The sequence below is a fragment of the Chenopodium quinoa genome, unplaced genomic scaffold (assembly GCF_001683475.1).
Source record: "Chenopodium quinoa cultivar QQ74 unplaced genomic scaffold, ASM168347v1, whole genome shotgun sequence".
Taxonomy (NCBI): domain Eukaryota; kingdom Viridiplantae; phylum Streptophyta; class Magnoliopsida; order Caryophyllales; family Amaranthaceae; genus Chenopodium; species Chenopodium quinoa.
The window spans coordinates 3,460,317-3,531,944 of record NW_018742205.1 but is presented as its reverse complement, the minus strand read 5'-3'; the positions used below and the strand labels follow the sequence as shown (position 1 = coordinate 3,531,944).

General features: G+C 35.9%; 5 protein-coding genes and 1 long non-coding RNA gene across 7 annotated transcripts in view; 3 read left to right on the top strand and 3 right to left on the bottom strand.

Annotated features, from left to right (window-relative positions):
- LOC110729473 (uncharacterized protein At5g03900, chloroplastic-like) overlaps window positions 1-6,557 on the top strand; it is a 10,504-nt gene extending 3,947 nt beyond the window's left edge. The window contains exons 7-13 of the mRNA XM_021909210.1: window positions 12-95; window positions 1,656-1,721; window positions 3,086-3,225; window positions 3,315-3,401; window positions 3,491-3,554; window positions 3,707-3,850; window positions 5,747-6,557. Coding sequence (XP_021764902.1) covers window positions 12-95; window positions 1,656-1,721; window positions 3,086-3,225; window positions 3,315-3,401; window positions 3,491-3,554; window positions 3,707-3,850; window positions 5,747-5,890 — 729 coding nt within the window. The 3' untranslated portion in view covers window positions 5,891-6,557. The remainder of the gene's footprint in view (window positions 1-11; window positions 96-1,655; window positions 1,722-3,085; window positions 3,226-3,314; window positions 3,402-3,490; window positions 3,555-3,706; window positions 3,851-5,746) is intronic.
- Window positions 6,558-7,801: 1,244 nt separating this feature from the next.
- LOC110729464 (glucosamine 6-phosphate N-acetyltransferase-like) lies at window positions 7,802-9,801 on the bottom strand. Its single transcript, XM_021909199.1, has 2 exons — window positions 9,636-9,801; window positions 7,802-8,494 (listed from the first exon to the last, which is right to left on the bottom strand). Exon 2 carries the CDS (start codon window positions 8,471-8,473, stop codon window positions 8,000-8,002), a length of 474 nt encoding a protein of 157 aa, XP_021764891.1. The 5' UTR covers window positions 8,474-8,494; window positions 9,636-9,801; the 3' UTR covers window positions 7,802-7,999.
- A 20,715-nt stretch (window positions 9,802-30,516) lies between these two features.
- LOC110729456 lies at window positions 30,517-34,897 on the top strand. Its single transcript, XR_002512920.1, has 4 exons — window positions 30,517-30,933; window positions 31,420-31,473; window positions 31,574-31,710; window positions 32,076-34,897. It is a non-coding gene; the product is annotated as an uncharacterized LOC110729456 (long non-coding RNA).
- Window positions 34,898-36,754: 1,857 nt separating this feature from the next.
- Window positions 36,755-42,817, top strand: LOC110729432 (iron-sulfur assembly protein IscA-like 2, mitochondrial). 2 transcript variants are annotated; one of them, XM_021909171.1, is made up of 4 exons: window positions 36,755-37,196; window positions 39,586-39,710; window positions 39,943-40,078; window positions 42,408-42,817. In XM_021909171.1, exons 1-4 carry the CDS (start codon window positions 37,020-37,022, stop codon window positions 42,471-42,473), a joined length of 504 nt encoding a protein of 167 aa, XP_021764863.1. In that variant the 5' UTR covers window positions 36,755-37,019; the 3' UTR covers window positions 42,474-42,817. The 2 variants fall into 2 exon arrangements, with proteins under 2 accessions (XP_021764863.1, XP_021764869.1); XM_021909177.1 differs by having other exon boundaries at window positions 36,763-37,196; window positions 39,943-40,051.
- A 735-nt stretch (window positions 42,818-43,552) lies between these two features.
- On the bottom strand, window positions 43,553-47,246 carry LOC110729446 (cytochrome b-c1 complex subunit 9-like). The gene is made up of 3 exons (XM_021909182.1): window positions 47,002-47,246; window positions 46,351-46,398; window positions 43,553-43,938 (listed from the first exon to the last, which is right to left on the bottom strand). Exons 1-3 carry the CDS (start codon window positions 47,119-47,121, stop codon window positions 43,891-43,893), a joined length of 216 nt encoding a protein of 71 aa, XP_021764874.1. The 5' UTR covers window positions 47,122-47,246; the 3' UTR covers window positions 43,553-43,890.
- A 1,557-nt stretch (window positions 47,247-48,803) lies between these two features.
- Window positions 48,804-57,951, bottom strand: LOC110729421 (ras-related protein RABB1c-like). Its single transcript, XM_021909162.1, has 6 exons — window positions 57,600-57,951; window positions 52,744-52,883; window positions 52,586-52,668; window positions 51,958-52,162; window positions 51,793-51,861; window positions 48,804-49,151 (listed from the first exon to the last, which is right to left on the bottom strand). The coding sequence occupies exons 1-6, from the start codon at window positions 57,643-57,645 to the stop codon at window positions 49,059-49,061; spliced, it is 636 nt and encodes a 211-aa protein (XP_021764854.1). The 5' UTR covers window positions 57,646-57,951; the 3' UTR covers window positions 48,804-49,058.
- Window positions 57,952-71,628: the final 13,677 nt, after the last annotated feature.

Below are 71,628 nucleotides of genomic sequence, written 5' to 3'. Positions count from 1 at the left end.
GATTTTGGCAGATAGGACAGTACATAGCGTCAAATGGTGGAGTGATTACAGCTGAAGAACTTGCACCCTATCTGGATGTGCTGACAGAAGAAGAGGTTGGTTCCTGGGTGCTCTTAAACGAGTATAAAGTTTTTTATTTTTTATTTTTTATTATTTTTTTATATATATTTGTTGTTGTTTTTGTTGTTGTTGCTGCTGCTACTGCTACTGCCAGCAGGATAAAATCTTGACATGCATCATGTTCCAATTTTCTAATTTAAGATGAATCTATGAAAGAGGCTTTTAGAAGTACAAAGAAAATTAAATTAGTGGAAATAATGATGCCTCAGGCAAACAAAGACATTGAATACTAAATGCTTACATTTTGTCTATTATAGCACTTAAAATGAAAAGGTAACCTCCAGTATCGTTTATTTGAGTATTGGATTTCTGTAAATTTTTGCTTTGGTGACACTTAATTCCGGAAATAGCTTCTTCCTGAATAGTTAAGGCTCATGTAATCAAAATGGCCATGCGTGATCATGTTCCTGTCACTGGAAAGTTGTTATTCTATCTGTATTCATCTAACTTAAAATTCAGGACCTTCAAGTTAGAAACCTCAAATTCTGTTTCTTAAAAACTTTGAAAATCATATGCTCCTAAACCTTCATGGAAACTCTATTATCAATACAGTTCTTGCCCTTCCTTCATTGCCCTACCTCCCTCATCAAAATGATTCACTGTTGGATTTTGTATCATTTGCTAACAAAAATTATTCGGGCAAACAGCCATACACCTTCCTTCATTTCCCTACCTCCCCCATCAAAATGATTCACTGTTGCATATATATAATTTGCTTACAAAAATTATTCGGGCAAACAGTCATTAGTACCTTAATATAGTTGTACACTTCTAGTAAGAGTCTTTAGTGTTAGGAATGGAAAGAGGAATAGAATACACGGAAACTCTTAAACGAGATCAAAGTCGGAGGCTGGAATTGATTGTGTGGATATTTTTGCCTTGCTGTGTACGCTGTGCCTTCTGAATGCCATGTATGGAATACAAACTTTTAAAAAATCTTGACAAAGAAAGGTAATTGTGGGAAAGAGAAGAAGGGGAAATTTAAAGGGGAAGAGACTGTTTAAGTTGTGGTGGGACTTCGGCATGTGAAATTTATCTCTGAACTCAAAAGTCAGAACACCTTTTTACAGTAAGGAAGATATCTCTAGTGAAAAGGCTTGAGATCCATACTCAGCAGTTCGAACAGCCAAACCAACCAATAAACAAAAAAAGGTTTCATATAATTATATTCCAGTTTTTTTCTTGAAGCTGGACTTTTTTTCACTACTATCTTCGCAAGCCCTATTCTTCGAGTTTAAAAATTCTAAATACTTGTTGATGTGACAGAGTTACAATGTTGAAAACTTCTTCCAGTGGTTTTGTCTGCTTATTATCTGAAAAAGGGAATAGGTTCCAGGCTTTGTTTCTTAATTCTATTTGAATAGTTGCCTAAGCTGTGTATATGCTTATATTGTTAATTAAAATAGTGAGCCTTTAAGCACATGCAGACATGCAGTGAATTTTCTAACTTGCTGAGGCATTTGTTTTTCTATCTAAATAAACTTTTGCTACTTACCATATTGTTGATGATTAAGCTTTCATCGTTGTCCTTTCAGAGTGATGACTCGTATATATTACCTGTGCTTCTACGGTTTGATGGTCAGCCAGAAGTAGATGAAGAGGTTTGAATCGTGAACTCATATTGCTGTCTTCTCCCTTTATTATTACTCTATATTTGACATTTTAGCTGTGCTATTTTTATAAAATTGCTACCATGATAGCTAACCATGTCCGGGGAGCTATTTCGGTTTGGCCTTATGTCACAAATTTAGTTGTTGACAACATTAATGAGAGAAAGTATGTAAAAAATTATTTTAGGGGAATAAATGTCTGTACACTATTCTTAAGAGTTAAAAAAAAAAAGGCAATTGACATTAATGAGGGCAAATAAGTAAAAAACATTTTATAGAGGGTATAATTGTCCAAACACTATTCATAAAAGTTATCTAAAACTTTTTAAAAGGTATGGATGGATTAATTTACTTGGTCTTTTCTGGGGGCACTTTCTCTCTTGCAACCGTGGACTTAACTCTCTTTTGTAGACGGTGCAATGGGACTTAAGCATGTGTGTATTTCACAACTTCAATGTTGACAAAGAGAGAAATGACAGCATTTATGAAGTTGGATTACTTGGATAGGTAAATTAGATTGAAAGAAGGCAGTTGCTTGTTGAATGCAATCCTGATTCTAAAAAAAGTTATAAGACGATAAATAAAATAGCTAAAAGAACCTTAAATAAAAGAGTTAAAATAGGAAGGAACATACCTTTTACCTATGCAGAGAAGTGATAAATGCCTAGGCTAAAATTGGGTGATATAGGGACTATGTACTTGAATTGGAAGGTCAAAATTAAACAGTTGTCATCAATCTTCTTGACCCAAAAATCATCCCATTTACCATTCATGCTCTCTAATTGTTATGACAAATGCAAGAAAGATTAAAGAATACGTGGTTCACTGTTGATGAGTTAGCCACATCCACAGATACGCGAGAGGAAAGTTTTATTGATCTTGAAGATAGTACAAATTACATAACAGTGGCTAGGTTAAATCCTAAGGATGACACTCCCAAAACAGAAAACGAAATAGGCCGAAAATAAGCACGAAAACAGAAAACCCTAGCCCACATGAATCCATCCGCTCTTAATTAATTTGATTTAGTGTCTAACGTGTGATTATTCACGTTTGGGTCATAATCAATAAAATTAAATGTCTAGCTAAATTGCTATTTATTAGGTTTGCTGTAGTAGTGCAAGTAAATTACCTTTTGGATTAAGGGTCTAATTGAGCCATGGAGCCGATGGAGGTGGTAACTATGCTATTCTGACTTTTGTGAGGTTAAGGGTAGGAGTTTCTCATTGTTTTTGTGCAAAGAGGCATTATACATTTGATGTCTTGCATAACCCAAGCTAGGTGTAGGTTTCATTAGTGTCATTGGACTTATGGTATTTTGTTAATTGTCTTGCAACTTTTCTGTTCATTTGCAGGGAAACATATTATACAGATTTCCATCACTTCAGCGAACTGCTTCCTCGGCAAGGACTGGAAGGAGAGAGTATGTTGGGAAACGATCATCAATTATGGATGGTATACAAAAGTTCTTCAAAGAAAATAAGTGGCAATTCAGGTATGTTTCATTAGCGTTGAGGACCTGAACACCTGATACCTTACCCTGCCTGTTTAGCAGTAATTAAGTTTTTCATTGTATACTTGCAGCAAAACCAGTGCTGCCGAGAGAGCAATGGTCATTGGATTGGGTGGACTGAATTTGTTTGGTGTGGTTATTCTTAGTACCATGCTTAAGTATGGCTCGATCAAAATATTGTTCTCTCTTCTTTGAATTAATTTTCATTTTCTAACTTCTAGTCTTCCAATATTATTTTTAAATTAAGGGACATGGCTGTAAAACCTAGTGGATTCCTCTCATTAGCTTCGACATTGTTGCCTGCGCTTCAGGTTTGTCTTGATCTTCTTCTATAGTACTGCTTGAGTGAAATTTGTTGATCCAGTTACACCTGACATTAGTAAATCTGCTTGAGTGAAATTTGTTGATCTGAGGAATTTTCTATTGTAATAGTATATGTTTGTTTTCAATGTAAACTTTGTAGGTTTATGCTGGCTCTTTCTTTGCAATACCCTTGGTTCGCTGGTTATTGACTCTCAAGAAAAATTCTGAAATAGAAAAACGGAATCAAGTGAGAAATCTACGAGCTCGGGCACTTGAATCACCCGATCTTTCTCTAAGACGCAAGGTAAGTTTTCCAGTGCACATGTTCAATCATAATCATTATTGAATTTTATGTCGTTGCTAGATGGTTTTGCTGAATTTATCATTTAACGTGGAAGATCTCAGTTATTTCATGAAGTGTTTTCTAAAATCTTCTATGCTGGATCTTTCTTGACACCTCTAGGAATGTGTCTGTGGGAGTGTTTCTGCATCTTCTTGACAAATTTTTATCTAGAAGCTCTCATACTTTATCTAGGAACTCTTGGTATCTTGCTTTTTGTTAAAGGTGGAAATTAGGTGAAATTTGGCTAAATTTGCTGATTATTAAAGGTTTTATGAGATGAGGTGCTTTGCTAATTGTTATAGGAACCTTTTCTGCCAGCATAGGGCCACACACTAGCCCCATTTATTCTATAGAAACACCACAATAGCCCTTGTGGATCAATTCAGGATATTCTTCCATGTGGACAATGATGATGTCAGCAACTTTTGTTTTAGTACATTTATAGATAATATTCAAAGTATTGACCGGAAGCATTGCTTGGGCCTAGTACTAGTTACCAGATTAATAACAAAGAGCCAATTTTGCTCCGTTTGTTCAATATTGACATTCATAGAAGTCATGGACAACATTAAAAAACCTTGTTGTAGATTTCCTCTCTGTAAGTCTTTACTAATGATAACTCTCTTTCCTCATGTTCTTATGCTATGAGAGGCTAATAGCCTTAGAGTTGTTGATTTTATTAGTATGCTTGTGCTTTCTATATTCTAATGGTTACATATGCAGATATGCCCCTTGATATGATAACTCTCTTTCCTCATCATCTTTTTTGAGTGACCTATATGTTGTTGTTTTGGGTTGGTTATATTAGTTATATGTCTATTATGATGTGAGGGTAATTAGGTGGTAAAAAGACGCTTGATGTTCTAGGAAAATACTAGGCCAGTGGTCTAGTTAGGATAAGTCCTATCCTTTTAATGTTTAGTTCTACATGGTTTTACTTGTTCTTTTATACTTGAAATTTACATGTAGAAAAAAGATGTATTTTATTATTGTTAGGTGTCCTAGTTCAATTAGATATTCTTTATTACTCCCTCCGTATTTTATTACTTGTTCCATTTCTCCATGCGCGAAGTTTTAGGAGCAATAGTCGAAAGTAATAAAATATTATGAAAGTGGGGTCGGTTGAAAAAAATTAAAAAAAAAAAATCCGAAAAAGCAAAAGTGAGTATAGGTAGGAGGAGAGAGAATATGAAAAATATTAAAATATAATATAAGGGGATCACTAGTGGGGAGGAAATGGAGCAAGTAATAAAATACAGCTGCGAAAGAAAAGTGGAGCAAGTAAAATGCAAATAAAATATGGAGGGAGTATGTTATTTAGGATCTTTTGGTGGATTGTTGTAGAATTTATTTTGCCACAAATAATCGGCCTATATTCCATTTATTATTTAAGGATATTTAAATAATCTTCTTGTTACTAAAATTGAAATTTTTTTCACTCAACCCATGTGAAGTGGAGCCTTCTACTAACTCTCTCTTCCTCACACTCTGACCGCACTTTACCAAAATACGTGTTTCCAAATCTTACAAGAATATTATTTGAGGACAGAAGGAGTATGTAAAGGTCTTTCAGGTATTACTATTTTATTAGATTTTTTGAAGTCTTTTGATCTAGCACAATCATATCACCCCGTGTTTCTTACTTAAGTTGCAATCAAAACATTACTATTGCAACTTTATGATTTTGCTTCTGCAGAACTATATTTGGCCATTTGATGGTTCAGTTTTCACCTATTCTAAGCTCCTGTGTTAATTTACCTGTTTAGTTTTGTCTCTAGTTCTTGGCTGACTAACGTGATTATTACTATTAACGTGTTTAATTTTTATTTTTCACAAGCTAACGTGATTATCATTCAGCTTTTGAGTGCTAGGGACATGGCACAGAGAACATTCATTGGTAAGGAGAGGATTGTATACAGCACAGAAAAGGGTCTAGATGAGCAAGACTATGAAGAGCGGGAATGGACCAGAAGATTTGAAGAACTTGAGAGGTTAGACTGACAAACACGTAGTAACCTGTAAATGTATTATTTTTGCTAGTCCAAGAAGGTGTAGAGTGATGCAGATAGTATATTTGTATTTTAGCAAAGGAAAAGAAAGCTTATTGGTTTGGTTCAGTATTTGTCGACATTGGTCAAAACCGAGTCCCAGAAAATTAGTTGCCTTCATACTTGTCTTTTGGCTTGGACATGGTCAGTCTGTACAGTACGGTTTATACGACTGAAGGCAATTACTGTGGAACGGTGGTGGGCTGTGTGGAACATGCTCGATGAATTCACTAACATCGATGCAATCTCTCAAGTTTGCAAAATAAGTTGCTCTATTAGCAGTAGGATTGTACATTTTCAGTGTATATGTAAAAGTTGATGCGCTTTTGGATATTCAATATATATTTATGTATTCACTATTTTTGTTTTTTTGAAACAATGTATTCACTATTTAAGCTGATTCTTTGGGTGATTAACTAGAATATTCTAGTACTTTCTTTTTTCCCAAAATAAAAGTTTCATTTTTTTTTTTTTTTTTTTTATAAAACTTTGCCTCAAATAAAAGTCTCATTTTACCTTTGTCAATTTCATTCCCTTTTATACAATCAAGCCTGCTTTCATTTATTTATTATTATTTTTTTTGTTCACTTTTAAGCTGCCAATCACACTATCCAAATTCTTGGGAACTTTGGTCCACACTCTCTAATCTTCATAATCGGCGTTGAGCTTGCTAAACTATGGGCTACCATTTCCAGTTTTACATAGGAGGAGAGAATTAAAGTTAGCACCAAGCTTAACAATGTCTTAAACATGTCTAGAATTGATGCTTCTTACAAATTTCTCTTGAAATGGCTATACATCTTGCATTAAATTACAAGTATGGCGTGCCGGAGTCCAGCTTTGAAGGAAATAATAAGGCCATGACAGGATGCCAGCGCCCTTGCAATATGCACTAGATCCCAAAAGCTCCCTCTTCTTTGAGCAAGTGTAATCTACATGAAATCTCCAACACTATTTCTTTACAGCACCAATGCTGCAAGAGCCTTCATTGAAAGTGGCAGGATGGCAGCATCTGAATTGATCTTATGTGTGTTTGTTGGGGGGGTTATGCGCTACCTCTTTCCTTGTACTGCATCCTTCTCCAACTGTACGTGCGCTGTCCTTCAAAATTCATACTATTTAAATCACCCAAAATATACACCACCGGTTCTTATCCTTGTTGATACTATCACAGAATCACACCAATTCTATAGAAAGCTCATTCATTGTCCAGTATCAACAAAAAGGGGAATAATGTACCCCAAACTTTTTGCTGCAGAACATTGAGAAGCAAGTGGCTCACTGCCTCCTCTTGCCTCCTCACGTTTTGGGCACTGACTGTCAATTCGAGTATCCCTACGACTCTACAAGCCAAACTATCCTTGACTGGAATACGGAGTAACATTTTTCTTTGTTCACCACCCAAAATTACAGACTTTTGGGGGACTTCCGCTACCCAAAATTTTCTTTGAAGCTTCTTTGTGCTTCTATCTGATGCAGAGGCCTGATTTGAATTGTATGATTCTCTGTCAAGATGACAGGCACCTATCATGAATTAATGCACCAATCTTATTCATTCCTAGGAAGTGAAACTCTCAAGAATTTGCAAATAAACAGTAAGTGGAAACATACAATCACTTTGTATCTGCATCACACATTTGCATACATCCACATGAAAGTGCAAGAGTTTGTTCTCTTTCCAAGACAGAATTGTAGTATAATCCCTTGCCTTTCAATTTCGCTCCATATGTTCAAGGGAATCACGATTATACACCACTTGTTGGAGTTGTCCCATTATCCCAATTCCTCGTAAATGAGGATATGACATGATAAAAAATAATGAAGTATATTTTTGCTGGCTAAATTATTTTTATAAACAAGTAAATTCAGAACTCGAATTTGGTCATTTTATTACTAGAGTATTTTAAAATAATACAAAGTACAAAAATTGTGACCATTCCCTCAAATGGTGAAGTCATGGAGTGTTGTACGATGATTACAATCTGTCAAAATCAGCCTGCCCAACTATTATTGCAGTAAAGCATACACATATGCAAGAAGTACGAAAACACAAGGAAAACTCTCACCAAGGGAAATACTTGACCATCTGAATTTCCTTTTCCTTAAATCCACATTTCTCATAAAACGCTTTGTTCTCAGTAGAACAGTCAAGGATAACTTTGTAGCATCCAATTGATCGTGCATGTTTAGTGAGGAACTCAATCATTTTCTTACCCAATTGCTTCCCTCGTGCATTAGCATCGACTACCAGATCTTCGATGTGACCAACCTTACCACAATTTCTAATAAATTTCTTCTCAATGAATACACTTCCTGTTGCTACAATCTTTCCAGTGTCATTATCTTCTACTACACATATAATATGGTCATCCCCCTCAGAGGCAAGCTCCTTAAATCTATCCTCAAATTCCTTGTCTGAGACTGAGTCGCAAACTGTCAGCTGACGCAACAGCTCTATAAAACCTTTGTTTTTGTCAGCGAGATCTAGCCTTCTAATTTTGCACTTTTGGTCATCATTAGAATGGTCAGCTAGCATATCTGTTTCTGGAGTGTGTTCCTATAAAAGAAACATATTCAGCTCGTGTTATATAGGTTAATACATTGCATAGCTACAAAGAGAAGGTACAAACAACTATAAACCCATTTGTCAGAACCAAATAAGATATGGACTTGGCAAAGGGACCTAGGCACCTAGCAAATCATGATTCATGGACTTAGCCAGTCGCACCTGACGGGACCAGCATGACTAGAAAGATTCTTTCATGGTTCATGGTTTATGTTGAGACACCTTAACAAGCAGAATCATATCAACAAACTAAAATTATTGAGACAAACAAATTGAATACAGTAAGTGCATGTTTGGTATTCATCTTGAAAATGAAATGAAATGGAAATAAAAGGAGGAAAGGGTATGTTAACTATTATCATTAAGTAGTTGTTTGGTATAAGAGTATAACCATAGATACCCCTTAATCATAATTCCCTTTCTTATCGAAGTTATCATTTGGTATAACTAAGGAAAGAAATCCCTTATACCACAATTACTTAAAATTCGTAAAGCCCCATTGTACATCCCTTCCTTTTTTTCCTACTACCACTGAAACTATCACATCTTTAATGTTCCTATCCAATTTTTTTTTTTTTTATTTTTTTTTTTTTTTTTTTTTTTTTTTTTTTTTTAATGCTCATACGTTCTAAAAGACCCCATATATATAATTTCGAGCAAATAATTTTGAATACAATACAAATTTAAACAGACTACAATATAATTGAGCTAACATAAACCATATAATCAATGTCATCAATTTACTAGAATATAATTTAAAGCATGATTGATCAAAACAACAGAAACAAAAATTAAGAAGTATTCACTAAATCAAAGATATGGCAGCTCAATTGCACAAGGTCAATAAGATATCTCAATATAATTATACTCTCATAACTTGTGCTCAACACAAATCCACATTCAAAAGAATCAATGCGAAATTAAGAAAAATTTAAGGAAACTAATACAATTAGGCCTGTCCCTGAGGCAGGGCAGGAGGGGCGGCAAACCTGGGCCCAGGGAAAAGAGCTCTGATTTCATAGTTGAATCCTAACATTAAAAGGTTGTGCAATACATTTTAGCAATATTTGATTCAATTATCTCATAATTTTAGGGATGTTTGATATGATGATAACAAATACAAACAACTTACCTCAGAAGCTGCTTCAATGGGGGATACAAGAACTAGATTCAACGGGAACGTCAACTGCGCTTCAATGGAGAACGTTGAATGCGCTTCAATGGATATCTGAGAGAGAGCAATTCAATGGGTTGGACGCCTTGGATCCCTATGACCCGCTACAGTTATTAATGTGTTAGATCCGTCTAATAAATAAATGGGCTGAGTCTTTATACGATCGTTCAATTATGGGGCAGGACAAACCTTACAAGGGTTTAGACTAAATCTGTTTTAAAAAGTACGGTGTATTAGTTTATCTTTACACTTCCATTTTTTAAATACTATCTTCACACACCAAAGCTTGTATAATTTGTTTGTATGTATTTTTATTATTTATTTATTTATTTATTTATTATAATTTTAATTTTGAAAACGACTGAAATTACATTAATTAAACTGAGTTTACAACAAACAAAAGGAAAGTGTGGTAACATACAAGTTATCATGTGTTTGCATATCAACATTAGAAGACAAAAACTTGTTCATAGGAAAAATATGCTCAAAAAATACAGCATCTCTAGCTTCACAAATTGATCTATCACTTAAAAGCATGAACCTATAGGCTGCACTATTATGAGCATATCCAATGAACACACAATCAAAAGTTTTAGACCCGATGGTGGATTTTTTTTAAATCCAGAAAGGCCACCTTAGCCAAACACCCCCACACTTTCAAAATTTTAAAATTTGGACTATATCCCTTCCAAAGTTCACAGGGGATTTTATCCAATTTTTTATGGGGCATTTTATTGAGAACATAACAAGCGGAAAGAACCACCTCTCCCCATAAATTATCGGATAAACCGGAACTAAGAAGCATGACATTCATAGTCTCTTTTACAGATTTATTTTTCCTTTCGGCAATACCATTAGATTGGGGTGTGTAAGGTGGACTTGTTTCATGTATGATGCCATTGCCTTCACAAAAATCTTGTAAAGAATCTTTGCCGTATTCACCACCTCTATCGGTCCTAACTCTTTTGATTTTTAGGTCCAATTGATTTTTAACTTCGGCTTTGTACTTTAAAAATGCACTTTCGGCTTCATCTTTTATTTTAAGCAAATAAACTTTGGTATAGCGAGAAAAATCATCAACAAAAGTAATATAATAGTTTTTCCCACCCCTACTAGTGCAATTTTTAAAGTCCGCTAAATCCGAATGAATCAATTCAAGCAATTTTGTACTTCTTGAGACCACTTGCTTAAATGGCTTCTTAGTATGTTTGGCCTCAACACAAATTTGGCAATTGTAAAGTTTATCTTCCAGGGAATAATTAATCAAATTCATGTCCTTTAACTTTTTCAAATAAGAGGAATTTAAATGTCCCAAACGATTGTGCCAAACATCCAAAGACTCAACAATATAAGCAAAAGAAGTACTTCCATTCTCATTTATAACATTCAAAACAAACAAACCATTATTGAGGTAACCTTTCCCAACAAAGTCTCCATTTTTAGACATTACAATCTTGTCGGCCTCAAAGATAAGTTTTAGGCTAGCTTTGTTGAGAAGGGATCCCGAAACAAGATTTCTCCTAAGAGAGGGAACATACAACACATTATTCAAAAATAAAGTTTTTCCGGAGGTAAGTTTGAGATGGACCTTTCCTTTGCCAAGGAATCCGGCGCTACTACTACTGCCCATGTAGACATGATCGTCGTCGGTGACATCTTCAAACTCAGTCATCAAAGCCTTGTTTGCACAAAAATGTCTCGATGCTCCGGTGTCCAAAACCCACTCATCTTTGTTCTCCACCAAGTTGGCTTCAACCACCACTGCTACAATGATGTCCTCCTTTTCAACAAGATTAGCTTGGGAGGTAGAACCATCTTTCTTAGCTTCATGCCTACGGGTGCATTGGTAGGCTTTGTGACCTATGACTCCACACACATAGCACGTCACGTTAGACTTTTGGATTTTGTTGTTATGAGTGAAATTGACTTTGGACTTGTTGTTTCCCTTTTTCTTGAAGAATTTCCTGTTTTAAGATACATTCAAAGAAGACTCAACAAGGTTAGCCTTGGAAGAATTAAGAGACAAAGTTTCAAACTTATCCTTGAGGCGATTGCCTTCTTCGGTTCTCATGTGGCTAATGAGTTCTTGGAGGGTCATGTCCTTCTTCTTGTGCTTCAATAGATTTCGGTAGTCATTCCAAGAAGGAGGGAATTTCTCCAAGAGAACATTGGCTTGAAGAGTCTCACACATCTTCATGCCTTCACCAAGTATTTCAGTCACTAAATTCTCATAGTTATGGACTTGAGACATGATCGGCTTTTCATTGTCCATCTTAAAATTGATCCACTTGCCCACCACGTACTTCTTTTTACCGGCATCATCCGATCCATATTTCTTCTCTAAGGAATCCCATATTATCTTGCTTGATCTGAAATTAACAAACAAATCAAACAAAGTATTATTCATGTGGTTGAGGAGATGGCCACGAACAAGCTTGTTGTCCTTCTCCTTCTTCTTCAAGGCTTCCGTTATGGCCGCCGGGACTGCCTCAGTAGCGGTCTTGGCAGCTTCTTCCGCATTCTTGAGGGTCTCAATGACATCTTCAATCAACACATAGTCAACTTCCAATTGTTCAAAAAAGATTAGCAATTTTTTTGACCACCTCTTATAATTGTTACCATCAAGCGGTTCCAACTTAGAGAGGTCGGGAAGAGTCTTGTTCAAAATACTACTTGTAATAGACATAATTCGTTTTCAAAATTGTTGTGAAATTGGTGTCTAAAACAAAAGCAACAATGGAACAAGAACAAAATAAAAGAAGGAAATTCGGTGTGGCGTGAATAATCACTGCCTATGAAAACAAATTCCGGCGCAACTGGGGTGCTCAATTGTATTCGCCGGATCGTCCCCTAAGGTTACACACCACTCTCACGCTAAGGCACTTTAGAATGAGAGGTGGAGTCTACGCAAACTTATGCCCAAAGTGAAATAGAGTTGTGTTTAGCTTAATGTGTTTTGGCTACTTGTGAATGAGTTGTTTCTTGTGTCACGCTAGAAAATCTGATCACAAAATATATATAGAACAAAGAGGGAAGATGGAAGATCAAGAGGAAGTGAAAAGGTGAAAAGAATCAGAAGTAAAAACATGTGTTTTAATCATCATAAACACCTCTTAAGTGAGGGGTTACAAGTGATTGAAGAAGAAAAAGAATCCAAGGAAGCTAGGCAAACCAACAACCGAACCCGCGCCCGGTCGGGCGAGCATCCAGCCAAAAGATTGGCTGCTCTCGGGCCCGGTCGGGCGGAGCTCGCCTAGTCGAGCGAACACACCTTCATTTTCCAAGCATCCTCTCGCGCCCGATCGGGCGACAGAACTCAGGAACTACGACCCTTCTCGCGCCCGATCGGACGCCCGAGTCAGGCTATTTTGGATTCCTTCCTTTATTTCAACAAAACTCAAAAGGATCCATGATGCTACTAATTTAAAATACCTATTTAATATAAATAGTCGCATGAGAAAGATCTTCATTTTTAACATTACCTGGGAAAGATTCTAAATACATGATAAATTCAAGAAACAACCAACTTCTCCAGATTTGATCACTTTCACATGAGAATGAGAAGCATGTTACTACAAACTCTGTATCTATCAATAATTATCAGACAGTTTAAAGGTTTGTATAAAATAAATTACCTAAGATAGTCTTGAGGGAAGAGGTAACTAATTCAAAAGATGTATGAGTCCAAAAATCCATCTAATGAAATAATGTGAGTTTATGGTAACTAATAAATCTAATATTATTAACTCATCTGGTTTGGTCCCGTCATGTCAGAAATGAAATAGCTCAATTCACCATATTAAATTTCAATAGCAAGTTTTCTCTTTGAACATTCATCACTTTTGCATCACGAGTTCACAAAAAGCATAAAGATAAAAGGCTAACTTTGCAGAAACAGTATTCTTTCCAACTCCTTGTAAGCCTTTGATTTTATTTTTTTTTCTTTTTTTTTTCTAGCCGTTGATAGTCTAATGCATGATGAAAACTTCAGTACATAGTCATATCAAGTCGATCTAGTGAGAAAGAAGCAGGGGCAAGAGAAAGGAAAAGATAATTAAAAGTAGGCTAATAAGCAGAAAAACTTGTGTGGATTTGGTTCACAATAATATTATTGCGGACTTGAGGGTCTATACGTATGCAACTGACTTTATATTGAACATAGTGACCCTAATATTAAATATAGTAACCTTAATTTTAACATAGTAACCTTTATTAAAACTTGTGTGATTTTTAATATTATTGCAAATTTGAAGTATGACATTATGTTGAATATAGTGACCCTAATTTTAACCTAGTGACCTTTATTATTCATATTGACCGGTATTTTAAAATTTTCATTAAAAATATAATCTCTTATGACCTTTATAAAAACACAATCACTTTATTTTAACATAATAACCTTTATTTTAACATAGTGACCATTAGTTGAACGACCATAGTATCTTTTCTACTAATGGTCTACAATAAATCAATGTGAACCGGGTTTTAAGAGTAATAGGCTAATAAGTGGCTTCAACAAAAAGAAAAAAAAAACTGTAAAATAGATCCAAAATTTGCTGAGTGATAAATGAAATTGACCGATTGCCAATTTCCTTACTTTCCATATTATCAATTTTGTATCTCCAATAAGCATAATTTGTGCTTACTTTGGGGAAAATTGCTTTGAATAATTGATTTTATGGTATTTCACAATTTGTTGGAGACATAAATTTGATTTCCTTCCATGTCTGATGAGAAGAAAAAAAAAAGGTAAGCAAAAATAATAAGAGAAAGAAATAGTGCAGTTTTTCTGGAAAAGGGTGGGTTAGTGGAAATTATTTGCTCCAATTGTAACCCTAGCCCATGTCACCTAACAACATCAAAACATAGTAATTAAGTTCAATTAGTAATAATAACTCCATTTAACGAATAAAAGACGACTATAGAATAAGGGAGTAAAAATATGGACAAATATGCAATTATCAACATCCCAAAACTCGTAGAATCTAAAACCACACATCTCAAACAGAAGTCCCTCCGTTCCTCGGAGGTTAAAAGAACAGGCATTATTTCTTTCTCAAATGACTAGGAGCGAATTACTGATTTTTGCAACTTTATTGTGGGCTTCATGGACGATCAGGAACAAAGTTATACATGAGACAACATACGATCCTATGAGCTTAGCTACGTGCTTTATAAGGTACGTGGATGACTACAATCTAAATGCAAGCAGAGTGTTTGGTAGAGTAGTACACAAGGATATAAGGTCTGCTACCTCATGGCATTGTCCTCCTGATGGGGTTGTAAAAATCAACATCGATGCTGCAATTATGAATGGACCTATGGTGGGGCTGGGAGCTGCTATTTGTGACTCTAATGGTGAGTTCTTAGTCACTTGCTGCTGGTCGCATTGCTGGTGGTTGGGATCCGTGTTATACTATAAGCAATAAAACAGAAATTACTTATCTCTTGATGCGTGAATCAAAACTGACAGTAGTCGTATCGTGGTGAACCACTGACCTAAAAGACGACTCCGCGCTACCTCCCAGTGCAGTAGATAAGAAGTGGTCGCTCTCCAGGATAAGCACGGCGCCGGAGTTTATGTGCACTCACAAACCCGACTGGAATTCAGAATACTTGCCCGGAAAAATAAAGAACCAGTGTTTAGTATTTTAGAGAAGAGAAAAAGCTACGAGTTGTTGTATATTTTGGCTGAAGAAGAACCGAGTGATCTTCGTCTGGAATTCAATAGGGAGTTAGGGACTTGTCACTTTGAGCCACATAATTGAACATGTATAATATTCTAAAATTTCGCGAATAAAGGTGACGCATTATACTGGCCATACGTACAAGCCCTGGATGCTCATAGGTGCTCTAGAGTATAAGCCCATGAAATACTCATAGGAAGCGGCCACACTTCCACACCTAAGTAGGTGAATCCCATCAAATGTGAGCTACAACACACCTCCAAAAATATGGATATGGGTTCAATAAGAGCCATATGCTCAACCTCTTTCTCATTTGTAGCTAAGCACAAAACAAACATCTAGAGATGGACAAAAAATAAAAACTGTGTTTCCAAATTATTATATAATCTTTCCCTTTAAACTCATAGTGAGTAGGAGTTCACTATTTCACAATTCATACAACGGGCTTTAGCCCCATCTCTTCCGATGTTTCCAAAACTAGTTTTCTTCATAGGCCTTTAGTCAACGGATCCGCAATGTTCTTTTCGGACTTAACATAGTCCAGTGATATCACCCCTTCAGACAACAAATTTCTGACGGCCTTATGCCTCAGACGAATGTGTCTCTTCTTCCCATTATAGGTTGGTTGTGTGTAACAGCAATCACAGCTTGCAAATCACAATGAATTGCAACTGAAGGAGTTGGCTTTCCCCACAGTGGAATATCAGCAACCATGTTCCTTAACCATTCTGCCTCATGACTTGCCAATTCAAGAGCAATAAACTCATATTTCATAGTAGACATAGCAGTACAAGATTGCTTACAAGATTTCCAGGATACGGCTCCACCCCCAAGGGTGAAGACATAGCCACTGGTGGAGTTAACTTCATCATTGTCGGATACCCAGTTGGCATCACAAATACTCTCCAAAACTCCAGGAAATTTGGAGTAGTGCAAACCCCAATCCATAGTACCCTTAAGGTACCTTAGCAATCTCCTTAGAGCAATCCAATGATCACTGCTTGGGTTATGAGTGTACCTGCTCAACCTACTAACAGAATAAGCAATGTCAAGTCTAGTGTAGTTCATAAGAAACGTAACGCTACCAATAATTCTAGCATATTCAGACTGATCAACTGGATCACCATTATTTTTCTTTAGGTGGAAGCCCGGGTCATATGGAGTCTTAATTGGATCGACATTAAATGAGTCAAACTTTTTAAGAAGTTTTTCAACATAGTGTGATTGATTAAGACAGATGCCATTTGTATTCCTTTTGATTTTTACTCCCAAAATCACATCTGCCTCTATGTCTTTCATTTCAAATTTCGAACTCAAAAATTGTTTTGTCTCATTTACTCAATCCAAGTCAGTCCCAAAAATTAACATGTCATTCACATAAAGACAAATAATCACACAACCAAGACTATCATGCTTAGAATAAACACAAGAGTCATCTTCATTAACATGAAAACCATTACCAGTCATAGTCTTATCGAATTTGTCATGCCATTGCTTTGGAGCTTGCTTAAGCCCATACAATGACTTGACTAACTTACAAACCTTGTTCTCTTGGCCCAGAACAACGAACCCTTCAGGTTGGACCATGTAAATCTCCTCATCCAAGTCACCATTCAAAAATGCAATTTTGACATCCATTTGGTGAACAACAAGATAAAAAATGCAAGCAAGAGAAATTAAAGTCCTAATGGTTGCAATTTTAGTGACAGGGGAGTAAGTATCAAATAATCAATGCCAAAATTTTGAGTAAAACCCCTGACCACTATCCTTGCCTTATACTTGTCTATGGATCCATTGGCTTTCAATTTTTTCCTAAAGATCCATTTACAAGTAATGGGCTTATAACCTCTAGGAAGTTCAACTAATTCCCAAGTATTATTATTGAGAATTGATTGCAACTCACTATCAATTGCTTCTTTCCAAAAAACAGTCAACTGACCTCATTGCCTCATCATAGGTTCTTGGATCATCTTCCAAAACAAAGATATGCACAAAATCATCATCAATTAAGGAATATTCAAATAAAAAGGAAGTAATAAAATCAGGACCAAAACTGTTGTCCTTTCGTGCTCTTCTGCTTCTCCTTGGCTCCAAAGCAGAATCATAGTTAGTAATAGGAGCATTAACAATAGGTAAACTAACAGAGTTACTAGCAAGTAATTCACTATCATTAGGGGGAGACATTTTCCAAGGAAAAATGTTCTCAAAGAATTCTGCATCTCTTACCTCAATGATATGGCCACCTGCATAAGAGTTGTTAGTACCTTTAACAAAGAAACGATAAGCTGCACTTTGATAAGCATAGCCAACAAAATAGCATCAACCGTTTTAGAACCAATTTCGTCCCTCTTGAAACTAGGTATGCCTGTTTTTGCTAGACACCCCCACACTTTCAAGTATTTCAGGTTTGGTACTCAACCTTTCTATATTTCGTATGGAGTCTTGTCAAGCTTCTTATGAGGAACCCTGTTCAAAACATGACAAGCAGAAAGAATAGCCTCCCCCCACATGTTATTAGGAAGCCCAGAACTAATAAGCATAAAATTCATCATATTCTTTAAAGTTCTATTTTTTCTTTCAGCTATACCGTTTTGTTCGGGTGAATAGGGAGATGTCGTCTCATGTACAATGCCGAGTTGCTCACAAAATGCCTTAAGAGTGTCAGGGTTGTACTCACCACTCCTGTCACTCCTAACCCTGTTAATCTTCTTGTTTAATTGGTTTTCTACCTCAACTTTATATTTGAGGAACATTTCCTCAGCTTCATCCTTAGACCTGAGAAGATAAACCATGCAAAAACGTGAACAATCATCAACAAAGGTAATGTAATACTTTTTACCCCCCCTGCTCTCGTGATTATTGAAATCACCCAAGTCACTATGAACAAGTTCTAGTACTTCAGTCTGTTTATCTACTGATTTAAATGGCTTTTTTGTGAATTTGGCTTCAACACAAATTCGACATTTCGAAAAATCAGTGTTAGAAAAACGTGGAATCAAATTTAAATTTTAAGCCTTTTAATCGAATCAATGTTAACGTGACCCAATCTAGCATGCCATAAATCAATAGACTCAGCAATATAAGCAGAATAAGTACTAGCATTCTTATTCATAGTGTTAATTTTAACATTAAGAGTAAAAAGCCCCCTATTACAAAAGCCCTTCCCCACAAATTCCCCATTGAGAGTAAGAACTAGTCTATCAAAATCAAAGGAGAGCTTCAGTCCAGCTTTCATGAGCAAACTGCCAGAAATTAAATTCCTGCATATTTCTGGAACATGCAAAACATTAGCGAGAGTAAGCAATTTTCCAGGTGAGAACGATCTTTCCTTTGCCTTGGATAGAAGCAGAAGTTGAGTTTCCAATGAAGACATTTTCACCTTCAACCTTGTCATAGGTGGTGAACATGTCCTTGTTGGCGCAGATGTGCCTGGTTGCTCCAGTGTCAACAATCCACTCAGCAGCATTACCTGTAAAGTTAGCTTCTAAAACAACATCAACAATCACGTTAGAATCCTCAATAAGATTCGCTTGACTCTGTCCATTCTTCTTCTTCTTGACTTTGCAATCCTTAGCCTTGTGACCAGTCAGACCACACTCAAAACAGCTACCCTTAAACTTGTACTTCTCAACCTTCCCTTTAGGCTTAAGAGAACTGTTTTTGGCTTTAGACTGGTTGTTTGGTTTGGGTTCAACAAGATTGGCTTTGGCAGAAGAAGAGGAAGGGAAAACCGAATGGCCTTTGTCTTTGATACGGTTTTCCTCCTCAATTTTGAGGTGTCCTACAAGCTCCTCTAAGGTTAGGTCTTTCTTTTTGTGCATCAATTGGTTACGGAAATCCTTCCAAGAAGGAGGGAGTTTCTCAATCAAAACAATAGCAAGGGTAATATCACAAATAGACAGTCCTTCAGCAGCCATATTAATACATACATTCTCATAAGCATGAATCTGATCAATAATAGGCTTATCATCAACAACTTGAAAACTCAACCACTTACTAACACAATAACATTTAGTACCAGCAGCATCAGTCCCATATTTTTTCTCTAAAGCATCCCAAATATCCTTAGCATGATAAAAACCCATATAAATATCCAACAGATTATTTGACATATAATGCAGCAACATGCCCTTACATGTTCTATCATCTTTAGAAAACTTAACATCAGTTTCAGACAAATCATTCTTATTAACAGGTTCAACAATATCATCAAGCACATACGCAACATCAATTTGTTCCAAATAAAAACGCATCCTAACAGCCCAACGTTTATAATTCTTGCCATAAAGAGGTTCTAAATTAGACATATCAAGAATCAGAAATTTGGAAGCCATACTCGTCTTTTAGATTGTTATACTATAAGCAATAAAACAGAAATTACTTATTTCTTGATGCGTAAACCAAAACTGACAGTAGCCGTGTCATGGCGAACCATTGACCTAAAAGATGATTCCGCGCTACCTCCCGGTGCAATAGACAAGAAGCGGTCGCCCTCCAGGATAAGCACAACGTCGGAGTTTATGTGCACTCACAAACCCGACTGGAATTCAGAATACTTGCCCAGAAAAATAAAGAACCAATGTTTAGTATTTTAGAGAAGAGAGAAAGCTACGAGTTGTTGTATATTTTGGCTGAAGAAGAATCGAGTATAAATAGGCAGCAAGGAGGAAACAACTAGCAAAAAATAAGGGAAGAACTTAGCCAAAAAGCCGTCTAGATTATCTCGGTCAGTCAAGAGCAATAATCAAGGGAGTTTAACAGTCAGCTATAATCAAGGGATTAATGGCTGAATAAATTCCTAACAATCAGAAAATCCCAACAGTAAAAAAAATGGATTAAAAGCTTAGGAATATTCTGTCAACAAAGAAAGGAAACAAAATTTCTCCAAAAAGATAAGAGGGACCCACGCCCGTGCCCAACCCGACCCGACCCGGCTCGGCTCAGCGCGCGCGTGTGGTACAACACCCACCTCCAAGTCACTCAACTAAGTAGTGCTACGACAGTACAACATATAAATAAGGCAAAACCTCTCCCCCCAACCGATGTGGGACTTTTTCCCTTTCATTTGTGAGTCTCTCTCTCTCTTGTTTTCTTCCAACACTCTTGTTTTATATCAAGAACTTCCAACAATCCGGGTATTGTTGAAGCCGTAGCAGCGTGTTTTGGTGTGGAGATTGCAAGACGTTTTGGATATGCAAAGGTCTGGTTGGAGTGCGATCCACTTGGTGTGGTTCAGAAGATCAGAAGCAAGATTGAAGGGTTTAGTTATATGTTTTTGTTCAATTGTTCATAGATAGAGTCTATAGTTATATGTCTTTGTTTGAGCATTTCTATTTTAGTCATGTTAAGAGGGGTGGGAATACAGTAGCGCATTTAATTAAACAGAGCAAACAAGATTTTAAAAAAACATTAAAACAAAATACTTACCCTCGCTCTCACAGCAATATGCAAGTTGAAAAGGTACGATGTGTACATCTGAATGGCTGACATGATCAAATCATAGTTTAAGCTCAATTAGTAATAATAACTCCATATAATGAATAAAAGACGACTATAGAATAAGGGAGTAAAAATATGGACAAATATGCAATTATCAACATCCCAAAAAATCCTAGAATCTAAAATCACACATCTCAAATAGTCAAGCCCCTCCGTTCCTCGGATGGAAAAGTCTCATGTAACCCAAGAACTGAAGCACAAAAGAGATGATAAGCGTCGGCACCAAGAGCACAGGAAGGCCAAGGGCGGCCAAGACTGCGTACACAACCTACAAAATAGGTGGTTAAAGTAAACTGTTATGTTAGAACAAAGAAACAAATAGGAGGAATTCAAATAGGAGCAAAAAGAGTTGTTAAATTATCTGACCCACACCCGAGACTTTAAATAGGAAACCTTCTACAATTAGTATCCTCTTATATTTCGATGTGAAAAACCTATTAGATCTTTGCATTTTCGATACAAAAATGCAGCATACAAGATTTTCATTCAGCAATTCAAAACGTTACAATAAGAAAATGTCCCTTCACCCCTAAATCCCCTCTAGAATTCATTAAAAAGAAAAAATCAACTTAAGTTTCACTCACTAAAACACCTCCCCCCTAATTCTACTTTCAAAATACCTTGTAAACTCTCTTCTTCCTAGAATTTTGTTATTTGGTGGCTTTGAAAGTTGAAACAATTATTTTATCTCCTCCAAACTCCAAACTCCTAAGTCCTAAAACCCAATCATATGCCAACAAAGTTCCCACAATCCACCAATGTTGAATTGATACTTCTCACCCATTTATCAAATCGCATCGGATCGCCAATGTTTACTAACTTGCTCCTTCTACAACCCATACAAGACTTAGTTCAATGCTCACTTAAAAAAATCCCCATTTCAAGTTTTCCTTTTGATCCTCAGGCATTCCCTCGCTTTTCCAACATCACTCATCCAATCTACTCATAAACTCCATGTAAACATCAAATTCAACAACCCAATTCAATTTTCGCCTTAATAAGTCCGAAATCATCCAGACCCTAACAATGAACAAATACTCTAGTAATTCTTATTCCAACCTTAACAAATTAGGAAGAACAAACAAGCACATAGCACAATAACAACAATTAATGCAAGAATTCTATTTATCAACATTCTTGTAATCAAAGGCAATAATGACTGATGACTATTTTTAGACAAAAGGCCTGTTCTTTTCACCTCCAAAACATTTAATATAAAAGCTAATCATTAATCTATTATCATCAAACCCTAAAATTCCAGCAATTAAATTAAACTCGACCCTCCAATATATTCAAAGATTAACAGCGCATATAATTAAATAAGCAAACAAGATTTTTAAAAAAACATTAAAACAAAATACTTACCCTCGCTCTCACAGCAATGTGCAAGTTGAAAAGGTACGATACATACATCTGAATGGCTAAAATGATCATCAGGAAGATGGTCATGTCAGCGCGTCTGTCCCTGTAAAACAACAAAAAAAACCCAGAAAAAACCTTCATGTGACCACCCTTCCAAGTAATCAACATCATAACATCCCAAAAAACCCAGAAAAATAATAAGTCAAAAACCCAGAATTTGCAATAAATTTAATTAAAAAAAAACCTAGTTCAATAAATGAAGTAAACAGATGAAATAATTAGGAGTAATTAAACTTACTCAGGGACGCTGATAGAGGTGCCGCCGGTTCGGGCGTTGACAACGGAAGCGCCGCCATTAACCGCCGGAGCTGGAGCTGGAGCTGGAAGTTGAGACAGGAGAATATCGCGAATGGAGGCCAAAATTGGCTCCATCCGGGTCTCGAGATATGACCGGTGCTCCCGCAGCTCACGAATCAAAGCGTCGATCAGGGTATGTTGGGGTGGGGAAGGATAGCCATTGCCACTGCTACATAGCCGTTTCTAATATTTTGGTGGCCCGGGGCAAAATGATAATACTTTTGTTGAATAAATTATTTGTTTTTATAATTATAAATATTTATGTAATTTGTTAATTCATAAATAATTTTATGTAATTTGTTACTTACTTCATCCGTTATTTTAATTGCATTATTTACACTTTTCCATTATTCACTCACCTCTTTTGAAACATAAACTCCGCATCTTCTATCAAGTGCCAACTAATATGAAGAAAAAATATGCAATAGATTTTGAAATTTTTTTTTATTTTTTTTTTGAATGCAAGAATTTCAATGCTTTTGTAATCAATAATTCATGTTACCTTGCCTATATTTAGCATATGACATTGTATTGTAATTAGTGTTGCTCTAAATTGCATAAATTGCAGCAAAAAATAGCAAAGACAACAAAAAATAAAAGGAAAACTATTTGTTTCCAAGTTATCTATGTCAAATAAGAGGAAACGAATTGCTTGTAATCATTTACATTTTTGATACCAAACAATTAGTAAAGGTAACACTATTGGTCGTTTGGTATAGATATTGGAAATGGAGTTGAAAAAAAAAACAAATAAGTAGAAGGAAATAAATCATTTAATCGTTTTCTTTTCATTTGTTTGGTTTAAACATAGAATTGAATCACTTAAAACTAACTCTCTTTATATTTGTTTGAAGAGGGTAAGGATAATTGTTATCTTAGTATCCTAACAAAAAAATTGATACATTGTATAAAATCTCATGGTATCAACTAATTATAATAAATATACGATCAAAATTATTAAAGATAAAATAATTTATGTATCAACAAAAATGTATATTAAAGTGTTTCAATTACTTTAGGATGATTTTTTTTTTGACAAAAATTTTAGGATGATTAATTTTGTAGGTTACCCCTCCGTTTCTTTTTATTGGTTATTATCAGATTTTAAATACTAATCATAGTACTTCCTCCGTTTCTTTTTATTGGTTATGTTTAGATTTTAAACATTATTTATAATACTCCCTCCGTCCCAAAATATATGAGACGTTGGACTTTTTTCACTATTTATGTATTAGTTTTGATCATAATTTTTTACTAACATAATTAAAACATATTTTATCATAAAATATGTTGTTAAATAGGTATATATATAAATTTCAATATATAATTTTTAAAATAATTTTCATTAATATTTAATTATATACAAATAAAGTCAAAGTAGTGCATTGACATATGTGCAATGTTGACTGTGTCATGTATTCTGAGATAAAGAGAGTATTAGATAATCTTAAAATTTACTCACAAAAGTAAAAGAGTCATGTGAGATTATGTTTGATTCATCTCAATGAATGCTCTATTAATATTCAATCGTTATAATTTTAAAAAGTATGTATTGAATAATAATCAAATAGGTGTATTGACAAACGTGTAAAAGTCAAAACGTATCCAATAAAAGGGACAAAGGGAGTATTATACTTTAGATATAGGGTAATTTTGTGAAAATTTAAGAAAATTTTACCAATAACTACCATTATAATGACTACTTTGAGAACAATAACTACCATTTATTTATTTTATTTTTTTGTAAAAAAAAATCTAAAAAAATCTACCACAAAAACCTTGAGTAACACAACTGCATTTAATTTCTTGGCAATAATCTCCAAATGAGGGGGCTAAAAAATCGGCTGTTTCAACGACGAGGGAAGGGAAGAGGGGCGGTTTCATCGACCTGAGAAGAGAGGGGCGGTTTTGGGGATAGGAGAAGGGGGGTGGTTTCGATGGTGTGGGTGGGTCGCTCGAGTGGTTTTAGGGGTAAGGAGGGGCTGACCGGCTGTTAGGGGAGGCAGGCGGTCGAATTTCGGTCGAGCTGGGGGTTAGGGCTAAGGGGAGGAAGGATGGTGGCTGGGAAGGGTTTTTAATTATTTTTTTTCTTGTTTTGCAAAAAAAAATTGGATCAATTATGTTGCGACACATCACACATGGCTTTTACAAAATAATATTCATCCTTTCTTTAAGTTACTGGTAAATCGACCTAGTGGAAGAAAATCAACCCAATATTTCATAGTGCTCCTTAATAAATGTAAGTTGGGATTATTGAGTGTAAATCGCTGAAAGTTTGGATTAATAAATTAAAGTGAATTTTTCTAAAAAATAAAACTTAGATTTTGGAAGCACCGAATATAATAGATCGAAAAGCGAAGACAAGTCGAATTCAGGGTTAATTGGAGGATGAAATGGAATCGTTAGACTCTTGGAATTGCCCTTTTTAATCTCTTTAGTTTTAATAAAAATGTGTTTTTTTAATGAAAGTGGTGTTACTTATATTTATTGGGAGATGTAGCAAAATAACAATTTCAGATTTACATAAACCCTTGTTGAAGGAGGATGATAGTAGGTGTTGTTAAATACATTTGTATGTGATAACGGTAAAAGTCATTCCAACATCATGACCTTGTATGAGAATATATACTCCCTATGTCCCACAATATAGTTTCTGTTTTCCTATTTTAGAGACCCAAAATTTTGTTCCTGTTTCTATTTTTGGATAGTATGTAAAGACCATTATACCCTTATTTTTTGACTTTATTCATTGAACTTCCTAATTTACCCTTAACTTATCCACTTGCATTGTACTTTTTTCACTTTCTCTTTCTAACTTTTGTCTATAATTGTACTTTTCACTTTTTTCCCTTTAAATTATCCACTTGTCTTGTACTTTTGTCTAACTTTTGTCTAGCTTTTTTCGACTTCTACTCCCATTTCTTAAATACCGTGAAAAAAACATAATAGGAACTATATTATGGGACGGAGGGAGTATAAGATATGCTTTTGTCAAATCGCAAGAAATGTGATTGACATGTATGAAGCATAGATCTCAAGAAAATTTTAACCATTTGAATTATTGGGGTCCCTTAGGGTAAGGCATACTGATTTTGGGTTGTCTTAGTCATTTCAGCAACATTTATAGACTTTTAGTTGTATGTTAGAAAATACCTTGCACTACACGAAACATCATCACCAACTTCCCTTGTTCTATCAATAGTCCCATCGCATGTTTAAATGTATATTGGTAAGCCTTATATGCGTTGTCCTCACTCGTTGTAATAGCTTAAAGGTAAATATCGTTAATGACCTTAATTGGTATTGTGTAAGGGCTTCTTATGCCAACAGTAAGTTATGTTACTTTACAGTCCTTTCGTTTGTTGTAAACTCAGTTTAATTAATGTAATTTCAGCTGTTTTTTTTTTTAAAAAAAAAAAATCCAAAAAACTTACAAAGAATTGATACAAGCTTTGGTGTATGGAAATATTAAAAATTAGGTTAGGTCTCGTGCCATGCACGACAATTTTTAAAAATTAATATCAACTTTTCAATATAATTGGTTATTTTACAACAATAAAACAAAAAAAATCTAAAAACACTATGGACAATCTTTGATTAAAATATGAAAGATAAGTGGATATATCTAATAAGTATAAATTGAATGATTTGATATTCTTAAATACAAAGTAATAAAATCGTCTATTAAGTAATTGAAATATTGATGTGTAGATATTGTATTCAAATATATAATTATATATAGTATCAACATGTTTTGGATGAGGGTAATAAATAATACTGTGATATTGATCTTCATGAGATTTTTGTGTGTGTTTACATTAATATTATGAAGTATAGTCTAACTAAATTTTATATATTAAAGTAGTAAATAGTAATGTTTCTATAAATAAAATAAAATAATTTAAAACACTAACTCATTTTCACTTAGAGAAGGGAAAAAGGCGGGGTTATTATCATTCAAAGGGTAGTAAAAGTATATGCACTACTCTATTGTGCATTCTAATCAATAAATAAACAACTTTAAGGGAAAAAAATACTCCCTCCGTTAATTTTTATTTGCAACTTTGGGGCAAATTGCGGTTCACGAGACAAAAGTATAAATATTCTCGTGTTGTAAATCATTCTATGTCGCAAATCAAAATAATATTTTCTATTATAGTTATAAATGTTTGTGTGAAAAGGTAAATCAAATCTTTTATATTTAAAGTAATTATCTTTGTTATTAACATATATAATAAATTATTTTCGTAAAAGATTTTATTCTATGATTAATTTTTTTTTTTCAAAAAATAAATAAATTAAGGACACACCAAAAAATAATTTAATATATAATTATATATTATTATTATTATTATTGATATTTAAAACATATTTACTTTTTACGAAGACTACATATAAAGATTCACCCCATTTATTTATCGACCCATATTATTACTAGGGACTTGTTAAACATCGCCCGCGTTTTTCTACATAAAGCCCACATTTTTTAAAAATTTTGACATTATTGCCCTTGTTTTAATTTTTACCGAAAATGAAAATTTTCACTCACCAAAAATGAGGAGCAGGACTGGATCGCCGAGTGAAACCGAAGAGCCCTCAACGTCGGCTAGATGCACCGGAGAGACGCCGTTGACGCCGGAAAAGGAGGTACGAAGCCATCTAAAACCACGAATTGGCGGCTGGCGTCCTGCCGGGACGCCGTGACCGTAGTGGTGGCGCCTAGCCAGGACGCTGCCTCCGTAAGTATGGCGCCTGGCCAGGACGCCGCCACCGTGGCCGTGGCGTCTGGCCAAGACGCCGCCACCATGAAAGCGGCGTCCTGGCCAGGCGCCATCGCCACGGTGGCGGCGTCCTGGCTAGGCGCCACTGCATTTTTTTTTTTTTTTTTTTTTTTAATTTAATTTAAAATTTGTTTTTTTTTTTTTTTTGTGTTACAATTTTTTTTCGTTTTTTTTTGGTTTTTTTTGTTTTGTTTTTAATTGTTTTAAAATGTAATGTAAAATTTTGTGTTTGATTTTTGTGTTTTTGATCGCTATGTTTTTTATGTTTATGTTTTTTTTTTGTTTTTATTTTTTTGGTTTTTTTTTTTATTTAATCTAAAGTTTTGTTTATGTTTTTTATTTTTGTGTTTTGTTTTTTTTTTTTTTGAATACTTTTTGTTTATGTTTTTTATTTCTTTGTTTGTTGTTTATATTTTATTATTGTTTTTGCTTTTGTGCTAATGTTGTGTCAAATGTATTAATTTAATCTAATCTTATGTGATTATATTTATATGTTATTGTTGCAGGATTATGGTGGAGACGGAAATGATTATAGTGGGATTTTTGTACACGATGGTCTGTTCGAAGATGCTCAACAAGCGGTTGATTGGGCGAAACATGTTGCAATTAGATCAGGTTTTTGTTTAGTAGTAGCAACTCATAAATCTCAACGGGATGGTAGAATGGATCGCATTTTGAGATGCGACCGTTATCGCAAAAGGGGGGAACGAGATTTCAGTCAAGCGATTCGGTTTGATACAAAGCGGAAAGGTTGTGGGTGTCAGTTCAGAGTAAAGGTTCGACAACAGCAAAGGGGTGACGGTTGGGAAGTGAAGAGTTACGGTAAATGGGGGTATCACAACCATGAGATGATCGCATATGAAGTGGGTGTGTCCTGCGTCCTACGTGAAGTGGGGTGCAAACATCGCTGCAAAACTGCTGCGATCTTAACACCGCCGTGATCCTACACACCAAGTGCCGCTATGTACAGCGCAGCCCTATCCACCGCCAACAGCTCCGCCAATAAATCTGCCTGATCCGCATCTGTGACAACAGATGCTCGGTTTCCCTCTACGGGAATCCCAAGGATGGCCTCGACGTCATGCAACATGATCGTCATCTCACCGAACGGAAGGTGGAAAGAGTTCGTGTCCGGCTGCCATCGCTCAACGAAAGCCGTGATCAGCGTCGAGTCAATCCTCTCATGCATGGTGGCAGGAAGGTGGCTCACTCTAGTGCCCCTCAATCGGCCGACCATCTCGCTCTCCTCCGGCCAAGCCTCAGCCCAACTACACAAGAAGTTACAAGTCCTCTCCCGGGTTTGGCATTTCAAAATGCCGCTATCCAAAGCCCGCTCTTGGTCCTCCCAAATACGGGTAGCGATGTGTCCTAGAAAGCTAGGAATCACACTCCCGTCTATAGGTCCCCCAGCCACCTCGCCCCTCACCACCCAAGAATCATTAACGACCCTCGACCGTTTTCTGCTAACCGCAGACACAGTGGACGCAGATGATGTGCCAGATCTACTAACAAATCTACCATCTCTACCCTTACGCACGTCTACCCTACGCGTCTCATACACATCATCAAGCCTCTGACTGAATGGACCGTAATCATCATATGGTCCACTCTGATCGTCCACATCCTCATCTGCATCCTCCTCCTCCTCCTCCTCATCACCATCATCATCTTCATCATCCTCAGAATAGTGCACCCGTTCTCTACGAGCCGAGGCCGAAATACCACGGGATCTAACGTGTCTGGGCCCCGAGCTCTCCATTGAGTTGATCGTACTTCTCATAATGTCCATACTCTTCCCAGCCCCAGAACGAAAATACGATGCCTAACACAAAATAACAAAACATGTAATATGCAATATAAACATGTAATATAAACAATACATAGGAACATAAAATTAAAAATTAAAACCAGAAACAATTTTTTTTTTTAAAAAAAATAGAACATAAAATTAAAACAAATAAAAAAACAAAATTTAAAAAAAAATAGGGAACATACAATTTAAAAAAATTAAAAACAAATTTTAAAAAAAAAAAAAAAAAAATTCGAAAATAAAATTTAAAATTAAAAAAAAACAAAAAAAAATTAAAAAAAAAAAAAAAAGGAGGAGGCGCCTAGGCAAGACGCCCGTACGGTGGTGGCGGCGCCTAGCCCAGACGCCACCACCACGGCCGTGGCGCCTAGCCTATCCGCCGCCGCCGTGGTAGTGGCGTCTGGGCTAGGCGCCGCCTCCACCGTACGGGCGTCCTGCCTAGGCGCCTCCTCCGTGGTGGTGGCGTCTCGCCTTGGCGCCCCACCGTCGCCGGAGGTTTTTTTTTTTAAAAAAAAAATTACAAAAATTACAAAAATTACCTTCTCGCCGGCAAACCGCCTTCCGCCCACCGCCGGAGCCGCCACTTCCTTGCCGGGCCGCCTCGACATAGCTCGGGAAATAATTTAGAGAGAGAAAGTGGAAGTAGAGAGTAGAGAGAGAAATTGTGTTTTTTAGTTTGAGGGCAAAAGTGTCATTTCACTCTTATTTTGTGGGCTTTATGTAGGAATTTGCGGGCGATGTTTAACAGTTCACTATTACTATGGCGGGTCATGGCTTTTAAAGGCCTCCATTCCTATTTCCTACCTCTCTGAGTTATTTCATTGAAGCGCACTCAACGTTCTCCATTGAAGCGTTCTCCCGTTGAATCTAATTCTTGTATCCCCCATTGAAGCAGCTTCTAAGGTAAGTTGTTTGTTGTTGTTATCATCACATCAATTTCATAATCTAGGGTTTATATTTGATCTAATCTAATTTAATTATCAGTGCTTTAAGTTTAGGGTTCGTAAATTCTTAGAATATTGAATGAAATATCCCTAAAATTATGTATTTTTGGAGATAATTGAATATGAAATTAAATCTCTTTTCCCTGGGCCTAGGGCGGCCGCCCCTCCTGCCCTGCCTCAGGGACGGGCCTGCATTGCCACCGTCTTGCTCCATGGTTATGGTGAAGTCTCGAGCTTTGCTCCACTTTCCTACTACGAGTAGAGTATTTTACTTAATATAGCTGGGTTTTACTTTATTAATTGATGACAAGTGGAATACTTTTTTTTATTATTATTATAATTGCTGTAATAAACCGAATTACCCTTATTACCCTTATTACTGCAATAATAATATCTTAAAAAAAAAAAAAAACGAGTGGGGGTGGGTTCAGGTTAAGGGTGGTTTAGGGAGGAGTGAGGGTGGGTTTCGAGGTGGTTCAGGATGATGGGGTGTTGGTTCAGGATGGTGGTTCAGGATGATGGGGTGGGTTTCGGGTTGGTTCAGGGTGACAACGGGTTCGATTTTTCAGCTGGTTTAGGGTAGGGAGTGGTTTTCTTGGGTGAATCGTGGGCGAGTGAGGCTGGTTTCAGGTGAGGGGGGATTTCGCGGTGGTTCTTTGTGGTGGTTCATGTTCATGTGAGTGGGGGTAGTTTTAGGGTGGTTCATGATTCAGTGGTGGTGGGTTCGAGTTGGTTCAAGGTCAGTGGGCTGGGTTTGTGCTGGCTATAGGGTGGCCGGTGCCGATGAGGGTGGTGGTGGTCCCTTTGCTTATTAAAGTGAGAATCCTTAAGTGGATACTAATTTCCTTTGATTGTTTAGTTTAGCTCTTGTATGAAGGCTTTCTGTTTATTTGGCCAGGCCATTTGGAATGATTTTAGAGTTCTTGCCTATATTTCTGTTGATGTCTGCATGTTTTTTTAGCAAACATAAAATATTTGTTGTATTTTCTGTTTACTTGAAGCCTGATTTGTATCTTTTTGTGTAGTATTGCCTTTAAGGGATTGACCAGTGGATTGCTCTTAAAACAGTAGTTGTTATTTTGGGAGGTGGCCTTATGTTGTTTGGGAAGTGGTCTTCTGTTGTGTGAAAGGTCTCTTGATCTATACATGTAGTTATACTGTTGTTTGGATTGTGTTTGAAGGCTTATCTGTAAGGTGTTGGTTTGTTTTTTTCCTTTTTGTAAGACTCCTCTCCCCCCTTTGTCGAATAGCAACAATTGCAGGATCTAAGTTGCCTGTTTTTGCATTTGGAATTATTTGCAGGCAGCAAAGACTTCTGAAGATAACAAGTCATGGAGTCATGACACTCAAGCTAAGGTGATAACTTTTCTTCTTGTAATAGTTATACCTGTAAGGCACATTCTTTGTTACGCAATTTTCTGATTCTGATGCACATTTGCTTTCCATGACGCTGCAGCTGGGTAGTAGTCGTCTGATTGAGTTGCTGATAGACACAGCTTATGTTCAGCATCCAAGTAACAAGTCAGCTGACAACCCACCTGATGTATGACCTGCGTTTAGGCATCAATTCAAAATTTTGAACAATGACGTAGGGTGAGTTGCATTTAATTTTATACACTTCATCTCAGAAAGCTTCTTCACCACACATGTATTTTGTGTACCGCTCTGCTGATTTGCTACATTATTATTAGGGCCTTTCTGGCAATAATTTTGAAGGTTAGTGTATTAACTCCGCTTCTCAGTCTATGGTGGATGCCACCTCATAAGTGATATCTACAAAACATACACAATTCTTAATGGCCAATGAATAACTTAAGAATTTGAAGGAAAAATGTACATTAGACATCATAAGTGACATCGTGTCATTGTGGTGAAGCTTTCTTGAAGATAGATAGTGGTTTAGTTAAATTATCTCAGTAACTTCTCACTCTTTGACTTTTTAATTTTACTCTGTACAGGCTATGCGAAGATGCCGCCGTATGAGAGTGTGATGACGGATTTCTTCTGGAATGTTGTCGCGAGAAGAGAAGTGATGGAGAATGAGGAAAGTGAAGAGAATAGTAAATTGGTGGATAACATTGGTTGCTGATGATGAAATGCAGAATAAATTTGTTACAGTAGGTGACAGTTTCTTCTTCTTCTTTCCCCTGCCCCCAAAAAAGTTCAAGAAATTGGAGGTTTTAATTATTTCATTGGATAGGTGATAGTACAGACTGGTGAACAATTAGGCTTTTTCTTTATTTTTTTTTCAATGAATTTTTTTTGTTGTTGTTGTTGATGATGTTCTTTTTTTTCTTTTTCTACCTGACTAGTGTTTCTTTTGTTTGTGGAGACATTATTAGTTGGGTGTTGGATATCAAATGATGTATATTCCATCTTGGCTTTGGAATTGAGGTTTTATCTGAAATACTCTTGAAATGGGTTGTCAACGAAAAAGGGAGGGTGCTTTGATGTTTTAGGAAGTGTTTAGTTTGTTCTTTCTTTACAAGTTTTGTAATCTTCTTTCCTAAGGAAATTTTAAAACATGTGTCTATTTTGGGCACCTTATATCAATGAATTTGTCCATTTAGTCTATCCAATTCTTCGCGCCTTTTTCCTACTTATTTTGCACTGATAGTGTGTTTTTAGTTGATTTTTACAAGTATTGCTGCTTGGACTTTATTGGCAAATGAACCATGGTTCTGGATACATGGATGGAACTAGCCTTTAGGTTGATTGTCTAAAGCACATACTCTGTATTAGGTTTCAACTCGTCATTTATTCAGAATCTTGGGCACAGTGAGGCCCCTCAGTTCTTGTTGGCTTGCACTAGCGGCTTATTGATGCATTTACTTAAACTGATTAGAATCGCTATCACTGATGGATGCAAAAGTGTTGAATTTTTTGTCTGTTGAATTCAGTTTGAATCTATTAGGAGGTTTGGGTATCATCCAGTTTATACAGATAACTGGCTCCTTGGATATTAGATGCAGAGTGAACTATTGACCTAGTTTCCTGTACTGGTTTGAAGCCTTTATAAGCGTACCATGGTGGACATTGTTTTGTGTGTGGTTACTAACTAGATTTTCCGGTCAAAAAGTTTGCCCTAGTGTTTTTTCTTCAGATATTAAATTGAATTGTTATGTTGAATTAATTATGTACCATGTCTAAGATAATGCACCACAACTTTATAGTTTTTGTGGATACTTAACTTCAAACAAACTTAAACTTTTGGTGCATGCATTCTCAGGCTGAAGGTAGTGTATGCTGATAATGATGTTATTTTGATGACATTTTGCATTCTGTATCAAGCTTTGGTTAAACTCTGTGTAGTATTCCTAAAGCGGAAAGGCAAGGGGTTTTATTATTTATATTTTGTTTTGGTGAAAATTTGGCTCACTTGGTCAATTGTGGATGTGATGAGCCAGTGGTTAGTTATTCCTGTTATATAAACTAGTTGTTTTACCCAATCTCGATGAATTTCAATGTGCTGCATGGACTTAATCTTTTCAGATGTCTATTTCATTTGGCCTAAAAGAATGAACCCCATCTCTGTTACATTTTACTATTCCAACTTCCTACAATGAAAGTAATTTTTGCTTGGAACCTTGAATAGTGAGCAATTGGTACGATGTGGAGATTGCTTGGTAAGTTTTACATTCCTTTATGACTCTAAGCCTCTGTTACTTGAATGCTTGATTTGATTCTCAATTTTGTCATTGTGGTTTCTGTGACCAGAAAATGCTCAACCTTGCTTCAATGGACATTTTGGAATGTTGGATGACTTGTGATAGTTTGTTGTCTGACCTTTTCATGAATATCATGATTAAATCATGCCATCGTGGTGTCATGTTTTGTTTAGTGGTTTAATGACACTTCATTGGTAATTAGTGTTTTTTTCCCTGTGTGTGTGAAGTAGGTTGTGGAGTAGTAATCATAAGGTGTTTGGGTGATTTTTTTTTTTTTTTTTTTTTTTTTGTGTGTGTGTGTGTGTGTGTGTGTGTGTGTCAGTGCATGTGTGAGGTGAAGAAATATGACTATCTATGGTTGTTAGCCAGCCTTAGATCTTTGATACAGCATAAGTGGAAGTAATATCATCTATTTGGATCAGCAAATAGTGATTATATGTGTGCTGGGTCTGATTATGTTATCTTTCTCATCAGCAGCTTGCTTTTTTTTCGTATGTACTTAATTTCTTTCTGAACCACCAGATAATTGTGAATTGTTCAATTTCTAAAATCCTTACTGTGGATGATATGAATTTATTCTGTTTTGAAATTTTTTTTTTTGCTCGTCTTAAATTTTTTGGAAACTCAAGTTTTGGGGCTAGGATGAGAGTCACTATCAATAAAAGCAACTAAACATCTTAGTCCTCATTTCCAGGAGTATCTTTCTGAATTTAGGGATTCCTTATTGTTGTTTAATTAAGTTAAACACTATAATTGTTCGTGAAGTATCTTACTAAAGATTGGATAAGGACATATATAGTGTGGTGGGATGTTGATTGAGACTAATTGATGAAAATAGACATTTATGATTACCATGTGAGACCCTCAATGTACAAGGTGAAACCTTAGAATTCCACTCAGCTCTGGATTCCAGTGATACGTATAAAGGTATTCTGATTACTTATAGCATAATATGGTATTTGAAATGGAAGACAGTACAGTACAGTTACTCTGATTATGAATTGCCATCATGGTTAAACATCTTGGTAGGGTGGTTTATTCTCTCATTCTGATTTTTTGAGGCAATATATTGGGGCAAGTCTTTTCTTAATCTTTTCTGGATCAATACCCATTTGTAGGAGTTTTTTCCTTAGGTGGGTTTGTCACCTACTGTACCGAGAAAGAGACTTCATAGGGCCCTGATTTTTTATGACACTGAAGTCAGCCTCTGCTGCTGCACCTGAACCAGTCTTTGCAGCCACTGAAGATTCAGTTTCTGCTGTTGCACCTGAACCAGTCTTTGCAGCCACTGTAGCAGCTGCTAGTGAAACTCGCCTTCTGCATCTCCTGATGAATCTTGAGCCCTCGAGGTTTCATGCTTGTACATTGATGCTGCCGCATTTTGCCATTATTTAATAAAACTAAGTGCGCTGCTAGCACCAGCGGTTTATGTCAACCGCCTTTTGTCAGGAACATGGCTATGCCTCTACTATTATTGTAAACCTTATTTGTTTCTGTAAACTTAGACATTTTGGGGAGTTTTGAAGTAACATGGACAACAGTCATGTTCCCAGCAAACGCCCACTTATCAAACATACCATTTAGTTTGTGGAGTTTGATAGGGACATAAACATTGTTTAACGTTGCCGAAAAAGCCCCTGCTTACCAGGTTTACTGTGCTAAGTAATTGATCTAGGATTTGCTGTACATTCTACTTAATGGGGGTAGGGGGTAGTCTACATTCTACATAGCCTAGGTAATATATTCTTGGTAATTACGGAGTATAATGTAAGTTGCATATGATTGTATGTACAAGTAATATCATTATCCGTGTTTATAACTGTCATTAATTAGCAATTTATAATTGTGTAGGAATATTTTGGGCTTTCTACTGATACATTGATCTGACTAAATTAACCAAATTATATTTATGTTTCCACAAAACTGCATAAGACTAATTCAATATAAGTAACTTTTGGTTTCTATTAAAAGTAATATGACAATATCGGTGCACAGAGTGTTCGCTAATATTGAATATTTAAAATGAAAATTATAAAATCTATAGTATATATAAATATATAAAAACGAACTATTTATAAGGAAAAAAATTCTTAATGATTTTATTTAGAATTAGAATACCAATATTTATACGCAAGTAGTGGTGTACAGAAGGCATAACAAACAAACTTAATCTAGGCTAGAAAATAGGAAAAAACATAAGCTAACATACATAGATTAATCATATTTCCAATACAATCCAACAATTTTTATTGAGTAATCCAAGAATAAACAATTTTGGTTACCCTAATACTTGACGACTCATTTGCAAGGGAGTGGCCCATTGAGCATATATCCTGATGTGATATTAGACGAGGATGTAAGTAGTACAACTTTAATGCCTTTGCAAGCAATCTTGAAACGGTCCGTACCACTTTCTCGTTGGTCCCTAATGCTCCGATAATGACCTGCAATTTTTAAAGTGAACTCCAATTCGAAGTTTTGTTCCTTTTTTGTAAAATTCTCAATTGCCATCCCAATTTGCATCTTTTTCTTCTGGTTAAGACTCTTTTCGTAAAAAGTATCAAGTGTAATTGAGGAGATGACAGATTCATCATTGTTGTAAGCAAGTAATACCATGAATGACTCAAACAATATTGGTTGCTTGTTAATTAGGGATAGGGTTACATTTAGATCCAAACCTACACTATCATTATTATTCGAAATCATCATAGTTGATGATTTCACCTCAAGAGAATCAACCTCAAATCTAAATTGAGGGCCGGATAACTCTGCGTCGAGGAAGAAGATAAGGAAAACAAATGCCGTAAGTAGTGAAGATACAAAAATTAATGATATTATGCATAAACAAAAAATCGTCTTAGTATGGGCTGTAAAATCTGTCTTAGTAGGGGCTGTAAAATTTGATTTTTCATTGATCATCATGATGAAACGGAGGTGAACAATGCGTATCTAATTACTCAGTATAAAAAGTAAAATAAAAATAAAACAAAGAGTATGTACATCATATATTTATAGGCGTAGCCTTGTGATACAATCCTACTCCTACCGAGTTACGGACTTACCAAATATACGACTTCGACCTTATCTTTTCGTCCAAAATAAAAACACGGTTTAACGATTTTAACTTTTGAATACAGCGAAAGAAAGATTATTTACCAAAAAAAATAAAAAAAAAAATACAGCGAAAGATATCGAGAGGGAAGAAGACAGAAGAGGAACGAACTCAAAAGAAGCATGGCGACAAGATCAATATTAGCTCGATTTTCTTCAAATTTCGCTCTTCGAATCCGCCACAATCGCAGGATTCTCACCTCAAATTCCAATTCCTTTTCTTCATCTACTTCTGCTGCTGTTTCGGATTCTTCTTCTTCGCCTCAAGATGACATTCATATTACTGATAATTGTGTTCGAGTAATCTTTCTCTCTCCTCAATTTTGTTGTGGCTGTTGTTGCAAATTCTATCTTAATTTTTCATTTTCAATTTTTTTTTTGCTTGATTATAGTATTTAATTCTCTTTTATTTTGTAGTAATCAAATAACTATAGAGTAATTCAATTAATTGTATTACTCATGTGAAATTGGAATTTTAAATTTCTGCTTTTGAATTGCGAGTATTTCTTTTATATACGCTGTAAGTGATGAGTATTTTACATCCTAAGTTTTAATTTTTATCGATTGCTGAAATTTCCATTTGGTTACTGGAGACCTGTGTTAAGGATGTGTTGATTGTCAAAGAAGTTGGCATTGATTTAGGGTTTTGAAATGTTTGGAACTGTAGAATCTTCAACCGCATTCGGGAGCTCTGATTTTGTAGTTATGTTTTTTTTTTTGGAATTTTATGATTTTGTTGGGAAATTTTGAGTATGGGATGGTGTTGAACTTTATAGTTTGGGATTGGATTTTAGAGGTAAGGTTAGGATGATAATCAACAATTTTCTAAAGGGTTACTAGTCGACGAAGTAGATAATCAAGCTAATTGCATAGTTTGTTTGGGATAAATAAATTTTTTTCTTGGTGAAAGGTGAGGATGGAGGTATGGAGTGGTGCTCATAAAGGATTGATCTTGTGTTAATACAGGTTTTCAATGGTATTTATTAAATTTTGATCGCACCATATATATTTTTACCTTGCTAAAGATACAAACAAATTTTAGGATTTGTGGAAGAGTAAAAGAGAATTTCTTTATTTATATTGGACTTAACCTAGGCCATGTGTATCTTTTCCTCTTCTGAAGTTTTAGATGAAATAACACGGTCTATCTAGGATGGCATTTCGTGGTGCATGTCACCTGCGGATGATATCAAACTGGTGGATGAGATTATATTCTCATTAGAATTAAGGTAAATGCTAAGCTGTAGCAATTGAAGCTAAGGTTGGAGTAAAACCATGTACATGGCGTGCAAAGTATCGGAGGGAGCTAAGGGAGGACACTGTATTTTTTAGATGGTAAAGTCTTACCCCTAAGCGAGTTTAAGTGCCTTGGATCCATTTTACAAATAAATTAATGTATTGACCAAGATGCAACTCATAGTTGAGGAGGCTCAAATGGAGAGCAGCATCTGCAAGTCTGCAACTGTAGTTTACTTGTGAGGCTAGTGTGGGAAATTCTATAGGACAAATTTTAACCAGCGTTATATGATAGAAATGTTAGACTTTAAGGAAAGATAAAACAGATGCGTATGTTGAGAATTGAGATGGGGTGAGCATAACACATGCATATTGTGAAAATTGAGATGGATGTGTGGGAACACCTGATGGTAGTTTTCAAAACGAGGATATATAGAGTATGGTTGGAGTTGCAGATATTGAGGATATGCTAAGGAAAAACCAATAGGGCTTTTGTATTGAATGGCTAATTTCAGCAATTTTAGGGCAGTGAGCAGTACTCTGACGGACAGTTTGTGAGCTTCTGTAACTAAGTGACCTGAAGTTGGTTTTTCTTTGGCCAGTTATGCCTGCATCTTTTTATTTTATTTTTATTTATTTACCTTTTTGTTCTGGGTTTGCTTCTTCTAAATTGAGGATGCCTAATGTTTGGACCTACAGTGTATCAATGGTTAGAGACTAATTTTCTTTTAGCTGATTAATGATTAAAGTCTTGGTATGTACGGAGATTATTTTTGAACCTATAATCATTCCATTCCGTACCCCCCCCCCCAAAGCGTGTTTGAAAATGCATATGAATTGATTAAAAATATTTGATTACATATAATCCGTTTTGATAATTGCTAAAACAGTTATTAGATGAGTGAGGGAAAACAATTTCAACTTTAAACCAAATTGAATCTCATTACCTTTGTACAGGGGTTGAACAACAAAAAGAGCCAAATTTAACACACATTGAAGCAGAGTGGAAAGAACAATTCTATTTCACATTGAGTGCCCCTACTTCTCAAATAATCATGCTCATTAGCTCCAGTTTCCCAACAGTGCTTAACATATATATACTCAAAAATTGGAACTCTTGAACCTGCAGAAACAGCCTTTCCAGACAGTAGGTCAGTAGGAACAGAAATGTCAGATTCCTATTGTATCGATCAATTTTGTTCAGAGGAGAGGAGCTTTATCTTGTCGTGAAGTACTATCTAAGACTGTATCATTGGATTGCTAGGTTAACCTGTGGTCACATAGTTGTTATAGTATTACCTTCGTTTCATATTATTTGCAACGATTAGACATTTTCTACTCACACTTTATGTCAAATCGTTGCAAATAATATGAAATGGTGGTAGTATGTATAATTGCGGGGCATTATGTTCTTTATGGATATTTGATTGACTTTAAGGGTGATGCATTTCAGAGGATGAAAGAATTGCAAGCTAGCGAAAATGGGAAAAAGATGCTTCGTCTTAGTGTAGAAGCTGGTGGATGTTCTGGTTTCCAGTATGCTTTTGCGCTGGATGATAACAAAAACAATGATGACAGGTAGTGGGGTTTTTCTTCATTTGGTCTTTTGGTTGCAAGAGAATGGTAGTTGCTTCTTTTGTTTGTCGTTTTCATCTAAAACTTGTTTGTTAGGTGGTTTTCCATGTGATTAGCTTTGTTTTATATCTTTCATGCCTATGATTTCTCTATAGATTTGTTAACAAGAATATTGTTTATTGTTTTGTTGTGTCATTGGCTGATACAATGTTTATGTGCAAATTCGATTTTGTAGAATTTTTGAGAAGGATGGTGTCAAGTTGGTGATCGATAAAATTTCGTATGATTTTGTTAAAGGTTCGAGTATTGATTATGTCGAGGAGCTTATTCGTTCAGCTTTCCAGGCCAGTCTTCTTTTCTTGAAAAGTTTGGTACGTAGTATATCATATGTGGTATTGGTGTATAGTGAATTCATGAATTACAGATGCTCTCACTGGCTTAAACTCCCAGTAAAGTGTTTTTTTTTCCCCTTGTAAAAGGTAATTTAATTTGACTAGCAATCACTTTAACTTACTAAAAATTGGTTAATATTGTTGCTGCAATAGTGTGGTTCATTGTTGATATCCTGCAAACATTATAAGAAGAAAAGCTCTGAACTTTGCAATTTTTACTAGAGGGTGAAAGAATGGGCCTTGTTTACTCGAGTAGGGGGTGAATGAATTGGCCCTGTTTACTCAGGGTTAAGGAGAAAGTGAAACAAGGGTTAGCACTAGGACTGCTTCTGTGGATTTAATTGCCTACTTTTGATTCATGGGACAAACCATTTCACTGTAAGAAATAGATAGATTTGATAAAGCATTATGAAACGAAAATCACAGATTACTGTTGCTTGAATTCATGTTATAATTCAAACTTTGTTATGAGTGAGGGCTTAGTTGATAATGATTTTTGAATTTTAAAAAATAAAAAATAAAAAAAAATCAGATGCTTTTGATGTAAATGATATTCTGACTTATATTGTTTTTTAGGCCTAAGGACTAACCTATGATTACAGAGTGTTGTTTGACACAAGGTTAGACATATAGAACTCTGTATATATTGCTGATGGTTGGATCCACGGTGAGTTTGGGTGTTTTAGCCTATAATTATGTTAGAAGATACATATCCTCCCTTTTTACATGTTTCGTGGCTACAAAACTTGATGTGTACTGCTAAAATGCTTACTATTTACTCCGTTTACCTCGGTGGATATGTCCGCTATGATATTCAAAAGCCTTGAAGAAAAATTATATAGACTTGTCATTATTGTTGTCTTATGCTAATTGTAGTCCATTTTCTTTTACATTGTATGTTTTAGATTGAATGATGTGAGGGAAAGTTAAGAGTCAGAAGGGGAATTATTATTTGCTATAAACTACTTGTAATTAATGAATACTATCATTAGAGGACATTCCATTAAATTGCGCATTTTTTGTGAGGTGGAAGGACTGAGAATGTATTATATTCAACATCATAGTAATCTGCAATATAGAGCATGCTTTAAACAAGTCGTATTTATTGCGAAGTGTTAAATGATTAATGACTAATGTTTATCATTATTCCAAGATTCCAATCCTATGACTACATTGTATACTGTACAATTTGTTAAAAGATACTCATATTCAATATAAAGATTGCAGAACAATCTAAACTCACATCTCAATTTAGATGTCTCAAGCCATAATTGTTGTCCTTATGCTTTTGAAAATGATATTTTTTTTCTCTTTACTTTTCCTTGCTTCTTTTCCCATTGGTGCTTCTTGTAATTATGCTGCTATCTATTGAGGCATTTATTTGAGTTGGAGGATTATTATTGTATGCAAACCAAGTGAGGTTCTCTTTGTTTGAAGCTGTATGATTTACCTCCTGTCAATTCTGCCATGTGATGATGAAGTAAAGCCATTTTTAATAAGGCCAAATCTGTTGAATGATGGGAGATATAGGGTTAAATGGCAATATCAGTTTCGCTTGAATTTTATCTGAATGTTGATCTCTGCAGCTCACTGAATTTATTAATAATTAAGATTAAAGAAGAAACTGAATTTCACTGTGTCCCATCACTCCCATGTTTACTCTTGGTTCTAATTATATCTTCCACTTTCGCTTTTTTCTTAATTATCTATGCCTGCTTAGAGGTGGGACGTAAAGTATGGTATGGAGGCAGTAGGTTTTAATAATGCTGTAAAATCTGGAAGGCAGTCAAGGCACACAAGCTTAGATTTATGTGCTATAGAAGTTTGTACAGTCCAGATCTTTTTCTAAGAAGATGCTCATTTCTTGCAATTCCTGTTAGTGAAAATGTACTGTATTACTGCTCTGTACTATCCATCTTAAAGTCTTTTGCATGCTGCTAGGGTAATCATGGATTCATAGAATGAGATTGCGGGTTTTGCAGGAATGATGAGGATTTTGATTATGAAGATCCTCAGTAATTTGTAAATGTCTTCTAGAGTTCTAAGATAACCTTTCCTTGACGTAATCATTTATGGTAAAATATCATGTGCTGGTGGGCTTAAGTTCCTTGGTTTATACTATGAGTCTATGAGTTTGGCAAAGTTTTTTTTTTTTTTTTTTTTTTTTTTTTTTTTTTTTTTTTTTTTTTTTTTGTGTGTGTGCGCGCGCGCGCGCACTTGTCATGCCTGTTTGTGGATATCTTTTCTGCTCCTGGGCTCTATTTTTGATGTATTAATTAGCTAAATGTCTGAGTGTTTTAACATGCAGGTCGTTGAAAATCCAAGCGCTGTAGGTGGATGCAGTTGTAAAAGTTCATTCATGGTGAAGCAGTAGTTCAAACTTCATATAGTATACTTACATATGGTCATGGCAAATTCCGATTCTTTTTGGCTCAGCTACAAACATCTGTGGATCCCTAATACTGATAAGCATACCATTGGGTTGAAATTAATGCCCACTATCACGATGTAACTTAGACTATAATGCAAGTTGATGTCGAGGATTATTCCCATTGCTATTGACTGTTGCTACCTTTTGTATTTATATTCATGTGATGGCAAAGCTTTGATGAATATAAACCTCTGATTTGTATTATTTTTTTGGTGAACGTTTTGTATTGTTTGTAACATCTCTGAAATAAGTAAATTTTATCTAGTGGTCACACGTTATTTCTGAAATATGTTGAATCGTGCTCCTTAATACTTCTGATTGAAATATTTTTATTGTTTACATGGCAAAATGAAAAGGCTAGGCACGTTGATACTTTACAGCAAAGGTGGCCACAAAACCGAGAATGAATAGCAAACTTGACGCCTTTAATAACAAACTTCCTCCTTGGTATTTACTTTTTTCACAAGTAAATATATACTCCCTCCATCCCAATATATAATTCATGGTTGCGTTTTTTCACGATATTTAAGAAATGAAAAGAAAAAGTGGATGAAATACATAAAAATAAAATAAATAAATAAATAAATAAAAATAAAAAAAAAAGTAAAAAATACAATTATAGACAAAAGTTGGATAAGAGAAAGTGAATGAAACACATAAATAAAGGATAAAGGTGAAAAGTACAATTATAGACAAAAGATAGAGAAAGAAAGTGGAAAATTTAAGGGTAATTTAGGAAGTATAATGAATAAAGTTAAAAAAAATGAGGGTATAATAGTCTTTAATACTATTCAAAAATAGAAACAAGAACAACATTTTGGGTCTCCAAAATAGGAAAACAGGAACTATAATATGAGACGGAGGGAGTAGATTGTCAATTTTTCATGAATATGACAATACAATACCAATCTGTCCATACTACACTCCCCGAATTTTTAGTTTGTGCAACATCATCTATATTCGCATATAACATCAGATAACTGATTTTAAAAGTTGGTGACAAGTCCTAAGAAAAAAAGAAGTGGGACATTGGACATATATTTGAGATTATCTTAAGAAATACAAATACTGTATTACGCAGTATATAAAACCATCAGCCAAAGAAAAGGAGAGAAACCAGTGAATTTGGAACAGAGGTTTGCTTCACTGGAAGTATATGCTAGTACATGAAAATATTCAAATTTCCCATTATATTAAGTTGCAATCCGAACCATCGACTAGCTTTGGTTGGTCAAAATCAAAATTGAAACCACGTTCATTATTACAAAATCAATACAGCCAACTGGCTTTTCAATATCCCATCTAAATTCCAAAATGCAACAAACTTTCAAAAGGTGACACCAGAGAAATTAAAGATCAATTATTCTGATTGTCTTTGACCAAGCACAGAGATGTCTTCATATCGTTTCTGCATAATCAGCAAGAGGAATTAAAAATCAGCTCCAAGAAAACAAAAATCTACAGGAATTATTTTGGGCCTTTTTTTTTTATATATATAAATTTTGAAGACAGCAATTTGCATTTAATAATCAAGAAAAAAAGAAACTTAAGGCACTAATGCTATGGCACATAGAGACTCGAGGTATACAAGTTTCATGAGAATATGTATATATAGTTATATACTACAAACTGGCCTACTAGCCTTTATTGATAAAAGAAAAATATTTCAGTTCAAGCCGACAACTATGCGAATAGTAGGTTTCAAACTTCCCCAAGTATACCTCAGCATCCTCATGGATCTCAAATATAACCACCCTTCGCTCACAATTGAGGATCAAGCTATATACAAGTATAGCTACTGCACCAGGGTAATGCCAGATATTCTTGATGTACCAAGATGATTCTGCTTTATTGACAGATAAATGTCATAAATCCACAATAGCCCCTACTCAGTTTGCTAAAGCTAGCAACAACATTGTCCCTCATTCAAGAAACAATAAACTAATTTCTAGTAAAAACCCAACACAAGTTCACAATCCCCATCTAAAAACCACTAGAAGTAACAAAGTGTATATAACTGTCTGGTTGACTGAGGAAGGCATTCCGATTTATAAAGCTTCACATACAAATATGAAAGAAAGAGGTGTCATCAGAAAGTCCAGTTTGCATGTGTCTGAATTGCATAGTTTTCATTCCTCTTCCTCTCTGACAAAGAATGCTTCACACTTACAGAAAATCAAAATTCTATGCCTTCCTGTTGACATCCCTCATGCCAACCTCTCACCCCCAGTAGAATGAAGAGCAAAATGGGGCATTGACATAAAGTGATCTACTCAAGAAATCTATTTAAAATAACAATACTCTAAACCTGAAACCAAGTATCATACAATTAACATTTATTAATAGACAAGCAACAGTACTAAAATAGTCCCAGTACAAAACTAGTATTGAATTATTCAGTCAAATCATACCCATGATTTTTCGAAATACATAATAATATAGAAAATAAAATGAAACCATGATTATTAGATTATTGCGATCCCCAACAAATTTCAATCCAATCAAACTCCCACCCTCTAATCACCATGTTACATCTACTTTAGCCCATTTAATCTAGACCATGATCCAGACATGGGATATGAGTGTTAGGTTAATAGCTATGTTACTCAGACATGGGATAATAGTGTCAGCCATGTCAGGTTAGGGCATATATTTTAGCTTAGACATATCAAGGCTGATAATGCAGGGACACTGTCCTTAAATTGAACACGGGAACGAGGACATGGCATAAGCGAACTCCTGTTTTTAGAGGACTTTTAGCAAGAGTTCCAACGTCATCTCACACGAACTTTATTGTTAATTCTTGTTGAAAACTTATCTCAAACCCATTTGTAAGCACATTTCCTACGCAACATTCTTTTCCTAACTTCTCTTTTCACATTATCTTCTAAAATTATGTGATTCAAGATAATTGAAGTGTCTAGGTGAGCATTAATGTGTCAATTAGATTCCACACCCTAGTCAGAGTGCCAAGTGTACATCATGAGTATGGAAAACAAACTGGAAAGTCGAAGTGACATGGCTTAATAGCACCAGATGTCACCAATCTCACAACAAACAACAAAAACATACAAAAGTTAACCTGCCCCACACTAACAGGTCAAATCCTTTTTAGTCAATCTAACATCCTCCTTTTCTCTCAAACTCACAAGTATGACAAAAACCTATAAGGGTCTCAAGGCATATCCGCATATACAAGTAAAGCTACATAAGACACTATCTGCAATTTACTAGCAATAGCATGTGTTCCCAATTCTTTTCACTCTTTCCCCATCACACTTTATGCCAAAACTACTCAGACCAAAATGTAAGATATAAAGCATTTATATCACCTATCTAGGTCATTCTTCTTGACGTTCAACAAGAGGCAGATGCTGAGCCTCAAATATTAAATAACTCTAGAAAGAAAGGGAACAGATATCCTTTTGCAGAGTATGTACTGGGATCAAAAACAACAAAGGAAAGGAAACATAAAGAGTAAAAGCATCAAGGTTAGGGGGCTCAAAGGCAAAACTTAGCTAGTACAGCAATACCTTCTTAATCAGCCAAATAAAAAACCTAATTGTTTTTTTCCCTCGTTAAATTATAGATACCCCAGGGGGGAAATCAGAGCAGTTAAGGAATAACTATAGACAAAACAACTCCCATATTCATCTAATGTATTTTACAGCTGATGATCCGTCAATTTTTAGCAGTGACATTACATGTATTTCTAATTAATGCGGTACGTCAATGTTTGCAGTAAACATAGAGGCACAATCTAAATAAATCCATAAAAGAACATAGAACTTAACAAACAAGCATGAGATAGACAACATACCCCCTGGTTGTTGTACTCCCATAGTTTATGAACTCCGTAGTCTACAGCCTGCAATAACATGAAGCTCAATCACATATATTTTCGATACAACACATTTCATCATCAACAATGACACATGGGAAGTGTGAAGGGTTCATATTAAACGCCGGGAGTTTTATGCTGAAGATCATATTAGATGCATGATAAATAGTTGGATAATTAGCACCTTAGGAAGCTTAAACATATGGTTTTGAATAGAATTCATCACTTGGCTGGATCAATCCATAATTTTACAAATAAATTATTTTCCCCAAATAAATTATAAAATAAATTATAAAATATCCCCCTTTTCTGGCATTAATCGCGTATCTTCCTTACAACAAACGTTTTTTATTCTCACATCTACAAATTGCAATCATCAACTGTTCATAAATCAGCATCCACTTTAATAATTCTTAACAACCCTAATTCAAAAATTGATCCTCACATCGTTATACAATCAGTTTAATTAGATCCAGGAACTCATAAATCAACAATTGGATTGCAAGTTACAAACAAAAAAGCAAAAAATCGCAACATTTCAAAAGTAAAAATATGGAAGAACAACAAATCACATCAGATCAGAAAATCTGGAAAGAAAAATAAAATCAAAGAAACGAGGAAAAAGCGTACCCGTTCACCAACGAAAGCGCCGGCGATGACGAAGGTGACATAGACGGAGTTTCTGCGCATGAAGACACGGTAAAGGCCCTCCCATAGACCTCCGCCGGATTTCCTTGCAGCTGCTTCCATGGCGATTTTGTTCTCTCTTTCTCTCTCCTTTGACTGTCTAGGGTTGAAGAAAAACCAGCGAAATTGGAATTTCTGGGAAGTTAATTGGGAAATGAAATTTGAGAAAGAGAAATTTGTTTTGAGTGGATGAATAGAATATGAATGTGTTTATGGTTTGCAGGTCCAATATTTAGGCCCGTTTAAAAAAAATTAGCCCATCCTTTAATTATTAGAAATTTGAGCCTAGATATTACTCTCCCCGTTTCGTCATAATTACAACAATAGATGTTGCACAAAGTTTTAGAAAAATTATAAGGCGGGGATCAAAACATGAATTTTATATTATACAGTATAGATAGTGGGATATATTTTATCGTTAGTAGAAGAGAGAAATAATAATAATTTAAGTAGTGTAAGTGATGTTGATATGAGAGATAAATAATAAAATTGTAGTGGGTCTTTACCAAATAAGGAAGCGTTGCAATTATTATAAAACAGATGTAAAAGGAAAGTGTTACGATTATTACGAAACGAAAGAAGTACTTGTTTACTACCTCCTCCATCTCTATAAAATTGTTCATGGTTGGATGGTGCTTGTCTCAATATAATTTTATTTTGTAAAAAGGAATAAAATTTACGAACGGAGGTAGGATACCTTTTAATTTGAGCTTTGTTTTGTTGCAAAATGAAAAATAAAAAGATGAGTGATTGAATTTATATGCTTTTGGTGATTAATAGTCGCTCGTTTTTTTAAAAAAAATAAAATATCTGATTGTATAAGTTTGTGATTGTATAACATCAACCATAATACTATTAATTGTCAATTATAAAAGGAAAAATTAATTTAAAATAGTTACTTTGAAACTAAACAATTATGCGAGTCTAATAAGATACTTCGTACAACACAATTATGTTTTGCTTAATATGTGAAAAAATCAATGATAGTGAAAATGAAGTAGGTAAACAATGCCAAAAATAAATAAATTAATATTGTAAAATTAAAACCAGTACTTCCTCCATTCTTCATTTCTTTTCCAACTTAACCATACTATAATCAATACGAGTAATGGTTAATTTTAAATGCTGATTGTGTTGATATAATTTCATTGTACAGCATTTTTGTTTCGAAATGGTTTATTTTTGTGCTAATTTTTAAGTGTCTAAAATTCTATACAAACCTTGTAAGTTGTGTTTGCATTTAGATGCATTAAATTAGTTTATAGTACTATAGATCATTAACCTTTTTCAATAGTAGCCTTTTAAATTCATAACCCTCTTAAGCCCTCTCTCAACCAAACAGTCACATTAGAGATTTGAATAAGTTAACAACCTCTCATTTGCCCCAAACCTCTCCAAACCAAACACCGCAAAATCAATTGGTGGCAACAAATGTAACTATGGCATCTCGTCAGCTAAGTAATTAGTCCACTTAGAAGCTGTCATAAAGGATCTTCAAGCCGCTCTATTAGAGGAAGGGTGATACTTAATTACTACTTAGGATGGTGCTGGAGAATAATAACTAATCTATTAATTATTTGTTAGTTAAGTAGTTTTCTTATTCTGTCGTTTTTCTTTATAGTTTGTGGCTTGTAGTTTCTTCGTTTTTCGGGCTTGCCCCTCATGTTCTCCAAAAAACAATTGTTACTAAAAATTTGTAAATTGGTTACAACGAACAGCGGGGGTATTATATAACATCAAACAAATACAGAATCACAAAACTTAGCAATCCATGCCTTCCACGGACATATAAACATAAATCATTGAAAGAAATAACAAATTAACATATAATATTTATGTCTCCCACAGCTAAATTTCAAGCAAACAAGATTTTACATAGAGATGGCGAAACAGGAATATGTGCATAAATAATCACAAATGTTGAACTAGTGTAATAAACAAACCCCACTATCAAACCACTGAAGAAGTGCAGAATTCCGGCACCAACATTGGATGGAACTTTAACCACAGCAGGCCCCGCTTTGAGAAGTTGACGCATCTCTACCAGCGGCATTTCCTTGTATACCTCCATATCCAACTTTAATGCCATAAGACTACACAGACAAGAAATTCTTAGAGGCAAACTCTACGTACAATTAACGGTAAGAGCATACAAACCAAAAGCCAAGGATTTAAACGAAGTAGTACTCTACACAGGATCCTAATTGATGAGTACTTGATACGAATCCAAAATCACATTAAATTACACCAATGATTATTTTATTCAGCTTCCACATTAGATTTTGGCATGATGCAAGTACATATCATATACAGAGACCCAAAAATAAAGAAATAAACAACACGAGTAATATATAACAGTGTATAAGGAAAAAGTTTCCAAACAGCTGATCAATTGAAACTATAAAAATAAATGGATAGATCTTTCCAGGTGAATAGATAAACCCAATGACACATTCAGCATGCAGCAGAGACCAAATGCACTTGAAACCCTCCCAAATACATTTTCCTCCTTCCTGAGGGGAACAAGGATGATGATACCAAGCCCATATAGTCATGTGTATGTTAGAGTTTCGAGTACAGTGTACAAGGAGACAAACATAAGATGCTAAGTGTGTACTAGTAGAATCATTTGCCCAACAATTGGACTTCCAAATATTCAACTTGTGGGACATAAGGAAATGAGGATATGTAGAAGAGAAATGAGATATTAGACATTTACAATCAAAACTAATAGAAACTAGAAACGCAACTAACAATTAGGGAGGGAGACATAGTATGTAACTATCTAAAAAACATGTCGAGCATCCAACTTTATATAAACATGTCAAGTCTGCTATGATGCAAAATTGCCACTGCAGGGACATTAAGTCTTGACTTTAAAAATTGGATTTAGACAAGAATTAAGAAAGATGCATATATCTCAGGAAATCAATTTAGTTACATGCCAAATAAATTTCCAATGAAAGCTACACCTTATTTGAAAAGCCCAAGAGTCCAAAGGGTTTCAAGTAGGGTTAAACAAAGACCATTGTATTAGGATTTGGAATGTCAATCTAAGTTCATAAATATGCCTCAAAAGAGGCATTTAGATTGAATAAATTCACTATGTCAAAGCAATAGATGCAATGACGAAAACATATTGCACCACTTTAATTATGTAGTATCATATTATATTATTGGAGGCATTGGACCGTAAGGGATGGAGGAGGAAGATTTTTGTCGATGACTATACGGAATAATCACTTTTGGTCCATGTAGCCGACCCCACTTATGGGATTAAGGCTTTGATTGATTGATTGATTGAAAAAGAACCATATCAATCAACCAAGATAGGTACATATCATGAGGAAATAATAAAGAAAGACAAATTACAAATTAATCTAATTCCTTTATATCACTCCATTAATTCTTAAAAGCCCCAGCAGCCTATGCCCATGATAACACCAAAGACAAATTACAAATTAATCTAATTCCTTTATATCACTCCATTAATTCTTAAAAGCCCCAGCAGCCTATGCCCATGATAACACCAACAAATTTTCTTTGTCCCAGAGAAAATCACACAAGACAGCAGCTCCATAAATAATTAAGCCATTCTGTTCCAATCATATACTCCACACTTTTACAATGCATTGACACCAAATAAATTATCACACCACTTTATGACCTCATGACCTTTATTAATTATTATTGATAAGAAGCCAAAGATAAAAGAGAGAAAATGTGAAGGACCCAAGAAAAACAATGAGAAGTGACATGACATAATTCACCAAATTCCAAATTCTAGGATTCATGCATATGGCCCAAAGCAAATTTCCACCCCCTCTCCCAACCCCAACTCCCCTCCCCCTCATGAGGCTTATAAGTGTGCTTGCCCCACTTCACATCATCCTTTCTGTGCCAGTGTTTTTCTTATATGACTTCCTAGTGAAAATACCTTAGCTTGGTAACATAACTTCCGTTCTTAATACCCCACCTGCCTTTTTGAAATGATAAATTAAACAGATAAATTCTTTAGTAATTTGTTCACATATTTGTCACTTGTAACTTGTAAATGTTCATTTGATCTTCCTTTCAAGATCTTTATTTTGCTAGCTTGAACCTCCCTATTGATCCTGATTATTAAAGAGTACAGTTGCACACATAGGGACCACACTAGGCCCAACTATGATCCATCATCCATTGAGGTTTTGAGGCATAGACAGTGTGCAGAGGCACAAGAGCAAAGAAAAGTATATGGTACACGCTTAGTGTATTAGTAAATTTTGGAGTCTGAATTTTTTTAATAGCAAACTCATTCTAGGGTAGATCGCATTTTTATCATAAATTCTTTATAAGGTATCTTGGTGTTACTATCACCAATCTTGCTTGAAGTACAGTTTACAAGAAATTGATCTTGGATTTGAGTATTAGTGACTCCTATTTTACTCATTTTTCTTAATTATTGTTGAAGTTAAGTTAAACAACCAGCCAATATTATGAGCATTTAAGACAGTGACGTATTTAAAAGGTGACAAAACACTACATGCTAAAATAGATGTATATTATTTCCTCAAAAAAAAAAAAAAAAAAAAAAAAAAGAGATGTCTATTATCAATTAGATTTAACACATTCAAAATGGAAAATCTAAAAGACCATATGATGGGGGAGGAGAGGCATCAGCTAAAGTGGTCATAAGAATCTTCCATTGTCAAAGCTTTAAATCAAAGGTGTTCCATGCAAGGAAAACCTTACCTCATTAGATACATCAAACACTCCATCCTGAATCTTCTTGTAGATTGTAGCAGCAGTTTTTATGAATGCCTAAAACCGAGTTTTCAAAAAAATAGGTTATAAAGAATTGGGGATTCCTTAAATGAACTTATCATAATCATTACAACATTCGATAAAGGCAAGTACCTCCTCGACATTTTGAGCAGTTTTTGCTGAACACTCCATGAATATCAATCCATGTTCCTTGGCAAACTGTTCACCTTCCTCGGTACTTACTGCCCTCCTGTGAGCAAGATCACATTTGTTACCAATTAGCATGATCGTCATATTTGCATTAGCATGTTGCCTTGCATCCTCCAGCCAACTTGCAAGGTGATTAAAAGTCTCCCTCCTGCACAAAACAATGGCAGATGGTATTATAACCCACTGGAAACCAACCCTGTACCCACCAACAAAATTTCATGCATGGAGCTGATATCTCTTAACTCTACAGAAAACTCAAGCAACTATCCAAAAAAAATAAAAATAAAGCAAATAGCATTCACTCTCCAGCACTGAATATAACTTTTTTGTGCCAGTATTCGGAGTACATGTTCATACTATGAGTTCCTTTCAAACTTTGCTAGAATTGTTTTTCAAAAACTAGAGATTCTAATCAGAGAGCTTTAATGAAATTTTAATCGGGGCAAGGAGTTGGGTCCATAATAAGATGATTTGCAGAGACTGTAATGAAGTCTCCATAATTGCTAATGATAGTAAGACATGCTGTGAAAACCAGAAAACTGGACTAGGAGAATCTTGGTTACGCCGTTACCTGGTGATGTCATAAACCAGAAGTGCGCCTGCAGCTCCTCGGTAATAGGATCTTGTGATAGACCTAAATGATTCTTGACCAGCCTAAAGCAGAATACAGCCAATGTCAGAACTTATGCAAATAGAGTTATCCAACTATTTGAAGAGATTGATACAAACCGTATCCCATATTTGTAGCTTAATTGGCTTGTTATCAATTGTAATCATTCTGGCCCCAAATTCAACACCAATGGTCAAGTCATGCACAGGCTGAAACCTCTTGTCTGTAAATTGCAAAAGAAGACATGACTTCCCCACTCCTGTAGAACAAAAGATGATAGTATTAGTTTCGACTTAGCCTCTATCAAAAGTAAATAAAAAGTAAATCATACAAGTATAAGTATAGTCTGTAATCATCGTACAATGGCATACATGAATTCATGTCTAGTAAACACAAAAATTTATGACGTCTTTAAGAGCACAAGTAAGAACAGCACAATATCCCCCAAGGCTTCATTCATAAATAAAAATGTTCCACCCACTAGGCTAGTCCCCCTTCCTTTTCAAAAGCCATCTAGCCAAACTCCTACATAAATTACAACCAAAAGTCTCTCAACTGTAATTCATTAGACAATGGAATTCGGCTATTCTCAAACTCAAGCTATTTTTAGGCTATAGATAACCCAAATACATTACTTTATGATGAAGATAAAGGAATTCGGTTAAATCTGTCTCGTTAGTAGGAATGTAGGACCATAAGAGAAAAATATCAATCAGTCAATAGACATCCTTGGGCACAAAGCTACACCGTAACCTGATGCTGTGTAGCAAACAAAACGCATAAGAAGAAGTGGGCATTAAAACATTAACCAGCTAATATCTTCCTTAAAATTTATTAATAGGCAGAACAGGTGATTGATGTTCAATGGCATGCACTAATGTCTGCATCACTTGTCATAAAAGCACCTTGCCATTCTCCTGCCTTCTTCACCCTTATTTTTCTAAAGAGGTGTTCAACAGCGTTTTCAAGGTACAATCAAACAAGGCCACAAGGTGTCATCAAAATCCAAGGTACAATCGAACAAGGCATGAGATGGAGACACATGCATTATCAACTTTAGGCGAAAAGCTTTGCAGAAAAATTCATGTATTATTAAAAATTTCCATCTTCTGGTGTTTTGAAGAATTACAAATGGGTGGCCAACAACAAAAACTAGACTATAAAAAACGAAAGCCACTTTCTCATAAATTAAAACACACTCTTCTCATTTAACTATGTAACTAGGATACTTAGGCTAGAAAGTTACAAGCCCCAATAATGTCAAGTTATTCAAAACATTAAAAAATATCATGACAACCTTCATAACAAAATGCCTTGCATATAAGAATAAATTATTTATCTATAATTTGTAAATGACACCTGAGGTGTGGACTGAAAGGATGTCTATCAAGTTAGTCAGCTCCCCCTACTCCTGACCGTACAGATCCTCTGGTATAACCATTCCAATGATGAAGTAGCACCAAATCCCACCAAGAAAGAAATTTAAAAGCGTGGACAATCTATATAAGGGTGGAAAAGAATACTAGAACCTTCCTTCATCCCTTGCACAAAATTTCCTATAAACTTGGAACAAAATCTAAGATATGAAAGAAATAAACTTCTTAGGCTAGTGTAATTAACACACGTCCTGTTATTGCATCCCATTCATTCCTCTTGAAGAATCATAATCCTATGCCCTAGAGCCCCAATAATTTTGTAGAAAGCGCCACAATGATATTCTGTTAGTAAAACGTTCCTATACACCAAGCTTCTTCAGGCTTATAAACACCCATCCAAGTCACAACTCACAAAAAAGTATCTCATAACCATATAAACTAGGAAGCACATAAACTTTTGGGACTTGAGATACTTTGTTTCAAAACCTTATAGTTCTTGTGCTAACGAAGAATATAATTGGTTGGGACTTGAGGTTTTCCAAACAGATACATTTCCTAAACCTGGCAGTTTTCGTGCTACATTAAAAATAACCTTCTCTAGCCTATAAACTACCCCCACAGGAAACTTAAAAGGGATATCGTAGTACATAGAATACTATTATTAAAAAAATAATGATAATAAGCAAAAGTAATACTATTTAAAATAAATTAAAAAAAGGGTCATATATCCCCTTAAAAAGTCACAAGTTCTGCATCTAACTAACTCCTATAAACCTTCTTAATGACCGATTCCCAAGACTCCTACGATTATCCCTAAAAGAAGACTAAAGTAATTAAGAAGTTTTTCACCAGATAACATAGTAACCTCGCCAAGGAAGCAAACTTATCTTTGACATGGGCTCCTTAATACCAGTGAAATAAAACTTGGACAAATAGATCCTTAAATTATGAGAGCAACTTACAGGACTGACAAACATAAAAGACAATTATAAACTTCTCAATTTCATAAGAACATACCCAAACTCAAAACATGACTTGAACAAGTAAGAAGAAGACAGGAACACAAGAAACCTCAAGCCCCCTCTTAGTCAAGCACCGAGAACAGAGATAAGCTCTATTCATCTCTAACCAAAACCGAAAAATCTAAAATTTACTCATCCATCACTTTTTTCAAAAATTTCAAGAGAGCCTATACAAAAGCATTCTCTTTTTTTACCGACAAAGAAGAAACTTATATTACATACGGAAGCTTAAAATAGCATCCCTGAGAGACATAGTTCAAAACAAAAGTGGTAGAGGGCTGCCAGGCTGCTGAAAGGAGAAAATTAGCAGAACATGGCACCCTTAAACCACCAACCCAGAATAAAATAGTAGCTAAAAACAGAAAAATTAAAGCCGAAATAAAGGAAACATGAAGAGACAGTGAGGAGCCTATAGCAGACCCAATGAAAACAGTTGCAGCAGGAGGATCAGTTGCCACCGATATAGGCCAAGGAGGTGGCCAATTCTTCGGTGTATGTCTTTGTGAGCACAGGAGGAGAGAAGAAGTGGTATGTCGGATCATCTGCAACCTAAGTTCTGCCAATTTCAGCAAGGCAGTGGGCTAATCTGTTGGCTTGACGCTTGACATGGAGGATGGTAACACTCCATTCCTTTTGAAGAAGCTTCACCACATCGTTGATGATGTTAGAGAGTTCATGATCCATGTAGTAGAAGGAATTCTCCAGCATGTATTTGATAGCTTGAGCATCAGTTTCAATAAGCATCTCGAAACTGATGCTCAAGCTATCAAATACATGCTGGAGAATCCCTTCTGCTCTCAAAAACTAGTTCATATAACACCAAAGCACCCACCCTTTTGAAAATCAATGATAACCTTACTACTAGAATTTACATAGGTGATCAAGGGGAAAGGGTAAGAAGATATGACTATAGACACACCTTATAAACAACAGTTGTGGGAAAACTCATAGGCCTAAAATCCTAACCATAGGTGATCCATCCTATTTCGGGGCTAGGTAATAAAAGTTAACCTAAGCTCTTGAAATACTTAAAAGAGAAACCGGATAATCACCTTCCACAAAACTAATAAAATCACCATTTACAAATATCCCAACTAGCGTTCGAATGTTCCTAAACATCACTAAATGAACAACTTTTATATCTTTAATTTTAGAATCTTATAGTTAAATTAAGTGTCATCATAAATGAATTTAATAAATAAGATACTTGTACTCTGGTAAAAATCTATAACAAATCATTAAATGTTTTGCTTGATTAGTATGTTTACCAAATGAGAAACATTTATAAGGGATCGAAAAAGGTATTTTTTAGAAAATTATCAACTGGGATTACGAACAATGATTTCTTCTTCATTCTTAAATCGAGAAGAACATAGAAAAGGACCAAACGGAATGCTTTTGTCGCATGGGTTCCTTAGTAAGCACACAATCTAATCACAAATACCTCAATGGACGAATGGACAAATTAATGATTGAAGCCATCTAATCATAATATCATCAATGTTTTCAACTCCACGATTGGCCCAGCACTTATCGTGCCAGGCTACCGCTGTTAATACTGAGAGATTAATAACTCTTACAGTATGACCCAATGTGTGTGTTTCCACATGAGATCAACTTTATTGCAAAACGATCTCTAAGATATGACAACAGAAAAGGGCAGAAGTCCATGAAGCAGCATTGCAACCATTCAAACAAAAGATCAAGGGGAAAGGGTAACAGCTAATAATTTTCTGTCCATAGGTCAACTTCGTATTCAAGACCAAACTAGCCGGTGTTCATCCTGTTCCAATGCTAATAGAACCCCCCCCCCCCTCCCTCCTCTCTCAATCCACCACCCTCCTTCCCAAACAAACTGTAAAATAAATTACTAAACCTATGAAAGTAACTACATTTGATCCTTGCCCTTTAACACAAATAACATCAGATTCCATACACTTCCACACCTCATTCACACACACTCACTAAGATGATCAAAACAGAACCTTGACTGGTTACAGTCAGAGTATCAGCCTAGTATGAATGCCCCTATAATGCGTAATTTACTCCTAGTATGCATATCTTTTGGACAGTTATCACCTAAAGCCAAATCAATGAACATAGATGATGAAGCATTTAATATGAATATATAACCCAGAAAACCATTAACGCAGCAGTTTTGGTTACATTTTCTCAAAAATTCCAAACTGGGACCGTCTGACCGTGCGAATTCTCAGCATAAACCTCTAACCAATCTCTCACTGAATAAGCGGTCATCAAATTAACCCAAGATCTAACAGAATTAATGCTTAAAACCCAAAAAATTATCATCAAACAACCAAATCATGCGGTGATAAACTACTAACAACCTGAACCTGCGCTTAATTTTCAATTAATTATAATTCCATGCAAATAACACAACAGTAACCCTAAAAAAAGTTTCCATTATAAAATTGAATCAACAACAAAAATTAAGAGAAATTCCTCCAACAAGCAACATGCTAGGGCGTAATCGCACAGATAAAAATCAATTAAAAGCGAATTCATAATCATGAAACAAATTTTGCATAATAATCAAACGGATGAAGAATCAATTACCGGTATCTCCGATGATGATGTATTTGAAAAGGTAAGCGTATGACATTTTCGCCGATTTTACAAGCCCTAATCGTAAGAACGATGCTCAATCAATCGATTGACGAATTGGGAGAAAAATCGAAAAAAGTCGATCGAAAATTATAGGTTAAATTGAAAGATAGTGAGGATTTTAGGAGGAAATAAGGAGGAGAGATGATAATAAGAAGTCAAAAAAGATGAGAGTTTTCTTCGTTTCTCCTCTTTGTTAAGAAAAGAGGACACCTTGTAAACGCTGGCAGTTTCAGGAGTTTTATACGGAGTTAATCAATCGACTTCGTATCGTTTCATTATTTCGATATTCTATACAGTTACGGCAAACAACTTCATCATGTACTTAAGGAGTAAAGGGTGATCATGCCGACATCCGGCGTGTACACGTTGGCATGGGAAGAAGTGTTAATTCGGGTTAATGGTTTGGTTTCGAGTATAAAGCGGGTCCGTTTGAAATAGTTGGTTATGATGGTGAGTTGTTTGGACTTTGGAGTAAACATAAATACAAGATACTTAACTTTGTATTTATTTGTAGATGATGTACTGATGTTTGGAGTGAAGCAAATAGGATACTGAAACAAGTTTTAACCTTCTACCGCCGGTAAACATTTGTAAAAATAAATGAAAAATAAAATTGCTGACATTTCATAATTAAAAAAAAAATTAAATATTTGACATAGAAAAAAAGAAATTAAAAAAAAATACTCTGCATTAGACAAGGGTTCCTCTCTGTTCTCTTTCCTTTCTATCTCTTCTCGCATATTTGTTCTAGCTCATTCCTGTCATTGTTTTTCTCAATCAAGCTCACCCCTCCTCTTCACTCCTCTTTGCACTTGTGATCCCCTCTTTCTCATTCAATTTGGATTTTTGGATTCTTTTTTCTCGTTCATCACTTTCGTACGTGGTTTAAATGGTCAAATTTAACCATAAAAAATCCATATATGGAATTTTTATTGTCGAATTTGACCATATATAGAAGATGAAATTTGGGATAGGTTAGTTGAAATTTGTGTGTTTTTGTTTATTTTATTGTGATTTTTTTTCTTTTTAAATTCTGTTAGTTTGTTTTTAGTTTATTTCGGTTTTTGATTAGGTTTTGTTTGTTGTCTTTTTTATTTTTCCTTTTTTGGGTTATTTTGGTTGTAGTATGGTGTATTTTATAGTGTTTTTATGGGTTTACCGTGGGGCGTGGTGGGGGAGTTTGGGGTGGTGTGCTGTTTTGTGGGTGGTATTGGTGCAAATGGGTGGTATTTGGTCCGAAAATGGGTGGTAATTGGTCCAAAAATAGGGTGGGTGTTGGTAAAAAAAAATGGGTATGTTTCTTTTTCTTCGTTTTTGTTGTGCTTTTGGTTTGTTTTTTGTTTAATTATTTGGGTTTGATTTCATATTTTAGGTTTGATTTTTGTTTATTTGGGATTAACTTTAGATCTTAAGTTTCATTTTTGTTTATTTGAGTTTGATGTTTGATTTGGGTTTGATTTTTGATTTGGATTCGATTTTTGTTTATTTGTGTTTGATTTTTGTTCATTTGAGTTTAATTTTTTATTTTGCTCTGATTTTTGTTTAATTTTGGACATTTTTATATTAAAATCGAAGGTAACCGGCTGGAATAAGTCATTGTCAGAAATATTACCTCTGATGATCTTTTCACTATCTTATTTGCCATGGATCAAAGTTCAATACCTTAGTTGCTACAACTATCAAGGTTTAGTACCTTCCATTTCTATTTACTCGAGCTGTTTGGGTTAATTTTGAAAATAAGTAGTAAATTAAATTCGTTCAACTATTTTTTTTAAAGTTTCAAATTAAGTAGGGAATAATCAAGATGAGTCATATTAGTATGACTTGAGATAAGCTAGGTTGGAAATGGGTTAAAGAGGGTTTGGGGTTCATATTGACTTGGGTTATAATCAAAGTGGGACATATCTAATTCTGGTTGAACTAGGTAAAAAATGAAAACAAGCCTAGTTGGGTTAAATTGAGTTTGGTTTCTACTAGGTAAAGTTATAATCAGGTTAGGTTGTAATCAAGGTGGCACGTATATAATTCATTTCGAAACAAGTCAAGTAAGATATAAGTACAATCTAGCTAGGTTAAATCATATTTAATTTAGATTCATATTAGGTCAAGTCATAACTGGATCAAATCTTAAATGATTTTTGTTAAACTGCTAGCAGTAAAGGGACTTAATAGCTTGCAAACAAGTCCCAAATGAGCTCAATCAAAAGTTGCTCATCAAGAAATTTAATAAAGTTGAACAAAATAATAGGCATGTTAATTAAACTAGCTTTACTCGAACAATTTCATGTGTTTCCTAATTAGTGATTGCAAACATCTATCTAGTTTATCACTCGTTAATAACTCTTTATAACTTGAAAAAATTCTTGTTTATATTTTGACGAAATACTTATTAGTAATATAAAATGACATGTTAATTCAATATTGGTTGGATTGGATTCATTTAAAACGGTAGCTTAGGTTGTAAATAAGTGGACTTAAATTAGTCTGTTCAAATTAGGTATAATCGGATTACAGTTTTAAATGAATTGATTTCTTCGTGTTTTTCTTGAGTTATACATGGTTCAAGTAAAATCGGCCACAAGTCGTAAACGGTTTGAGTACAACTGGTTAAGGGTTTAAATTTACAAGTTTGACCTTAAAAATCAAATATATATATTGATTGATAAATCTATTATTGTTTATGTTTTTATTACCTATAAACAAATCAAGTGAGCAAACAATATTATAGCACCCCAGATCAACATGAGCCCACTAGTAGATATTGTCCTCTCTGGGCCCTATCCCGTAAATATTTTCTTAGGTGTAGGATAAGAGGTCCTATCCAAAAGGCCTCTACTAGGTTGAGGTATCAACCACCAAATAAGGATAGCTTCGTTTTTCTCAAGTTCCAATGTAGGAGCGCCATAGACGCCTTCTTCCTTCCTTTAAGGAACCTGCATCCTGAAGGAACAACAGGACACCAAAATGGGCTCCAACTCTGATACCATGTGGAACACCCCAGGTCAACATACATGAGCCCACTAGAAGATATTATCCTCTCTAAGCCCTAGCCCGAAAGGATTTGCTTTGGTGCAGGACAAGAATTCTAAGGTTGTTAGGAAAGTTGTTAGTTAGAATTTAATTTCTGTTGTTTAGTTTCTATAAACTTCCTAAGGTTGTTAGGAAAGTTGTTAGTTAGTTAGTTAGTGTTTGCTCTGATTAGTTTCCTATTCTAATTAGAAGTAGTTATCCTATTCTAATTAGGATGCTTGGAGCATAAGGTTAGGGGTTTGTCCTAACCCTTGTAGGAGTACTATTAGATGCCTCTTATGCCTGTAAATTGGAGGTAATTTTGTGGCTTTTGTAGGGAAAATGACTTTTCCCAATGGAATTTCCGTCGAAAACACTTTTCCGACGGAATTCAGTCGTCGGAAGAGATTTTTCGGCCCGAAAAAGTCAGGGAAATTCCGTCGAAAAATGCTGAAAAAAACAAAAAAAAACGCCTACCACCACCAGCCCTCACCTCACACAATCAGCCCAAACCCTCACCAAACTCACCGAACCAGACCCGCCCAAAAGGCACCCAACCCCACCAACCAGACCACCCACAACCCCACCCAAACTCCACCTAACCCCACCAACCACAACCCAAAAAATTAAACTGAAAAAAAAAAAAAAAAAAAAGAAAAATAAAGAAACGAAACTAGATCCCCAACTAGATCTACCTAAACCACACCCAACCAGGTCCACTAAGACAGCCAACCAAAAAAAATATAAAACGAAAAAAAATTTAAAAAAAAAAATAAAAACATACCATAATAGAATTTGTTTGAATTCCATCTTGAATTTGGTTTCGTAAGGCCGATTTCGGCCATGAAAAGTCTAGATCTACAGTTTTCATAGTTGAATTTGACCTTAAAACCCTTAAAAATAAAAATAAAAGGGCATTAAACCCGTGTGTCAACGGTATTAGAGGTGAATGCAGTGATTTTGGGGTTAAAACATTAAATAAATTAGAGAAGAAAAAGAGAAGGAGAAGAAGAAGAGAAGAGGAACGAGAAGAGGAGAAGGAGAAGAGGACGAGAAGAGGAACGAGAAGAGGAGAATGAGTATAGGACGGGAGAAGAGAGCAAGAGAAGAGGAGATAAAAGAGAGAATTTGAGAAGGAGAGGAGGAAAGCTGGAAAGAGAAGAGTGGAGAGAAAGAGAAAGAGAAAAAAGAGGCCACTACTAGAAATAGGCTAATTTCTGACGGACTGTTTCCGACGGACACGTATTTCCATTGGAAAGATCAGAAATTCCGACGGAATATTCCGTCGGAAATTTAATTTTCCGACGGAATTAAAATCAGTCAGAATATTTCGTTGGAATTAATTATATAAAAAAAAAATCGGTTCTCCCCCTTCATTTCATATCTCTGATCTTTTCTCTCTCTTTCTCCTATCCTTTTTCCTCTTCTCTTCCCCCTTCTATCTCCTCCCTCTTTCTCTCTCCTCCGCCCTCTCTTTCTCTCTCTTCTCCTTCTCCTTCCTTCATTTCTTTTATCTTTGTTTCTCCTCTTCGCTTTCCTCTTCTCTTCCCCCTTCTCTCTCCTCTCTCCTTCTCTCTCCTCCGCCCTCTCTTCTCTCTCTTCTCCTTCTCCTTCCTTCATTTCTCTTCTCTTCTCCTTCTCAGTTCTCCTCTCTTCTCCTTCTCCTTCTCCTTCTCACGCACACCAACACCGCTGCTAAGTAACAAACACCACCACCGCCGCTGCGCAATTAACACTACCACCATGAGTTTTGTTTTGATTATTTTGAAGGTTTTTTAGGCCAAATTCGACCATTAAAAGCCTAGATCTAGACTTTTCATGGCCGAATTTGGCCTTGTTAAACCGTTTTCGTGGTGAAATTCGAAGCCCATTTCAATTCAAGGTATGTGTTTTGTTTTAATTTTTCGCTTTTCTGAGTTTTTTCTTTGTTTTTTTTTGGGTTTTAAGTTGTTGTGGGTGGCCGTTTGTTCTAGATCTGGGTGGTTTCTAATTTTTCTTGGTGGTTTTGGGTGGTTTCGGGTTTTTTGTGTGGTTTCGGGTGGTTTGTGTGGCGTGGGTCTGTGTGGTGGTTGTGGGTGGTCTGTGTGGCGTGGGTCTGTGTGGTGGTTGTGGGTGGTTTGTGTGGCGTGGGTCAGTGTGGTGGTTGTGGGTGGTCTGTGTGGCGTGGGTCTGTGTGGTGGTTGTGGGTGGTCTGTGTGGCATGGGTCTGTGTGGTGGTTGTCGGAAATGACCTATTTTCTAGTAGTGGGCGGAGTGAAAGTGGGATGGGGGCCGGGGTCGGTTACAATAGAGTTTAGTGTTTGGTTTTTATTTTTTCTTTTTTTTTAAATTAAATTCCGATGGAAATCTGTCGGAAATTTCCGACGGAATATTTCGTCAGAAAGTTCATACATTCCGACGGATTAAAATTCCGTCGGAATTGTTTTAATTCGTCGGAAATATCCAACGGAATATAAATCTGTCAGAAATTTCGATTTTTTCGCCGGAATTACGTGTCCGTCGGAAGCTGTTCGTTGGATTTCGACCTGATTCTTGTAGTGACAAATATTTAGCTTTGCTTAAATGTTTTATTTGCTAATTTTTTATTCAAGTATCTAAGGTTGTTTGAAGATTAGTTTGTCAATTATTAGTTTGTCAATTCTTAGGAGGTAGTCTAGGATTTGATTTTCAATATTAAATACATAGTTTTAGGTAGTAGTCTAAGTAGTTTGAGTAGGCATTGAATTTCGTTCCATGAGGTTGTTGCACTCAAGGTCAAATCCGATTAATTTAACGTTTTTGGTTCGAATTGCTTATCAAGAACGAGTTATTTATTCTAATTGTGAGATTTCTAAGTCTTTATTAAGTTAAGGGGTAAGAATCCACATCGGATTCGTGGGTGTCGGTGGTGGTTCGTGGGTGGCGTGATGCGTTGGGGTGGGTTTGTGGGGATTTCGATGGTGGTCCGTGGGTGGCGTGATTCATGGTGGTGGGTTTGTGGGGGTCTTGGTTAGGGATGTCAATGGGGCGGGGCAGGGCAGGTGTTGGCCTTCCCATCCCCATCCCTACTTAATATTTTCATCGCCGTCCCCATCCCCATCTTCGCGGCGGGCCCCATCCTCATCCCGGCGGGTACAATTCCAAAACCATCCCCGCCCTACCCCCACTTGGATATCCACCCCCACCAAAGACCCGCCTAATCCCCATCCAAGACCCACCTAATCTCTGCCTCTCAAAGATACAATCCTACATAATAAATATAGATTACAATAAAAAAAAAACATTCTTAATATTACACACTTTTTTGTTTATAATATAAGTGTATTATGAAGTATTATAATTAATATTTTATTTTATATAATTAATTTATAAAAGGAAAAATTGCATTAAATAATACGACCTTTTCTCCGTCCGCTAAAAACAAGTTGACCTTTTGTTTATTTCAGAATAATACGACCTTTAGGGGTACTCCGCTTTAAACAGGTAAAAAAACTGGCAACCTACAACTAATAAGTCAGCAGGTTAAAAAAAATTGGTTGACCACCATTTCCCTCCCAAATTGCATAGGTGGCTTGCACAAGTGGCAATTAATGACTCCAACTACCCAAACTTGAATGCTCTAAGTTTCGTACTATTGCGCCATAATTGAAGCTCACCTAAATTCGTACTGCTAATTGGGGAAGACAACAGAAGCTATTGCGCCGGAAAACACCCTGACGTTGGTTAATTGCGTCGGAATTCGCCTGGAGTTGCTTAATTTAAGGTACGAACTGACCACTGTTGATGTTTTGTTTCCATTTTTTCTGGGTTTTGTGGAATGATTCAATTACGCATGTTTATTTATTTGGGGGAATTAAATGTGTGAAAGTAATTTGTGTTTTATTATGCTTGTTGTATTATTGTTTGGTTGCGTCGAAGGTGTTTGCTTTGTTGTAGTTCAACTGTAATTGGATAGGTGAATTTAGGTGTTTTGGGGTTTTCGTTGATGCGATTTAATTTTGCTCTGTGTGTGATGATGTTGTTGGTTACTGTGGTTGATCTTAGGTGACAATGAGCAACAATAGCTTATTTGAGAATGTGAGTTTGAGGTATTGGCATGGAGGCAACTTTAAAATTGTTGGTAATGGAGAGTTAGTGTATATGTGTGGTAAAGGAAGGACATTTCAGGTTTCTCCTGATGAATTATGTTATTGGGAGCTACTTGAATTGGGAACAAAATGTGGGGATTATATTAACATTGTTGCCCTATATTATTTAGTTCCTGGGAAGTCTTTAGCAGATGGGTTAAGAAAGATAGCAGGGGATGCAGAAGTATTAGAAATGGGAGAGATAGTGATGAAGCATAGGAGTATTGATGTGTATGTGTTACATAGTGATAAAGAGCCACAAGTGTCAGTAGAAAATCCTAGTACTTCTATTAGCCAATCAAGCTCAGAACACATTACCACACCAATTTCAAAAAATATCCCACATCCCAAACCAACTAAACCTAAAAAATTAACTCCCAAAAAGGGTCCACAGTCACTAAAGTTGGGCCCACCTAGAAGAAGCCCCAGAAAACACATGGTATCCAATGTAACAACATCTTCTTCTTTGGCTGGTCCTACTTTAACCAAAAAAGTTGGCTCAAAAGCATCTTCTTCAGCACATGCTGATAAAAACACTTTGACCCAACCATCAAACCCTATTTCCAACTTAGAACCTCCACAACAAACCCTCAACCAAGAACCAGCAAATCCTTCACATGTGTGTGGTGAGAACACAAATTCATTTCTTGAGTATGATTGGGAAGACAACAGGATAGAAAGTCCACTGACCCTTAAGGAACTATGTGGTTTTAGTACTGATGATGAGGATGAATTAGATCCTGAGTTTGTGCCTGATGAGGAGGATGAAGAGGAAGGAATTGATGTTGAGCTGGAGGTAGAAGATGATGACTTTGAGGTTGATGAGGGTCTTGACAGGGTTGATTTGGTCACTGATGAGTCAGACAACAGTGATGAGGAGTTTGAACAAGCACTACTAGAAAACAGCCAATCAACGACGGAAAAAATCCGTCGGAAAACCCTGAAATTCCGTCGGAAAGCATTGTCGGAAGACCCTTTGTAGGTATTTTGCGATATTTCGTCGGAAATTCCGTCGGAAAGGTCCATTCCGACGGATTATAAATTGTCGGAGCGTATGTTTGACCTAAATGGGTAGTCCGTCGCAAGCTTTCGACGGAAAATTCCGTCGAAGTTGGAGAGGTTTCCGACGGAATTTTCCGTCGGAAGAGGTACATTCCGACGGAATATTCCGTCAAGGTATATTCCGACGGAATATTCCGTCGAAACTGTCAATGAAAAAAAAAACAGGTCACCCACACCCCACCTGCCCAGACCCCCACCAAGACCCACCCAGACCACCCCCACCCACACCCAACGCCACCAGCCCACCCCCTGCCCCCATACCCATCCCCTGCCCCATACCCCTTAACCGCCACCACTCCCTGCCCCATACCCCTTAACCGCCACCACTCCCCACCCAGATCCACTTTCCCCAGCCAGATTCTAATCGCCACCCACTCCACCCCGCCACCCCTACAACACCAAGCCTTTCCCACCACCACCACAATAAACCAAATCGAAAACAAACAAAAAAAATCCGAAAAATAAACGGAAAAAATCCGAAACAATAACCAAAAAATCGAAATAAACCATTTATAAACATACATTACAATTTCATTACAAAATTACCAAAAAATCGAAAAAACAATTTATAAACTTACATTACCAAAAAAATCGAAAAATCAGATCTAAAAACGTACATTACAACTTTATAAACTTACATTACAATTTCATCAAAAATATAATTATAATCATAAATTTTGTGAAAATTAAACCTAGATCTACAAACTAACCAATATTCCACCTATATGGAAAGGAGGGAAGTAGAGAAGGGGAAAAAGAAGAGGCGGTGAGGGAGCTCCAGCAACCATGGCCGTACTGGGTGATATGGCGAAGAAGCTTCTCGTCTTCTTCAGGAGACCATAGGCCTTTCCAAAGCTTTTGCTTGTAGCAGCAAGAATGTCTTCCCATATTATGTATTTGTACTTTAAATTAATAAGAAAAAGTATATATCAATAAGAAAGGGGGAAAAGAAGTGGAGCAGAGAAAGGGGGAAAGAGAAAGAAGAGGAAAGAGAGAAAGGGGGAAACAGAAAGACGAGGAAAGTGAAAGAAAACTGAAAATTAAAAGAAGAGGAAAAAGGCGGAATTTACAAGGGGGTGGGAGTTCATTAGGGTTTTTTTAAAATAATATTCCGTCGAAAATTAATTTTAATCCGTCGGAAATTTCCGACGGAATTTTAATCCGTTGGAATGATTGATATTTCCGAGGGAATATTCCGTCAGAAATTTTCGACGGAATTTAATTCCGTCGATAACTTGAAGTTCCGACGGAATTTTCCGTCGGAACACCATTTTTCCGAGGGAATTAATTTCCGTCGCAAATATTCCGACGGAATTTCCGTCGGAATATACCTTTTCCAATGGAATTTTCTAACAGATTCTAATTCCGTCGGAAAGTACAACTTTTCCGACGGAATATAAGTCCGTCGGAACGATTCCGTCGGAAAACGGCCTATTTCTAGTAGTGAAGCTAGACAGAGAGTTCAAAATTGCAACAAAAAGATCCTTGAAATAACAAGCCAACTTCAAAGAGAGGTATGTGAAGGGAGATTTGGAGGTCCCAAAACAGTAGAGGGTGGGCAACAAAGAGCTGTTGAAACAAGTGGTGCTGCTGAAACTTCTGGTGCTGCTGAAACATCTGCTCCTAGTTGTTGGAAGATTTAGAGTGTTGATGGTTGTGCACTTGCGAACCATGAGAAGCGCCCGCGCTGGGTAAGCGCGGCCGCGCTGAGGTCGCGCCTAAACCGCGGACCTCACTGGAATCTGAAGGTTTGGAAGGAGAAAGTAGGCGCGCCCGCGCGTCATTTGGCGCACCCGCGCGTCCAAGTGGCGCGCCTGCACGTCCAAGTGGCGTGCCCGCGCTTGGGTCGCGCCTAAACCGCGCCCCCTTCTGCCTCCCTTAGTGAATTTCGGAAGTACAGGAGAGGAGCGCCCGCTCCACTCTGAGGCGCGCCCGCGCCTGCCAGTTTTTCGCGAAATTCTAACGGTTAAGTCTTTAATAAAAGGCTTGTTTTATTTTTATTCGAGAGATGAACAGAATTATTCTTCTTCTCTCCCTAAGTATTCTTCACAATTCCTCACAAACTTCTTGCAAACTTTTGTGAGAAATCTCTTCCAATTAATCCTTCTTAGTGTTTTGATCATCTTTCATCGATTCTTAGTGCAAAGAACGTTGGGCTGACTTTTGTATCTCAAAGAGTATTTCCGGATCAAACCCAAGCACCATTGTGGGGGAAAGTAAACTCTTTAGGAATGTATTCATACGCCTAAGTCAGTGTATCAAGGATTGAGACTCAAGTGGTCACCGATTTCTCATGTTCATGTTGATTGTTAAAGCTTGGAGTAAAGGCAAGTACATTATCTTTCACAACTAGTGTTTTTCATTGTATTTTCTGTAATTCTTTAGTAATTTGGTGTTTGGTTGTAATACATTGAATTGTATTTGGATTTTTGTATAATTCATTATCAATTATACATAGTTAGGTTTTGTTCCCACAATTGTTAAAGTAGTTCTTGTTCTAGAATTACTTGTAAACCTTACAATCTAAAGAGTTTAAACTTTTAGAAGTAATCAAGCATGTCTAGTGTGAAAGAATTGACCACAAACTTTGTCAAACTCAAGAAGTTTGACGGTGTGGAGTTTCGGAGATGGAAGAAGAATATGTACTTTCTTCTTACATCTTTGAAAGTAGCCTATGTTATTAGTACTCCAAGGCCTAGTGAACATGAGAAAGAATCCTTGGAAAATGTTAGGGAAATGTCAAAATGGGACAACGATGACTTTATTTGTCGTGGTCATATTTTGAATGGTATGGAAGATGATCTTTTTGATGTGTATCAAAATGTGGAGTCGGCTAAGGAGCTTTGGGAGTCCTTAGAAGGCAAATATATGGCTGAAGATGCATCAAGTAAGAAGTTTTTAGTAAGTAATTTAAATAATTTTAAGTTTGTTGATGGTCGGTCCGTAGTGGACCAATTTCATGAATTACAACGAATCTATGGGAACTTGAAACAACATGGTATTTCTATGGATGAATTGTTTGTTGTTTCAAGTATAATTGACAAGTTGCCTGCTAGTTGGAAAAGTGTTAAGCATGAGCTTAAACACAAGAAAGAGGACATGTCTTTGTCCGAGTTGGCCACCCATCTTCAAGTTGAAGAAGGGATAAGAGCCATGGAAAGTGCTAAGGATGGGAATCCTAGCTCATCTACCATTAATTTGGTAGATGAAGGAAAAACTGGTGCTTCCACTAGTGGAAAGAGGAAGAATAATTCCTCTTTCAAGGGAATGTCCAAGAAGCAAGCAAACAATAACAAGTTTGCTTGTTGGGAATGCGGTAAGGTTGGTCATCGCAAGAAGGACTGCTTTTCTTACAAGAAAAGGATGGAGAAAGCCAAGGAGGGTCATGCTAGCACTAGCAAGGAACAACCCACCAAAGGTAATCCAATTCATGAGGTTGAATTTAATTCCGGTTTGGATTTAAATGCAACGGATCCTAACATTTTTATGGTGCAGGATGATGACTCATGGTGGATTGATTCGGGGGCTTCAAGGCATGTATGCAAGATGAGGCATTGGTTCAAAACCTTTCACAAGGTTGGTGATGGAGAAAATCTCTTTATGGGAAACAATTCAACCATCAAGGTCCTTGGTAGAGGACAAGTAGAGCTAATGTTTAGTTCGGGGAATGCAATCATTCTTAGGGATGTGTTGTATGCTCCGGATATTAGTAGGAATCTTGTATCAGGGCCTTCCCTGAATAGTCTTGGCTATAAACTAGTGTTTGAAGCTAATAGGTGTATTATTACTAGAGGAACAAATTTCATAGGTCGTTGTTATTTATGTAATGGATTATTTAAGCTTTCTTTGAAATACATGTATGGATTTGATGATGTTTGTTTGAACGTTGATGCAAGTGTTAATCATGTTGATTTAAATTTGTTTGATTTATGGCATTCGAGATTAGGACATGTGAATTATAATAAAATGTTTTTCATGTCCAAACAAGAGTTGATTCCTTGTTGTGATATTTCTCCTAATAAGTGTTCTACTTGCATGTTGAACAAGATCACTAGAACTCCATTTAAGAGAGATGAGAGAAGTTCTAACATTTTAGAACTAATCCATAGTGACTTGTGTGATTTTCATAGTACGCCTTCTTTGGGGAACAAAAGATACATGGTCACGTTTATAGATGATTATTCTAGGTTTTGTTACGTGTATCTTTTGCATTCCAAAGATGAAGCTTTAACCAAGTTTGATATTTATAAAAAGGAAGTAGAATTGCAAGTAGATTCATTTATTAAGAGTATTAGAACTGATAAGGGAGGGAATACTATGATCTAAGTTATTTCCAATCTTTGGGTATAATTCATGAGACTACAGCTGGTTATGCACCACAATCAAATGGTGTAGCTGAAAGGAAAAACAGAACCCTAGAAGAAATGGTTAATTTCATGTTATCTTACTCAGGTTTGAGTAAAGGGTTCTGGGGTGAAGCAATGTTGACAGCATGTCACATTCTTAACCGGGTTCCCACAAAGGGAAAAGAATCTACTCCTTATGAACTTTGGTATAAAAGAAAGCCAAACTTGAAGTATCTCAAGGTTTGGGGTTGTAGGGCAGTCGTAAGAGTGCCCGGCAACAAGAAAAGAAAGCTCGGTGAAAGGGGCTTGGATTGCATATTTATAGGGTATGCTGCGCATAGCAAAATCTATAGGTTCTATGTAATAGAACAAAATGACTATATATCTGTTCATTCAGTTATAGAGTCAAGAGATGCAATTTTTGATGAAAACCGATTTTCATCAATAAGTAGACCGAAAGATCTACAAATTAGTGCCAATGATAGGGTGATAGTAGAGTTGAATGATCAACTTGAAACTCATGAAAGTACATTTGACAATGAAAATGTTGAAACTCCTCAATTGAGGAGAAGTACTAGACAAAGGAAAATTAGGAATCCTCTAGATGACTTCATAATTTATTTGGTTGAAGGATCTAGGGATGTCCTTAGTTCCACTACTCCATATTGCTTCAATGTGGATAGTGACCCAAAAACTTATAGTGAAGCAATTTCTTCCCAAGATAGTGCATTTTGGAAAGAGGCTATAAATGATGAGATGGATTCCATCATGGGAAATAACACTTGGGTCTTAGAGGATTTACCTTCCGGTTGCAAACCTCTTGGTTGCAAGTGGATTTTCACTAGGAAAAGGAGACCGGATGGCTCCATAGTGAAATTTAAAGCCAGATTGGTTATCCAAGGCTTTAGGCAAAAGCATGGTGTTGATTATTTTGACACCTATGCACCGGTTGCAAGAATAACCTCGATAAGGTTGTTAATTGCAATGGCTTCGGTATATAATCTAGTGATTCATCAAATGGATGTCAAAACGACATTCCTTTATGGAGATCTAGAGGAAGAAGTGTATATGAAACAACCCGAAGGGTTTGTTTTGGAAGGACAAGAAGATAAGGTGTGTAAATTGGTTAAGTCATTGTATGGACTTAAACAAGCACCAAAACAGTGGCATCGAAAATTTGATGACACAATTTTGTCTTTTGGATTCAAGGTGAATCAAGCTGATAAGTGTATATATAGCAAATTTGATGACAAAGGTCATGGTGTCATCATTTGTCTATATGTTGATGATATTCTTATCTTTGGTACAAGTCTACAACAAGTAGAATTGACCAAGGAATTCTTATCCTCATCTTTTCAGATGAAGGATTTGGGGGAGGCGGATGTCATTTTAGGCATCAAGATAATTCAGGACAATGGAAGACTTATTCTAAGTCAATCTCACTATGTTGAGAAA

Excerpts from the sequence above, each read along its gene's own strand:
- LOC110729421 (XM_021909162.1), bottom strand. The coding sequence starts at position 57,645 with ATGTCATACGCTTACCTTTTCAAATACATCATCATCGGAGATACCG. Across the intron at positions 52,884-57,599 it reads CATCATCATCGGAGATACCG|GAGTGGGGAAGTCATGTCTT; the intron begins GTAATTGATTCT and ends TTTGTTCTACAG. Across the intron at positions 49,152-51,792 it reads TGTTTGATGTATCTAATGAG|TCTTATGGCATTAAAGTTGG; the intron begins GTAAGGTTTTCC and ends TTGTCTGTGTAG.
- LOC110729464 (XM_021909199.1), bottom strand. The coding sequence starts at position 8,473 with ATGCTAGCTGACCATTCTAATGATGACCAAAAGTGCAAAATTAGAAGG.
- LOC110729432 (XM_021909171.1), top strand. The coding sequence starts at position 37,020 with ATGGCGACAAGATCAATATTAGCTCGATTTTCTTCAAATTTCGCTCTT. Across the intron at positions 39,711-39,942 it reads AACAAAAACAATGATGACAG|AATTTTTGAGAAGGATGGTG; the intron begins GTAGTGGGGTTT and ends TCGATTTTGTAG. Across the intron at positions 40,079-42,407 it reads TTCTTTTCTTGAAAAGTTTG|GTCGTTGAAAATCCAAGCGC; the intron begins GTACGTAGTATA and ends TTTAACATGCAG.
- LOC110729446 (XM_021909182.1), bottom strand. The coding sequence starts at position 47,121 with ATGGAAGCAGCTGCAAGGAAATCCGGCGGAGGTCTATGGGAGGGCCTT. Across the intron at positions 46,399-47,001 it reads GCGCTTTCGTTGGTGAACGG|GCTGTAGACTACGGAGTTCA; the intron begins GTACGCTTTTTC and ends ATGTTATTGCAG. Across the intron at positions 43,939-46,350 it reads GGGAGTACAACAACCAGGGG|AAACGATATGAAGACATCTC; the intron begins GTATGTTGTCTA and ends CTGATTATGCAG.